The sequence below is a fragment of the Ipomoea triloba genome, chromosome 5 (genome assembly GCF_003576645.1).
Source record: "Ipomoea triloba cultivar NCNSP0323 chromosome 5, ASM357664v1".
NCBI classification, from domain to species: domain Eukaryota; kingdom Viridiplantae; phylum Streptophyta; class Magnoliopsida; order Solanales; family Convolvulaceae; genus Ipomoea; species Ipomoea triloba.
This window is the reverse complement of record NC_044920.1, coordinates 15,030,466-15,102,008: the sequence shown is the minus strand read 5'-3', so window position 1 is coordinate 15,102,008 and position 71,543 is coordinate 15,030,466. Positions and strand designations below refer to the sequence as shown.

Sequence of the window (71,543 nt, the reverse complement as noted above, 5' to 3'; positions counted from 1 at the left end):
CCTATCCAATTTTAGCTGGCCATTGCGCGACCATCGTCTCTGGCATAAAACAGAATGATGGCCATAAATTTTTTTTATTATTATTTTTCAATAATGAAATTGTAATTTTAAGATAGCAAAAAGAAATTTTGCATTTTTGTCTCATGACTAGTGTCACTTTCAATTATGATTTTTTAGTTTTTTTTTTAAAAAGTAATAATCTCTCTAAAAAAAAAGTAATAATCATTCATTTAAATTGATTTTTTTTTCTTCTAAAAAAATCAATTTAAATGAATGATTATTACTTTTTTTTTAAAAAGTTGGGCCTTCCGGATAGACCTGTCAATATGGCCCGATAGGCAAGTTGACGGGCTTGTCCATCCAATTTTTTTAATTTTTTATTTTAGTTTGTAAAGACACATGATAAGTTTCGATCACTGAAATACTTATTGGCTTATTGCTAACCAAGCTACCCCAAGATTCAATAATCATTTATTTTTTGTTAATATATATATATATATATATATATATATATATATATATATATGTATGTATGTATGTATGTATGTATGTATGTATGTATGTATCTATATATATATGTATGTATGTATGCATGCATGCTAATGTTTCAATGAGACATATTTTTCTCCCTTTTTCCTTTTATTCAACAAATATTCAAAAAAATCAAAATAGGAGACTGGAAATGAAAGTCGCATTCTCGCATCGATTCTCCGTCACGCTGTCGGAACAAAATTATCGGATGCAACGATATAGAAATAAATGTTTGGTACATGAAGCCACATCTGATAGATATACATCGAAATCTACTTACATTGAAATTCATCTTGATCCGTAATCAAAGAAAGATAGGAAATGGCTCTTTTGGTGTGACTTGGAAGAAACGTTTTTATGTGGAAGAAGGAAATGACAATTTTTGCTCTAATTTTCTCTTACAGAAAATCTAGTAATATAGAAAATCTGGTAACATTTCATCGGGAATATGAACAAATTCTTGTGGAGTCAAAAGAAATGAAATTCAAAAAATGAACTGTTCCAATTTCATCTCTATCTAATTTGAATATCAGAATAGTGGATCGAGTCATAATTTAATGGGTTGTGAGACTGTAAGACAACATGAATGCACACACTAGATTGTGTGCACTCATGTTGGGCAAATTGCACATACTCTAGACTATGTGCATCCATAGTGTCACATGAATATATTATCTCATTTGATTATATATTCTTTAACATAAGCGGGCCATGCCCTCCCTGCCTAGACTCATGGGATGGGGTGGGCTTCTGAGGTCCGCCTTATAGTTGGATTTTGAGACCCGCTCTTTGGCGGGCCTCTAAAATCGAAACCTAATCCCTACTTATAAACAAGTAGGGCGGGTTGACCCGATGGATAAATCTCATTTTGACGGCTTTACTTCTAGTGACATCTTTATTCAAATATGAAGTTTATATATATTTTTTTATCATCTTTTATCAAATTGTAAAGGTGTTTTGTATTTCCAAATACTCCAAAATATTGATGTTGGTTGATGGCCCGGTAGGGCAATGGCAAGTGTCAATGTGTAAATGCAGTATTCAGTTTTAAACTATTAAAATGGGTAGATAAGCCATACTGAGTGTTAAGATTAATAGCTACAGCAAAAGAATATTGCTGATGAATGCGAGATATGATTCTAATTAAGAGGCAAACATTCCCTATAAAAAGGATAAGGAGTTAATACCTCCAATTGTCCTCCGAATATTAGTGATTAACCAGCTGTGGTCCCTCGACTTTTAAATGACTTCCAATGGTCTTCCAAGTTTTAAAAAATAACCATATGTGGTCCTAATTCTTAAAATAACCGAGTTTAAAATGACCACGAGACGTCCTAAAAGGACCATAGGTTGTTATTTTTAAAACTTGGAGGACCTTTGGGGTCATTTAAAAGTCGAGGGACCACAGCTGGTAAATCGCTAATACTCGGAGGATCATCGGAGGTATTAACTCAAAGGATAAGTAAAGACTCATTGACTCATTAAGGAAGTAACATTTGCCCTCAGAAAGAGAACATTCAAATTTAACATTTGAGCATCTCTATTGAGAAATTTTTGCTTAGTTCAAGCTTAACATTTAGAGTATCCCTGCCATTCCCTGGTTTTCAAAAAAAAAAAAAATGCGATGGCATTATAAGGCCGCAATTGCACAGATCGAGCAAGCTCGAATTGACGTAACATGAAACCTATTAGTCCGAAAGCGCCGTGGAGAGCAACAAAAGTCCACAGACCCCTAATTGACACCAACGAGTAAAATCTCCTTGGGCTTCAGGACCCCATAGTAACAACAAAGAATGTGCTAAACTATTAGCAGGAGTCGAAACTGCGGCAGTTAAGAAATTGCAACCTTCCAAATAGGAACTAGCCAATCCATGGGTATACCATGAAGTTACAAAGGTTGTACCCGTGAACCAACCTCCTCAGCGAAATAGGCACAAGGAAAGAGCAATAGACCGGACCAGCCTACAAAAACGAAACGGTCCCTCCGTAACCAGTCATCCATAGTATCAAATAAATCATTTTCGTCTTTGGTAAATTGACCAAGGGCTATAGTCATAGTGATCCTCCTATTCAACTACTTCGACCATTTCCGAGCACCTCATAGCATTTTCGGGACATCAGAAGATTCGATCATTTCGGTATGATTTATCTTGCACCGTCCCTTCCAATGGGTTTCGAAGATCAAAATCTTTTAGTGATTGGCCCATAAATGACCTAGGTAAATCCATGAACTCTATTGGATTATTCCTTCAATTGGATTATTCCCTTGAACCTGTAATTGTCTTCTGATGCCAATTCAATCAGATAGATGAATCTTTTGAAAAAACTGTTCAAGGACCAAGCGATACCCCCAATATCAATACCACGGATCTTCAGACCTATTCCCATTCTTATTCCAGTAACTAATGTGATTCTTAGATCTTGTTCGTGAGATTAAGAAAAATTCTTCTAATTTCTATGTATACTACATATATTCATTATAAGTCTGAATTTCTTTTTTTCATTTTCTTTTAGTGTCTTCTTTATTATATCCCCCCTATCCTTCATATGAATCTAAAAGTCCACCAGAGTCTATCGTTCCGCGGATTGAAGCAAAAGATGCTTCAATCAAATCTTTTTTTATTTTTTTCTGTTAGAAAAAGAGGGAATCCCCCCTTTTTCCTTTTATTCAACAAATATTCAAAAAAATCAAAATAGGAGACTGGAAACGAAAGTCGCATTCTCGCATCGATTCTCCGTCACGCTGTCGGAACAAAATTATCGGATGCAGCGATATAGAAATGTTTGGTACATGAAGCCACATCTGATAGATATACATCGAAATCTACTTACATAGAAATTCATCTTGATCCGTAATCAAAGAAAGATAGGAAATGGCTCTTTTGGTGTGACTTGGAAGAAACGTTTTTATGTGGAGGAAGGAAATCACAATTTTTCCTCTAATTTTCTCTTATAGAAAATCTAGTAATATAGAAAATCTGGTAACATTTCATCGGGAATATGAACAAATTCTTGTGGAGTCCAAAGAAATGAAATTCAAAAAATGAACTGTTCCAATTTCATCTCTATCTAATTTGAATATCAGAATAGTGGATCGAGTCATAATTTAATGGGTTGTGAGACTGTAAGACAACATGAATGCACACACTAGATTGTGTGCACTCATGTTGGGCAAATTGCACATACTCTAGACTATGTGCATCCATAGTGTCACATGAATATATTATCTCATTTGATTATATATTCTTTAACATAAGCGGGCCATGCCCTCCCTGCCTAGACTCATGGGATGGGGTGGGCTTCTGAGGTCCGCCTTATAGTTGGATTTTGAGACCCGCTCTTTGGCGGGCCTCTAAAATCGAAACCTAATCCCTACTTATAAACAAGTAGGGCGGGTTGACCCGATGGATAAATCTCATTTTGACGGCTTTACTTCTAGTGACATCTTTATTCAAATATGAAGTTTATATATATTTTTTTATCATCTTTTATCAAATTGTAAAGGTGTTTTGTATTTCCAAATACTCCAAAATATTGATGTTGGTTGATGGCCCGGTAGGGCAATGGCAAGTGTCAATGTGTAAATGCAGTATTCAGTTTTAAACTATTAAAATGGGTAGATAAGCCATACTGAGTGTTAAGATTAATAGCTACAGCAAAAGAATATTGCTGATGAATGCGAGATATGATTCTAATTAAGAGGCAAACATTCCCTATAAAAAGGATAAGGAGTTAATACCTCCAATTGTCCTCCGAATATTAGTGATTAACCAGCTGTGGTCCCTCGACTTTTAAATGACTTCCAATGGTCTTCCAAGTTTTAAAAAATAACCATATGTGGTCCTAATTCTTAAAATAACCCGAGTTTAAAATGACCACGAGACGTCCTAAAAGGACCATAGGTTGTTATTTTTTAAAACTTGGAGGACCTTTGGGGGTCATTTAAAAGTCGAGGGACCACAGCTGGTAAATCGCTAATACTCGGAGGATCATCGGAGGTATTAACTCAAAGGATAAGTAAAGACTCATTGACTCATTAAGGAAGTAACATTTGCCCTCAGAAAGAGAACATTCAAATTTAACATTTGAGCATCTCTATTGAGAAATTTTTGCTTAGTTCAAGCTTAACATTTAGAGTATCCCTGCCATTCCCTGGTTTTCAAAAAAAAAAAAAAAACATTTAGAGTATCCCTATTGAGGAATTTTTGTTTAGTTTATTAGAGTGTCAAACTTACGTGAAAGAACGCAAATTATACTGTGGACCATGATATTGTGGACCATGGTCATGGTTGATACTGCAGTGGTATTTGTGTTGAAAGGGAACTGTAGTTGCACGGAACATAGGTCGTTTCATCCGTTCAACACACTGCAGTATCAGTTCAACACAACTGCAGTTCCAGACGGATGAAACAGCCTCTGTCATTCCGCGCAACTGCGGTACCCTTTCAACACAACTGCAGTATCAGTTCAACACAACTGCAGTATCAGCCATGGTGCATGGTCCACGGTATAACGACTGGTGAAAGAAATAGGAAATGAGAGAGAAAAACAAAACCTTATTAGTATATATTAAATTGAATTTTTGCATAATTTGTAAGAAAGAAACAACAAAAAAAAAAAAAAAAAAAAAAACATATGCTCCGTTTTAAACACTTGTATCTAGTTGGTGACCACCATGACTTTTCTTTTTCTTCTTTATTTTTTTTAAAAAAAATTAATTTTACTTTTTTTTTTCTTTTCTACTTGGCAATGTAAAGCTGACAAAGAACCACCCCAAAAAAAACTTGTGACCATCGGCTTTGCTCTTAGCTCACTGGTGTTTCTCTGTTACAATGTAGTATGTTACTTTCTATCTGTTTATAACTACTTTCTCCTACTTTCTTAGCCTACTGAAGTACAAAGAGTCAACATTCGCCTTCACTGAGGCTCGAACCCACCCCCTTCCATGTGGGAGTATCTTTTACCGTATGTAATGACATGTTGACTTGGGAAATTATAAGTCAATTAAGAATAAAAATTTTAGAAAATTAGTACAAAAGTTATTCCATGTTATTAGAGGTGATTGGGTTTTTTCTTCTTCTTCAAGTAACCAAGAATTGAATATGTTCAATTTATCTAATCACTTATTTGTTTCCATGTAGCATGTGTATATTGTAAAGTAAAAATATTTTCCTTGAAAATTAGTTGAATAGTATTGGGGAAAATGTCCTCAATGAGTTTCTCCAGTGAAGATCAAGATCTCCTAGAGAGAATTATGAAGAAAACGAAAGTTGTTGATGGTGACTCATATACTGAAGCAGATATGATGCTGTCACTATAGCTAACTATCCTATTGAGATAGAGGTGGATGAAGGTATGAAAATACATATTTTGACATTTAAATGAAAATCAAAAGGATAAGAGAATCATGGAAGCCTGCCATTATTATATGCCAAAGAGGTTGTCATGGAAGGGGATGAAACCCTTCCTTAAAAACTAATAACAACTCTACAAACAAGCCTAGATGTCTACATTTAGTCTTTTACAAAACAGAAAACTTAAACCCAACTTATAAAATTATAAAGCTAATTATGCAAAACCATTAACCTACAAAATCATAAGGCAAGCAACCAAGTCTTAGACGATGATACAAGCTCATATGTCAACCCTGTAAATCAAGTTGATAGAACTAATTGAAATGGGATCTTAATCAATTTTGATGATGAATAAGAATGAAATAACATAAATAACAAAGAACAAGACAAAGATTATTGGTCTGAGATTTCTTGTGGAATTGTTTGTATATTACAAATAGATGTAGTAATTGGACCAAGAATATGTCTTTAGTAAGACAAGGCCGAAGTTCTATTTAAACTAATCATCCTCACTAATAACGTAAATAGGGTGCTTCCACAAGAATAGGTCTTTGCCCAATCGTCACAACGGCCGACCCAGAGGTCTCTTTTATCCGGCCTCTTTTTTCTCTTGTATTTCTTTATTCATGGAAAATATTTCCATGAATGTATTAGACTTCAATAGACAGCTAAGGTCTACCCATGTGGCGCATGGGCGACCATGGATGGGAACCTCGATTTTTTTTCTAATTTCCCTATCCTCTCACTAAGGTCTCCTCTTCTCTCCCTCTTGACCAACAACTTAAAGCTACCCCCTTATGACATTTTAATCCTAAAGTGTCATCCTCTCTTTCCCATTAGTGGGAATGTACCGATTTGGACGGCACCTTGGTAAAGCCCACTCACCCACTCCTTATCCCAGATGAGATAGTGCTAGCCCAAGCACTTGTAGGCCCGGAGGTTTTCATCTTCAGTTGTTATACCCTGGACCGTGGTCCATAATGCATTGTGGACTATGGATCATGACTGATATTGCAGTTGTGTTGAACTGATACTGCAGTTGTGTTGAACTGATATTGCAGTTGTGTTGAAAGGGAACTGTAGTTGCGCGAAACAGATGTCGTGTCATCCGTCTGAAACTACAGTTGTGTTGAACTGATACTGCAGTTGTGTTGAATGGATACTGCAGTTGTGTTGAAAGGATACTGCAGTTGTGTTGAACGGATGAACGGTCTCTGTTCCGCGTAACTGCAGTTTCCTTTCAACACAACTGCACTATCCGTTCAACAGAACTGCACTATTAGCCACGATCATGGTCCACAATGCATTGTGGACCATGGTCCACAATATAATTTGCGTTTCATCTTCCCACCCAACCTGAGGACAATCAATCATTTTTGCATGGACCATGGTCCACACAGCTGCGTGGACCAAAAATAAAAAGTACATTATTTTTGTACTGAATGTACATTATTTTTATACTGTAGGTACATTATTTTAGGGTACATTATTTTTGTACTGAAGGTACATTATTTGATATAATATCAAATAATGTACCTATAGTACAAAAATAATGTACCTTCAGTATAAAAATAATGTACCTTTTATTTTTGGTCCACACAGCTGTGTGAACCATGCACCATGCAATAATTTGCCGTGGACAACACATTACTCAATAAAGTGGTATTGAATTTTACTCAGTCAAAAATAATATTTAGTATATAGTGGAATAAATTAAATAAGTTAATATGTTTTAGTTAATTTAGCATACATTTCTTTTAACTACTTGTTAGGTGATGTGTGAAAATGAAGTGTAAATAAAGCAACAATAAAGTAGAGTGTGGTAGAATTTTTATAGTGGTTTGGCAATTGCCTGCTCAACTCTTCTCGTATAACACTTAGACAATTTAACTAATTATTTTTACTCCTAATACAAAATGGTGAGCACTTGTGTCTTAATCACAAAGCTAACAACAAGCCTCAAAAAGGTTTTCACAAGCTAAATTTGCTACTCTATCTCTTTCTACTTCTTTGAGTATAGATGGTTTTTGGTTCAACACGATTGCATTTATCCTTCCCCAACTTCTTGAATCAACCTCTTGATGAATGATCTTGATGAGTAGCCTGTCTTTTGTTCTTGATATTTGCCTTTAAGCCTTATCAATTTTCTCTCTCACTATTCTCTCTCACTAGTGAGCTAGACAACACTTAAATATCGTTTGCACTTGTATGTTTGAACTTTAGAAAATGATAGCATCTCATTTTTTTTTGAAAGAGATAGCACCTCATTTGATCTTAAATTGATGTATTTTTAAACGTACTCCTTTGAATTTTTATATTTAAGTTATTATTATAGATTCCAACAGTTTGTCAATCTTTTGCTCCTTAGATTATGGCTTTTTACTTTATCTTTTTGCCTTAGCTAAAAGTCGTATATCCACGTTAATAATTGTATCTAGGTATTGTGGAACCTTGGTAAGATCTCTAAGTACTATACACTTCCTTGGGATTAATACTATGAAAGCGGACTGGCCCGCCCCACCGCGGGCCTAATTTTATGCAAGCTTTTGGAGGTCACCCCTAAACCCTAGTATGCCTTTGTGGGTCACTTTTTTTTTTTTAAATGCAAAAAAAAAGTTATAATTAAGAATTTAAATTAAAACTCATGAAAAACATTTAAAAATTACAATAATAAAAACACTAAGAATAAGGCAATAAATACATTAAAATCATGTCCCAGCTCCAAGTTTTAAATTCAAAGAAACTCCAAAACACACTACAATAATACAATATTAATATTCAAAATTAATATCAACTCATTATTTATTGCACACATTACTAATTTGCTGCCTAGTTAGTAGTTACGTTGTCGGCACTTCAGAAAATGTAGTTGGAACGGGAATATCTTCATCATCACCGTCATATTCATCACCTATATAAAAATTTAGAAATCCAAATCAAAACATATTAATTAGGATAATTAACTCATTATAAATTTTAAAATTAAATATTATATTACTTACCTTTATCATCTAATGCAAAACCACACTTAACTAATTGTGAGTACAAATTAATGCTTAAATTAAACATTTATAAGAAGCAACCCTTCATTCTATCAATGGTTTGGACGAAGTGCGGATCGAACATGTGTACCGAGAGCAAAATAGATTGGCTGATGCTCTTGCCAAGAAGGCTCTCCGTCGGCCAAATGATTCCTTCATGCTTGTGGAAGTTCCTTGTGAACTGAGTCATATTCTACATGAGGACCAACTAGGGGCTCGTTTTCAACGGCGGATTCCCAGGGTTATGGGATAGTTTCTTTTCGTTGTTTCTTTTCTCGGGTTTCATTCCCTCCTCTTTTATCAAAAAAAAAAAGAACTTATATATATATATATATATATATAGGAAATAACCTCTCAGTATGTGTGCCGAGCTGTAGACCGTATAAGCCTTCCCTGGGCCGACGACAGGTTAAAGAGGTGCGACCCGAAACTCCACGGTCGGGCGCTCGGCAATGATAACCTGACCCGACGACCCTCATTAGTCTTGGTAGAAGACGGTCGAAAAGTGCCCTCGCGAGTTCCGAGCAGCCGATCTCACTGACAACTATCAGAGGTCTAATCAAAGACGCCACGTGCATGACACTTCTACCGCCAAAAGTCGGTCCGCTACATGGACGATACATGTTTAGCATGCCGAGGGAACGGACCCAGCAGATTCCCACACCTATAAATACCGTATTAATGGAAGAGAGAGGGGACTGTTGGAGACCGGGAGGCTCAATTAGGTTTAACCCCTCGGAGCCTTGTCAGCCCAATGCCGACCGCCCGAGTTAGCTTAGATCGGCCCGAGCGCTCATCCTTGTATTCCATTTTGGGTCTATGCCCTGATAATAATACCTAATTTATTATATACCCTTGCCTCCGTATTTTACAGTATCATTTTTGGCGCCGTCTGTGGGGATCGAGTAGTAAAAGCCAATCGCAACGTCTGCCGATCTGTGCATGTATCCGTACATGGATTACTTTAACGAGCAGGAGGCGGAGAGTCAGGATCTACGATCTCGTTTAAGCTCCTGATTGGGGCCTAACAATATGGCCGGGGCCCTGCCCCTGGAGCCGGTGAACGTCATTCAGCAAGACAACCCCTTCTAGATGCCACCCGGGCAGGTCCCGTATCAGTACCCGATGTATCCCATGGACCCAGGGATGCCGTGGTGGCCTAATTCGCTGGGGTTTTATGCTTAGCCCTACCCATTTCCGACAGTACAACCCATGTACCCACCGGTCCAAGTCTAGTAAAAGCTCCCCCCGAGTCGAATACAGTAGAAGTCGCTGCGCCGGCTACACCAGGGTTTCGTCGTACGTGTTTAGAAAGAAGGTCGGGAGGTATGCAACCGTCAGGATCGGAACCGGCTCGTCGACCTGCGCTATCTCGTCTGAGCGTGTTGGAGCAGCCCCGAATACCTTTGGCCGCCGATCCACCTCTGACCAGTGCATTCGATCGAATTGATCCCCTGGTGAGGCGTCGAGCTGCGCGACCAGAAGAGGCTCGACATTCGATAAGCGTATCGCTGGCGAGCCTCGAGGCCGATTCTAGTGAAGCCAGTTCTTCCCAGTCTAGGCGTTAGAGGGATCAGAACGGCTCCAACCCGGATGTGGTTCAAGGGATACTAGCTAGATCAGGTCAGGGCGGAGTTTAATCGATGGAAGCGTGAACAAAGAGAGCCTCGTCCAGCCGAAATGGATTACAATTTGCTCAGGACGCCTTTCACGCAGGAGATCATGGATTATCCATACCCTATCGACATCCGAGTGCCGGGCAACAAAGAATACAATGGCCGCATATTTTTATAACAAACAAATACCCGAGTATTGGGTTATCGATCCTCAGGGAAGCGGGGCGTATCGAACACTAGTTACTAATTTAGCTAATCCAATCCCACCAGAAGCTGAAGCTGAGGCTCCAAGTTCGAGAGGTGATGAGCGAGAAGTGATCTATCCCTCAGGTGGAAACCGGGAAGCACCTGACATGGAGCTACCTTCAAGCTCTGATCCCAGTGCTCCTGCTTATCCTTAGACATACAATCGAGAGGTGGACTCACAGTTGCAAACCATGGGTGGAAATCTGGAAGCACCCAAGTCCCCTCCCACTAAAGGTACTTCTCAACTTTCTTCTCCTCCTTCTGATTATGATCGACAGGCTGAAGAAGCTTTCACTGGCGAGGTGCGCCAATTCATGACCGATCACTCTCAGAAGATAGCCCATATTGAGCAGAAAATCAATTTTCTCCATTTCAAATCACTGCCTCCTGCTGATTCTGAGCACACGGCTCTAACAAATCACGAGGAGCTGCTAGAACAAGTTGCTTGTGCTGAAGATGCAGCTAGACGGGCAACAAATGAGGCTGCAAAAGCTCGAGCAGAAGCTGTAGAAGCCAAGGCAGCGGTTGCAGAATTGAGAAATGAGCTTCAAGCTTTTCGAAACTCCAGCGAAGTTCGCCAGGATATGATCAAAGCACTACTCGATGACCTGTCGAACCAAATACCTGCCCAGCTTCAATCTATCTTTGAAGGTATGTCCACTCTCCTTTCCCGTATGGATGATGCCAACAAGGGGGGAAATCAAGGGAATCAAGGATCAAGAGGGACATCAGCTAGCAAGAAAAGGGCAGCCAGTGAACCCTTAACCACTGGACCACCTCCGAAAGTTCCAAAAACAACGAGCAAGGCAATGGAGGAAGCCAAGAGGCAGGAGTTTCTAAGGATCCAGCGTACACTGGAAATGGAGAGAAGGAGAGAAGAAGACAGAGAAAGGAAAAGGAAAAGGCTAGAACAACAAACTGCAAAAGAGAAGAAGGACGAACAGTATATGAAAAACTATAAATCGGGGTTCAAAGAAGACACAACAGAATATCTCAATGGAATCATAGTAAGTCTTCTTGCCAAAACTGACCTATCTTCTCACAGCGGCCTTACTCCTCAAGAATGCATCGAATGGTGGAGAGATGGGGTAATCGAAGGTGATTTCATAGGTGAAGCCTTCATCAACTACCTTCATNATCAAGACACGAGCAGCTATCAACGAGAAGAGGAAAGCAGACAAGCAGTAAGCTCTCGATGTCTACATGCATTCTCGATTATGTTGTTCTTTACTTTCTTTCAACTTTTCTACTAAGTTCTTTTCATGTAAAACATTCCCTTAATTTTAATATATATATCTTTTGCTGGGGGTGTTGCGTGAGTTCTTTCTTCATGTTTTAGCAGATTAGTTTCCGTGTCAAACTTATCGTATGCGCTGAAAATAAAATCAAAGTTAATCTTTTCTTGAAACTCAGCCATATAACTAAGTACAGTGTTGGCATCATCAAAAAGGGAGAAATTGTTAGGAACATATTGTAATAAGTTTTGATGATACCAAATGTAATCCACAATCCCCTAAGTCTCGATAGATAGGAAATACTTGTAAGTTCGACAAGTAAACTAAGAGCGAAAATACAACCGGGTAATTGAGCTCAACTCGGAAAATATTTAAGCTTAAGGTAAACTTGATTCAACATCTTAGAAGTTTCGTGTTGTAAACTTATAGATAGATCAGAAGAAGGCACGAGACATCACTGGAGGAATAAGGGTCTGCGAGACATCAACTAAGTCTCGAGACATAAGCAGGGTTCGAGAGATGGAATCTCTCGAGACATCAATCTAGTTCGAGACATGGGATCGAGACATCAAGTAGTCGAGACATCAACTTTGGTCTCGATAAACTGGCTTTTCTCCAGTGAACTGAATGGCAGTTAACACGCATAGATGAAGTAATCTAAGTTTGGAGAAGAAGAATATCATGGAGATAGAATATTAAGGAGGTGCTGACAGAGTATTATGGGAACATAGAACAGCCGGAAGTGGATGCCACGTCAGAACTCCGCAACAAACGGATAGAAGATGCACCAATCAAAGGTCGGTCTTATTCCCTAAAACGAGGATTAATGGGAATATAAAAAGAGTAACTTTTACCAAAAGAAGTAAGTGGAGCATGGACTCAAGATAGTGGAATATGGGATATTCACTACAAGACAAAAGGCTCAAGTTACAAGACCACCACTCCATGAAACATGCTAAAAATATGCAAGTCCCATGATCAGCATGGGAGACAGATTTCAAACGGAATAATTTTCCCTCCAACGGAATTATTCCTCAACTCTCATATATAAGGACGAGGAGACACAAGTTCAAAAAGTTCGAGAATTCTAAGCTATCATAAGAAGTGACTGATTCAAACGATTCAAAGTGCAAGAGCTTAATCTGTAATATCATCCTTGATATTCACAAGTGCGAGAAAACACATCTTAGTGTTTTGAGAGAGTTACAAAGCTTCAACTACTACACATCTAGAAGGTCACCAAAGCTATTCTACAAGGAAGATCATTCAACGAAAGCTTTTGGTCAGATTGGAGATTGTTACATTCAACTTGTGACAACCGGAACAACCTTGTCTTGGAGAAGGCAAGAAGAGGCGGAGTAACCTGGGAGCTGTCTTGTGAAGATCCTGAGGCTTGAGGCGGGCTTGGTGATCAAAGCTCAAGTGCTCGAGAGGTGGAGTAACAAGAAGCGGGGCGAAAAACCTGAGGCTTGAGGCGGGCTTCGTGATCAAAGCTCAAGCGCTCGATATTGTACTAAACAGGGAAGTTTTAGTGCAATTCTTCTAGGGAGTTTCTAGAAGAAGAGTGGACGTAGGCGGGTTGGCCGAACCACTTAAAAATCTCTCTCGCATTTACTTTCTGCTTTTATCTCTCGCTAACTATCTCTCGATCTGCACTACATACAATCACACCTCTCGAACTAACAAAAATTCGTGCTAATTAAAAAGGGGATAACTTTTCCGCTGCGCATAAAACTTTGTCTTCATCTTGTGAGGTATCGAACCTAAACATCCTAAGTCCAATACACACGAGAGGTCGAAAAAGATTTGCAAAATCTTATACAAATCTATTCACCCCCCCTCTAGACTTGTACCCCATCCCCTTGGGACTAGGGATGGCAATGGGTCGGGTGTGGATCGGGGAGGGCTACATCCATCACCCGACCCACCTTTCATTTTCTCCACCCACCCCTACCCCCAACCCGTATCGGGTGGACTTTTTTAGAATCCATCCCCATCCCCACCGGGTGCGGGTGCCCACTAGGGTACCCACCACTTATCAACTTATTATTTTTTCAAAAAATAATATCAAAATTACTTACACGTAATTAAATAACAAAATTCATTAGTTATACTAAAACATAAAATAATAGAAATATTATAATATAATAACTAAATTGTTAATTTTTAAAAATAAATTTAGTAGTTTAGATATAAAAATAGTAAAAAGTTACCCAAAGTTATTGAAACTTTTATAATTAACTATATACTAATACTACTTATTTTACTATTATATATATGTATGCACATATGGTGGGTCGAGTGGGGTGCTAGGCGGGTTTTGTACATAAAACCCGAATCCAACCCGACCCACCGCGGGTTTACATTTTGAAGACCCACCCCCGACCCATCACCCACTATCACCCAAAAAAATCCGCCCCATGCGGGGTGGATTCGGGTGGATATCCGCGGGGCGGATTGAAATTGCCATCCCTACTTGGGACCAACAATATAGGTATCATACACGGAGGTTTTTAAAACCGCCGTAGAAAGTAATTATTTACCAAGGCGGACCTACACGGCGCTTCAAAAACCGTCGTGTATTTATTAAAATAACCGCCATAGTAACTATGTTTTGTAGTAGTGTTTTGTCACATTTTGTAACACCCCGGACCTACCTTCCCGTACATCCGAGGGAGTTACCGCCACACCTAGAGAGAGAGTTCCATCATTCCGCGATAAACCTCACTCTAGGTGCACAGGCTAAAGGGAACTCTTCTAACCACAACAGCCACCCAACAGATACTTAAGCACTTTTATACATATCAGCTGAAAAACTTAATTAAGCAAAATATACATTCTTGCACTTATATATAAATATTCATGAGTTTGCCCCTCGGGCCAAAATATCAACTACGACCAAACTAGTTATGCTTAACCATCACTAAGGCTACAAAAAGTATGTACACAAAAACTCCCAAGGACTCGACATCTAGTCCATCATGCGGTACACGGGGACGGTGAACTCTCCCCAAACCAGGTGCCACTCCCCCTCGTACCAGGTGATATGGTCCAAAAATCGAGAGGTGGTTATGACTATCGACCATTCCTCCTAACAGTCCCGAGGGCTAGGGTCCCAAGGGTAAGGGTAGTGCACTATGAACTCAAGGGGATCGCTACCATCTAAAGGCTCTATGGGGTAAAAGCCATAAGAAGCCTGGACCTCATCCATAACAGGGCAAGAAACAAAAGGGGCCGACGGAGCTACAGGAGTATCTGGGCTGACGGGAGCTACAGGAGCATAACCAGGTGCGTATGGGTCTTCACCCTCCATCATCTGTATGTACACGTCGTAATCCATGCCTTCACAAACATACTCCGGTGAACTTTCAGAATTCACCGGGCTACAGGAACTTACACTAGATTTCATCTGTTAGGAACATAGTGAAGTGCAGTTAGCGCGACGGCTAAGTAAGGATATCCATGGGTTATTCAAAACTAAATAAAGGTTTTGTAAAATTGTTACATGGAAACCCTATACCTTACTCATCGGCAGAGATTCTACCTGCAACAGTTATAAATAGCAACTTGTACATACAATAGGCAAAATTCAATACCATCCCGAACCACTTCCCTCTTGACGAGGTCATTTAATAATTATTTCCTTACCCAAAGACGTATTGTTAAACAATTAAGCATACTAGTAAATAATGGAAAACATAAATCACACATTTTACTCGTAATCACTTTAGTTGAAAAACCTTTTCTTCAAAAAGAAATTCCCATCACTTTTCACTTTTCAAAGAGAGAGATCACCCACAACCTTTGGGTACTTAAATACTTGTCACATCTCTCTTTCCCATAGCTACGGCGTAACTACATTCACATTTCAAAATTTCACTTTGTCCTAGATAGAAAGTGTGAGGCCTTTGGAGTTCTTTCTCCACTTTTGACCACTTGGATCGTTGAACTCGGGTTCAGTGGTCATCGTCCGGTCTAATACTGATCCCCTGGACTTATAGGAGCGCTGGAATGATTCCTAGCTAGCCTCACTAGGTTCATAAGAACGACACCTACCCGAACATAGAGTGACTATACTTAAGTGTGTGCACCCCCGTAGGAGTACCTTTTCCTTCCGGGTGATATAGTACTCGGCGAATAGACTTCGCCCACAGTATGAATGATCATACACATAACTACCATGCGGGAAAGGCACTTTAAGCCCATCTTTATCCCGTAGGTTAACAAGGTCCTTCACTACTTTTATTAGAACTAAGGTTTGAAAACATTTTTCTACTCTTACATTGAAAATATTTTGGACGTACTTGGGTCAATTCCAATACTCGGAAATTAATTCCCCCTTTAACCAAATCCAGAAATTCCCCTTTTCCTTTGCAAAACATTTGGATAGTCCACTAACAACGTTTCACAATGATAATTCAAGGGTAACTATCCCACACCTTCAACTCCACATTTTTCACATAAGTATCATACTTGACACATTTATACCTCAATGCATATAACATATACACTTCCTAACCTTAACGTGGGCATAACACACAAAATAAATTTATTCTTTACATGCACATAATACCACCTCCTTATAATATTCATAAGTTCTCACATATGTAACACTACCTACATAACACATGTGCCTAACTACATAGCATTACACTTCTTACTAACAACATATATATTTACGATTTATACATACCATAAGCTATACTCAAAATGTGACGTTTTACCATTTATATATATATATATTCGGCACACACACACACCTATATATATATACACACGACACACACACACCCACATACATATACACACACGTCACATATATATATATATATATATATATATATATATATATATATATATATATATACACACATAAATACATAATTGTCCTTCCTCTTAGCATATATATCCCTATCATATCATTACCATACTACTAAGACATAATCTTCTCATCACATAGATTTTCATGTTCACAAGTTAACAACAATTCATAACCTAGCTATCAATTATCTAGTTTCAAACAACCTCAACCAATTAAAGGGATTCCTTACCTCAACCGGGTTACTAATCTCGTAGAAGAGTCTTGGAGTTGATTTTCCCCAATTTCACCTTAAAACCCTAAAATTCCACCAACATCATAACACATAATTTGAAGAAATCTTAACTTAGATTCATGTTCTAGGAGGGAAAATAAAGCTATTTACCGAATAAAATTCAAGGTTTACCGAATATTAGGAGATCTATGAAGAATTGCTAGCTATGGAGTCTTGAAGTTTGATGAAGATGATGAAGAATTCCCTCTACCCTCTCTCTCTTTTTTTTCCGGCAATAGCAAGGGGAAATGGGAAAAAAATGAAGACTTAGTCATCTAATTCCTTGCAAGACTTATCCAAACATCCCATTAAATTAATCCCTTTTTATTCACATAGTGAAATAGTGTGATACTTGTCAAAATTCTATAGTAAGTCTTCAAAGATAAGATTTGCTAGACAGTTAGGGATTAAATCAGATGAATTCTCGGTAGAAACTAATTCAAATCAAATAATTTTCGAAACCAAAAATTTATCCCAGACTGAAGCTTAAAATTGAGCTAGGTTCGGTACACCGCGAAATTTCGCAATGTATGATCAAAAATAAATTTTTGCTGCTATGGGCTAATTTAATTAAATAGGAAATTCAAGAATAATAGTATGGTGTATAATAATTCATTTCCTAGGAAATCCGAGCTGAAAATTCATCCTTAAAAATTTTACGGTTCGTGACCGGTACGTACGATCGCAGCTTATTACTAACTATCCTTACTTATAATAATTCTTTTGAGGCATCGGGAGATCATCTTATGAATGCTATAGCCTAAAGAAATATTTTTCGAACCTTAATCTTACTGGAATAGGTGAGGGGTTATAGTCTACCCTCCTTAAGAATAGTTTCGTCCCCGAAACTTACTTTCTCGCCTCTAAAGTCTCTCAGTAGACCGCTACCTACTTTCATGCACACATACTACAATTAGCACATAGAACATTGCACATCAGGTATCCTAGGTACATAACATGTAGATTGACTCTTACTTACTTGAGTTAAACAATTCTGGATAACGTTCCATCATCGCGTCTTCCAATTCCCAGGTAGCTTCTTCTGGGCTATGGTTTGACCATTGAACTTTGATCATCCTGATCGACTTCTTCCTTGTGTCTCGAGTTTTAGAATCCAAGATTTGAATTGGCCTTTCTTCATACGTCAATGAGTCATCCATTGTCAGTCTCTCCGGCTCTAGTATATGAAATACATCAGGTACATATCGTTTCAATTGAGAAACATGAAACACATTATGTACTCTGTCCAGTTCGATGGGTAGAGCCAATCGGTATGCCAAATTTCCCACTCTTTCTAAAATTTCATAGGGTCATATAAATCGAGGGCTCAGTTTCCCCTTCTTTCCAAATCTTTTGACCCCTTTAGTGGGTGAGACTTTCAATAACACTTTCTCTCCCACCTGGTACTCTATGAATTGTCGCTTTAGATCAGCATAGGATTTTTGACGATCTTGTGCGATCTTCATTCTCTCCTGAATCACTTTGATTGCTTCAATGGTTTCTTGTAAGTACTGGGGTCCAAGAATAACAGCATCACTTTTGTCGCTCCAACATAGTGGACTTCGACACTTTTGCCCATATAATGCTTCGTAAGGAGCCATTCTTATAGTGGCATGATAGCTGTTATTGTATGAAAATTCAATTAGATCCAACTACTCATCCCACGAACCCTGGAAATCGAGTGCACAACCTCTGAGCATATCTTCCAAGGTTTGGATTGTTCGCTCCGTTTGACCATCAGTGGCAAGATGAAATGCTGTGCTCATCTTGAGTTGCGTACCCATGGCTACCTGTAATGTTTCCCAAAATCTTGATAGGAACCGTGAATCTCGGTCTGAAATAATAGCACGTGTTATCCCGTGATATTTAACCACGTATTTAATGTAGGCTCTTGCCATTTTCTCCATTGACCAGGTTTTGTTCATCGGAATAAATCTTGCTGTCTTGGTCAACCGATCAACAACAACCCATACTTGGTCGTTTCCGGTTCTTGTTCTTAGCAATCCTCCCACAAAGTCCATGGAGATTGAATCCCACTTCCATTGAGGAATCTCCAACGGTTGTAGCAAACCTTTCGGCTTACTTCGCTCTACTTTAACCTTTTGGCAATTCAAGCATTTAGCAACAAATTCTGCAATATCTTTCTTCATGCCCATCCACCAGAAATTTTGCCTCAGATCCTTGTACAGTTTATCCCCTCCTGGATGAACAGGATAAGGTGTGTTGTGACCTTCTCTCATTAATTGGTTCATTAATTCCTTACAACTTGCAGGTATGATCCATCTGCCTTGGAATCTCATGCTCCCATTCGGATGCAATTCAAATGGACCATGTTTTCCATCCACCATCTTCTCTTTGATATTCTTTACCCAGTCGTCCTCTCCTTGGGCTTGTTTGATCTCTTCAAATAGGGCTGGAGTGGCCGACAGGTAATATAGCTTCATCTCTTGTTCTGCCTGACCACACATTGTTATTTCCAGATTGAGTTTCTGAAAATCCTTGCATAATTGTTCAGGTAATTCCCAGAAGGCATGACTTGGCTTTCGGCTCAAAGCATCTGCTACCTTGTTTGCCTTACCCTCCTGGTATTGGATTTCCAGATCGTAGTCCTTGATTAACTCCAACCATCTCCTTTGCCTTAAGTTAAGATCCCTTTGAGTGAAGATGTACTTCAAGCTCTGATGATCCGTAAAGATCTTGCAAGTGACTCCATAAAGATAGTGTCGCCAAATTTTGAGGGCAAACACCACGGCTGCTAGTTCCAGATCGTGGGTTGGGTAGTTAGCTTCGTGCGGTTTTAATTGACGAGATGCGTAGGCTAGTACTCTTCTGTGCTGCATTAATACACATCCAAGTCCTTTGTGGGACGCGTCTGTGTATAGTTCATAGCCTTCCGTTCCCACAGGTAAGGTTAACACTGGGGCAGTTGTTAACCTCTTCTTGAGTTCCTGGAACGCATGCTCGCATTCTCCACTCCAGCTGTACTTGGTAGTCTTCTTGAGCAGATTGGTCAAAGGTCTTGCTATCTTCGAGAAATCCTGGACAAATCTCCTGTAATAACCTGCCAATCCCAAGAAACTTCGGACTTCTGTAACCGATTTGGGTGGTTCCCATTCCATTACAGCTCTTATCTTAGTTGGGTCCACTACTATTCCTTCCCTGGTGATTATGTGACCCAGGAATGCTACCTCCTCTTTCCAAAATTCGCACTTTGAAAGTTTTGCAAAAAGTTTATGTTCCCTCAACGTTTGTAACACCGTCCTAAGATGCTCTTCGTGCTCTTCCGGTGTCTTAGAATAAACCAAAATGTCATCTATGAAGACAACAATGAACTTATCCAGGTATGGAAGGAAAATCCTGTTTATCAAGTCCATGAAAGTCCCTGGTGCGTTGGTCACTCCGAACGGCATAACTGTGAATTCGTAGTACCCATACCTAGTCCGGAATGCGGTTTTGGAAATATCATGTTCCGCGACTCGCACCTGGTGATACCCTGACCGTAAATCAATCTTTGAAAACACGTCCGCTCCCCTCAGTTGATCAAACAGATCGTCGATCCTGGGCAATGGGTATCTGTTCTTCACTATGACTCGGTTGAGCTCTCTATAGTCAATGCACAGTCTTAGGCTTCCATCCTTTTTCCTTACAAACAGTACCGGTGCGCCCCAAGGTGACACACTTGGTCTGATGAATCCCTTCTCTAACAACTCTGCCAGTTGAGCCTTCAACTCTTCCATCTCCTTCGGTGCCATTCGATAAGGCGCCTTCGAGACTGGTGCGGTTCCCGATGCGAGGTCGATGGTAAATTCCACTTCACTCTCCGGCGGCATTTCCGTGAGGTCATCTGGAAACACATCGGGAAATTCACGCACCACTGGGATTTGATTTATTTCAGGTTCTTCTATCCCAGCTTCTTGCATCAAACAGAGGTACACTTCACACCCCTTGCGAGCGTACTTCTTCAGTCTCTGCATCGTCATCAACCTTGGTTCAGGTTGCTTTTCTATTCCTCGATAGGATATCCTCCTCCCCTTCGGTCCTCGCAGGACAACCTTTCACTCACTGCATACTATCTGGGCTTTATGCTTATCCAACCAGTCCATTCCTAGTACCACATCAACACCCTCTAGGTCGAAACGAATGAGGTTTCCGGGACAGTTGGATCCCGCTATTTCTATTGTGATATTGTCGTATCCCTCCTTACAGGCTACTACTATTCCCGAGGTAGTTCTTACATTCAAATCTAACTCAATAGTAGGCTTTAACTTTAATCTATCCGCAAATGTAGATGATATAAACGAATTGGTAGCTCCCGTATTGAACAATACTAAGCCAGGTACTGAGTTAATAAGAAATGTACCGGTCACAACGTCGTTAGCCTGAGCTTGCTTGCTATTAACGACGTAGATCTTGCCTTGGTTTGCTGCGCTGCTTTCTCCCACGGGTGCTTTCCCTTTGTTGGTGGGATTTGGAGCTGCGTTAGTCGGCCTCCCCCGGTTTCCTTGTTGAAAATTTCCTCCTTCATTTCTTGTCTCCACGGGTTTCTGGCTGGTGTTCCCACCGAATCCTCCTCTTTGATTGTTTCTCTGAGAGGGGTCCCGAAAATTGTCCATCCTGGTTTGGCACTCGTAGTACTTGTGCCCCAAGAAACCGCACTTGAAGCACCTAATCTTCTCCCCTTGGCAATTCTCTCCGAGGTGATCCCGTCCACATCTCCGGCAAGTCGAACTCCTCCTCTGATTCATTCCTCCCTTCCTTTCTCCTTGCATTGGATTAAATCTTCCCTGGTTAGGTTTCTTATTGTCCGGCCTGAACTTCCCCTGTCTATCATCAACCTTCCTTTTATTCTTGCTGTAGACCTCCTGTTGATCCAGGTACACTTGGTAGTGGTCGGATGCTCTGTCATATGCCTCCTTGAGAGTAGCGCACATAAACGGTGCAATCGCCCCTCTCACGGCCCAATCCAGTCCACGTACGAACCTCCTCGCCTTGCTGGCTTCGTCAGGCACGATGTTCTTAGCAAACCTCACCAGCTCCACATACTGATCATAATAGTCCTGCACAGTTGCTCCCTTTTGTTTCAATCGCAGGAATTCCTCACACTTGATTCCCTTAATCCTTTCTGTGTAGAACTGTCCTCTCAATTCTTCCTTAAATTCCTCCCAGCCAAAGTTTGGGTCTTGCAGCAAGTCGGTTCCGGCTGTTGACCACCAGTTGTCTGCCACTTTTGTCAGATAATACACGGCGGAGGATACTCGCTGATCTGCAGGACAGTTGACTGCATTGAGCAGCTTGTCAAACGTCCTAATCCATTCTTCCAAGATTACCAGGTCTTTTTCACCCGCATAATATGGTGGCTACCTACTTGCTATGGCTTTTGCAAAATCAACTCGCGGTTGTCTGTTATTTTGATTCTGGACTTGTTGAGCCATCATAAATCCAGCCATTTGTTCCATTGCGAGAGCCATACGGTCCATAGCCGACATATCGTCGCCCTGTCCGACAAGTACATTTCGTCTAGGCGGCATCTTCACCAAGCGACAGTTTCAAGTTAATTCTTGAAGCATAAAAGCTCTTAAGGAGTTAGCTAGCTACGCAGTTAGTATAGGAGCTACCCAAGTCCTATCCAGCAATTCCTAACATTTACTTCGTCAGGCTCATCAACCAGGTATCTCAACTATGGCATAACAGTTAGGAACGCACTATACTATCATGCTTACTCACAACAATTATAAGCAATGATTAACGCACATAAAGATACACAAATATTGATCAAAGCATTCTAGAATCGGGAGATTTCGCGAAATACAGATGATGAGGTGCCCCTTTCTGACGCTACCTAGTTTCTAGCTCCGCTCCAGAAGCTCACACTTAGACTCAGTTGAACAAGCTGTTTAGATCAGTCTTAGCAAACTTAGGCTGACTCGAACTTGGGCTTTAAAAATCGAATTCTCCAAATTTCAATCCTAGACCTACAAACGAGACCACATAACCTAGGCTTCGACCTGATTCCTAAAGGTTCAACCTAGGCTCTGATACCACTTTGTAACACCCCGGACCTACCTTCCCGTACATCCGAGGGAGTTACCGCCACACCTAGAGAGAGAGTTCCATCATTCCGCGATAAACCTCACTCTAGGTGCACAGGCTAAAGGGAACTCTTCTAACCACAACAGCCACCCAACAGATACCTAAGCACTTTTATACATATCAACTGAAAAACTTAATTAAGCAAAATATACATTCTTGCACTTATATATAAATATTTATGAGTTTGCCCCTCGGGCCAAAATATCAACTACGACCCAACTAGTTATGCTTAGCCATCACTAAGGCTACAAAAAGTATGTACACAAAAACTCCCAATGACTCGACATCTAGTCCATCATGCGGTACACGGGGCCGGTGAACTCTCCCCAAACCAGGTGCCACTCCCCCTCGTACCAGGTGATATGGTCCAAAAACCGAGAGGTGGTTATGACCATCGACCATTCCTCCCAACAGTCCCGAGGGCTAGGGTCCCAAGGGTAAGGGTAGTGCACTATGAACTCAAGGGGATCGCTACCATCTAAAGGCTCTATGGGATAAAAGCCATAAGAAGCCTGGACCTCATCCATAACAGGGCAAGAAACAAAAGGGGCCGACGGAGCTACAGGAGTATCTGGGCTGACGGGAGCTACAGGAGCATAACCAGGTGCGTATGGGTCTTCACCCTCCATCATCTGTATGTACACGTCGTAATCCATGCCTTCACAAACATACTCCGGTGAACTTTCGGAATTCACCGGGCTACAGGAACTGACACTAGATTTCATCTGTTAGGAACACAGTGAAGTGCAGTTAGCGCGATGGCTAAGTAAGGATATCCATGGGTTATTCAAAACTAAATAAAGGTTTTGTAAAATTGTTACATGGAAACCCTATACCTTACTCATCGGCAGAGATTCTACCTGCAACAGTTATAAATAGCAACTTGTACATACAATAGGCAAAATTCAATACCATCCCGAACCACTTCCCTCTTGACGAGGTCATTTAATAATTATTTCCTTACCCAAAGACGTATTGTTAAACAATTAAGCATACTAGTAAATAATGGAAAACATAAATCACACATTTTACTCGTAATCACTTTAGTTGAAAAACCTTTCCTTCAAAAAGAAATTCCCATCACTTTTCACTTTTCAAAGAGAGAGATCACCAACAACCTTTGGGTACATAAATACTTGTCACATCTCTCTTTCCCATAGCTACGGCGTAACTACATTCACATTTCAAAATTTCACTTGGTCCTAGATAGAAAGTGTGAGGCCTTTGGAGTTCTTTCTCCACTTTTGACCACTTGGATCGTTGAACTCGGGTTCAGTGGTCATCGCCCGGTCTAATACTGATTCCTTGGACTTATAGGAGCGTTGGAATGATTCCTAGCTAGCCTCACTAGGTTCATAAGAACGACACCTACCCGAACATAGAGTGACTATACTTAAGTGTGCACACCCCCGTAGGAGTACCTTTTCCTTCCGGGTGATATAGTACTCGGCGAATAGACTTCGCCCACAGTATGAATAATCATACACATAACTACCATGCGGGAAAGGCACATTAAGCCCATCTTTATCCCGTAGGTTAACAAGGTCCTTCACTACTTTTACTAGAACTAAGGTTTGAAAACATTTTTCTACTCTTGCATTGAAAATATTTTGGACGTACTTGGGTCAATTCCAATACTCGGAAATTAATTCCCCCTTTAACCAAATCCAAAAATTCCCCTTTTCCTTTGCAAAACATTTGGATAGTCCACTAACAACCTTTCACAATGGTAATTCAAGGGTAACTATCCCACACCTTCAACTCCACATTTTTCACATAAGTATCATACTTGACACATTTATACCTCAATGCATATAACATATACACTTCCCAACCTTAACGTGGGCATAACACACAAAATACATTTATTCTTTACATGCACATAATACCACCTCCTTATAATATTCATAAGTTCTCACATATGTAACACTACCTACATAACACATGTGCCTAACTACATAGCATTACACTTCTTACTAACAACATATATATTTACGGTTTATACATACCATAAGCTATACTCAAAATGTGACGTTTTACCATTTATATATATATATATTCGGCACACACACACACCTATATATATATATATACACGACACACACACACCCACATACATATACACACACGTCACATATATATATATACACACACACATAAATACATAATTGTCCTTCCTCTTAGCATATATATCCCTATCATATCATTACCATACTACTAAGACATAATCTTCTCATCACATAGATTTTCATGTTCACAAGTTAACAACAATTCATAACCTAGCTATCAATTATCTAGTTTCAAACAACCTCAACCAATTAAAGGGATTCCTTACCTCAACCGGGTTACTAATCTCGTAGAAGACTCTTGGAGTTGATTTTCCCCAATTTCACCTTAAAACCCTAAAATTCCACCAACATCATAACACATAATTTGAAGAAATCTTAACTTAGATTCATGTTCTAGGAGGGAAAATAAAGCTATTTACCGAATAAAATTCAAGGTTTACGGAATATTAGGAGATCTATGAAGAATTGCTAGCTATGGAGTCTTGAAGCTTGATGAAGATGATGAAGAATTCCCTCTACCCTCTCTCTCTTTTTTTTTCGGCAATAGCAAGGGGAAATGGGAAAAAAATGAAGACTTAGTCATCTAATTCCTTGCAAGACTTATCCAAACATCCCATTAAATTAATCCCTTTTTATTCACATGGTGAAATAGTGTGACACTTGTCAAAATTCTATGGTAAGTCTTCAAAGATAAGATTTGCTAGACAGTTAGGGATTAAATCAGACGAATTCTCGGTAGAAACTAATTCAAATCAAATAATTTTCGAAACCAAAAATTTATCCCAGACTGAAACTTAAAATTGAGCTAGGTTCGGTACACCGCGAAATTTCGCAATGTACGATCAAAAATAAATTTTTGCTGCTATGGGCTAATTTAATTAAATAGGAAATTCAAGAATAATAGTATGGTGTCTAACAATCCATTTCCTAGGAAATCCGAGCTGAAAATTCATCCTTAAAAATTTTACGGTTCGTGACCGGTACGTACGATCGCAGCTTATTACTAACTATCCTTACTTATAATAATTCTTTTGAGGCATCGGGAGATCATCTTATGAATGCTATAGCCTAAAGAAATATTTTTCGAACCTTAATCTTACTGGAATAGGTGAGGGGTTACACATTTATTATCCTAGAGCATCCTAGATACATGTGTCATCATATTTGCATGCACCAGATTTATTTCTTACTCAACCTCATCATGCATGCCAAGCTTATTTATTGTTATGCTACGAACCCAACTATTCACTTCTTATACTATCTGATCTGGGTTTGATAGTTCCCACGTTCGCATGCGAGCCAAACTTTACATACTCATTATTTGAGTTATTCTTGACGTTTCTAACGTGTTGCATGTCGTGAAGCTCTTCATTTTTACGTAACTTTGTTTATAGAACTTTACCGTATTATTATTTCCGCTGTGCAATTCAAGTTGAATTTTTCACTTGAACTCTCTCTGTTAAAGTGTTATAATATTTTTGAAAGTTAGAAAAGTCTATTCACCCCCACCCCCTCTAGACTTTTCCCCACCCTATCGGGACCAACATTATTTGATTCAAAAACAAAACCCAAAATAAAAAACAAAAACAAAAACAAAAACAAAAAAATCATATTATGCAAAATAATTTACATTCAATTAGTTCCAGGAAAATGAAAATATTACCCGACAAGTTCATATGCAAAATGAGAATCAAACCCACTCCAAGACTATTGTGTAATAGACAAATTACACCAAAAACTTGAATAACAAAACAAAATGAGAGTCATTCTAGTGTTGCATTGGAAGCAACATTAGAATTATGGAATTCTGGTATTCAATTCCATTATAGAATTCTAGTGTGCACACTGGAATTTTGGAATTCAATTCCATTCTAGAATTCCAGTGTAGCACTAGAATTTTCATTCCCCTTATCCTCTCCCCTAGAAATAGAGGGAGGGAGTATTAAACTTAACTACTGCACAGAAAATCTTTTTTCTTGATGGAAAATAATTGATCAATAGGCAACAAAAGAGACATGTATCATGATGATATCATGCATTAGAAGCCTCACTCCTTAAATTCTTATGTATAATTATTGGAAAAAAAAACATATTTTTGTAGTAAATGAAAAGTGAAATAGATAGAGTACTAAATGCAACAAACCAGATAGTGGACGTTGGGATATAAAGACAAGTTTGAACTAAGTCAAATTTGTTCAATCAAATTCTTTCAAGATAAATAGTAATATTTTAATAACTTCTGTAAATGAAAAGCGGGTGACAACAAACATCTTTGTAATGACCTGGCCATGCATATGCATACCAAGTGCACCATTTAAGATGATTGGGACACTAAACTGCAATATGCAATGAGCTCAAAACCTCATCTCAAAGGGCATCAGGGCATGCAAATGTGTCCGTAGAAGCACACTAATATTTAGTCTCAATTCCCTTATTCAAGTTGGGACAATGCAAGGCACAGTACAATGAAAAGTTTTATCATGCTGAATATGCAAACTAAATACACATATAGTTGGAACAAAGATAAGATAGAAAGTAGCATACTGTCAAGAGTCCACCGGTGAACACAAGAGAAGTCAAATCTCTTATTGATCAATTGAAGCTTCAACGATCCTTTCCATGTGTATTTGTAAACAAGGCTTGAATAATTTGCAAATTGATACTGCACATCAATTGAAGAACTAATATCACACCAATTCTTTTGATAATTTTTTGCAAAAAAAAAAAAAAAAAAAAAAAAAAACAAAGCATCCAAGAAATACTTCAAAATTTTCATTACATGTAAATGGTATAAACCTTTATAGGGTGTTGTACACAATAGTGGCTGAAACATTCTTGGATTTTCACTAACTCAAGCTGTTCCACTTCAAAATTGTAGGCATGTGTCAAAAGATAAAAAGACACCAAAACTTAGTAAAACAATTTTCATGCTGCAAAGGATATCATTTCTCTCTGCAACTATCCAATGTTTGCATGTTAATTTATATTCTAATTATTAATACCATATTTGGAGTTAGAGTACATGATGTTGTGGTATTTAGTGGGGTGTGAATGTGAAGGTGGTAAAACGAAGAGTCAAGACTCCCCGAGTGTCGTGTCTCTCAAGGATCGCGAATGGGAACTGAATACGTGTTGGCATTTAGGAAGTTGAAAGGTAAGAGTAGCGAGAATCGTATGTAGGGATAGGTTTTGTTCATGGTTGGTTGAAGGGTTTGAAGGTAAAATAAGATAGAAAATACAAAAGGTAAAAGAAGGGGGTGCATGCCTATGCTAAGCCAAAGGATTGATTATCGTAGGTAGCTTGGAATTGGGTTTCGGGATTGATCTAGGGAGTCACGGTATTGGTACCGAGTGGCGTCACACTCAGACTCTCAATCCTCATTCGGTTGAAGCATTTTATCGAACACCTTGCCTACCACTCCTCTTGGATCTCATCCTTTCGGATTAAGAGCGGAGATATAGATGAGTTGGGCTCGTGAGAGGCCGCTATCGCGCACTCTCTCACTTCCACTCGGTTCACTAACTATCCCTGCCGAAAATAGAAGCAAAGTTTGAACAACATCATCCATACAAATATCAATCATGCCCCCACAATACTGAAGATCATAAGATGAAATCTAAGCATCAATCAATTGTTCAACAAGGGCACACACACCCAAACTACACTACTCTAGCATGATAAACATTAATAGAAACAAAAGAAACAAAGCAAGAATATAAAAGATCAAACTTTNACAAAAGAAACAAAGCAAGAATATAAAAGATCAAACTTTATAAATAGAGAAGTATGTTACCTAAAGAAAGCTTTGAATCTACATCATCTTCTTCATAGCCTAATCTACTCTAATCTAAGGAGGAGTATTTGTCTTCCTCCCCAAAGGGGAAGAATTTGGAAAAGAAAACTAGATCTAAAGTTATTGGGTGCCTCCTCCTCCTCCTTAGGTCTTGGAAGAATGAGCCTTATATAGTGGGAGCAAAATAGGGGCAAGATAGTCAATTTCCACAGCAGAATTTTAGGGCTGTTCCGNACAAAAGAAACAAAGCAAGAATATAAAAGATCAAACTTTATAAATAGAGAAGTATGTTACCTAAAGAAAGCTTTGAATCTACATCATCTTCTTCATAGCCTAATCTACTCTAATCTAAGGAGGAGTATTTGTCTTCCTCCCCAAAGGGGAAGAATTTGGAAAAGAAAACTAGATCTAAAGTTATTGGGTGCCTCCTCCTCCTCCTTAGGTCTTGGAAGAATGAGCCTTATATAGTGGGAGCAAAATAGGGGCAAGATAGTCAATTTCCACAGCAGAATTTTAGGGCTGTTCCGCGATCACTCCACACGCGTGGTGGAGGGCGTGGGGAGCTACTGGAAATATTCCACGCCCCTCCACACGCGTGTGAGACTGCGTGGGAGGCTCCTGCTTCATGGTTTCTTCATTTCTTGCTCAGTTTTGGCCTTAAGTCCTCCGTTTGACTGTAGAATAACTTAAAAACATCTTCCATACTCACGTTAGAAGTTTTGGTCACATCTGAGTCTAAATGCATGAAATCCTTATGAAATGGGTAATAAACTATACAATTCTAGCACGTAAATGACCCTAAAAATAGACTATTCTTGGTGCTTATCAAAGTTTCCACACTTAAACCTTGCTTGTCCTCAAGCAAGCATACTTTTCTAAACTCTAATCATATAAGCACCAAGGATAGTTCGTTTCCTCATTGTTAATTGATCAAGCGATGTGCGGGTGTTCGGATTTGAGCGGGTGAAATTCTCTACACTATCTACCAAGACCACTAAACTCATGCCGACCAAACGTAAGAAATATGCTAAGGAAGTTAAGGTCTCAAGAGATGGATATAACATAAAAAGTTTTGTTCACACCTTTCAAGCATGCAAATGACAAAAGGGTTTCACCTTGTATTTTCTAAGGGCTTCCAGCCGATCCGACTAGTGGGAACGATGTTTACCCCCTAGCCAATTTCCAACCAAAACCCCAAAGCCCCTTTACGTTAAAATAAGTGAGGGCAGGGACATGGATCGCTCATCGCCATGGCTTGGGCGATCACTCTATTTTCTCACTTCCTAGGATAACGTCATCAGACGACCCGACTTCACATGGAACTCTATGCTTTTTCGAAGAAGTGCAATGGGTGCCTGAATCCTAGCGAAGAGGCTCACCTCCTCTCTATTTTCTTATCTTTCAGGATCTCTTCGGGCTAACCAACTTCACATGGATCTCCATGCTTTTTCGAAGACGGTGCAATGGTTACCCCGTATCCAGACTAGATGGCTCACCTCTGTTTTATCTCTAGGAGTGGCCTTTGCCTTTTTACTCTTTCACCATATCAACCCCTCATGCCTTTTTCTAGGGAATAGGGATTTTTAACTCTAAGCTCACTTAGGCTCACCTTTTGCCCCATGTCCTACTAAGATTAATTCAATTTCCGGGCTTCGCAATTTTTATCTTTCTAAAACTCAAGGGGTTTACACTCCCACTTCGAGTGATCCTTGACTGAGGTCCAAACAAAATACAAGGTGAAGAACATGCAAGCACACATAAAAATTTTCAATTTTGGGTCAAATTGTGCTAATTGGTGCAAAGTGTAACTTCCAAAGCATATTTAAGACATTCGTATTTGGCACAAGGTTAGGAGCCTTCCTAGATAGTATTGGCAATAACACGCCCTCTAGTTCCTATACCTTATCACTCAATTAATCAACTATTTCAAGAAACATAAATCATTTCCACACTTAAAAGTGAACATCATCCGCGATGTTTCCATGAGGAACAGAGGAAAAAGGATTAGGGTCTTAAAATATTGTACACTAAAGCATCTTTCCACACTTAAAAAGTGTGCTATGGGCTTCAAATAAGTTTTCTAAAAAAAATATTATACCCATTATAACAAAATCATGCAACTCATCCTTTGTGAACCAAGACAAATTTGCTCATAAAAATTGGAAGAAAAGTTAGAATGATATACCATACAGTGCGTCTACAACCTTATCTTCAGCTTGCTGCCCATCTATTTCTTTAAGATTGTCGGCTCATCATCCTCTTGCCTTTTGGTATCGACCAATGTAAAAGTAAATCTATGCCTCCGAAATGTTTATCCTGCATCTGTTAGCTCAAACGGTTACATAGAAATAAACTTAAAGCACTAAAAGAAACAAAATAATAACTGTAAATAAAATTTGCTTAAAAATAAAGGATAATGTTGGGATTATTGGCATGGCCAGACCTGGGAGACTTAGGAAAATTGGATGAAAAGAAAATAATGCACGAAAATCTGTTAGGACCTGTCCACGCGGACTCACACGCGTGTAGGGCCACGTGGATCAGCACTGGAAAGATTCCATGCCTGTCACCACGCATGTGGGCAAGCGTGGACAGCAGTGCTGATCACTTTCTTTGTCTCCCGGCTTTTGCCTTCCGTTTTTGATCGGTTTAGCTCATTCGCTATGGCTTAGCACCAAAATCACCTGCAATGTTAGCTCAAGCAAAGCTATGCTAAAAAGGAAAAATTGCTAATAATGAAGGAAAATAAAAAGTAAACAAGAAATAAAATTCTAACATCTAAGGATAACGTTGGGATTGCCTCCCAAGTGCGCCATGGTTTAACGTCTCTTGGCCAGACGTGGTGTGCTCTATCCTTCGAAGCACACTGATTTTGGGACCTTACCAAGCGTCCCGTGAACTTTTGCCTCAAGGAATGCCCCAAGATGTAGGACATCCTTGAATACCCACATAAATAAAGGAAGAACAAAATGCATGGTTGGAAGAATTTTAGCATCAAACACCCTTCTTAACTCTTCTAGGATGGTGTTCATTTCCTTTTCCTCCTTATCTCTTCCTCCCCAAAAGATCTTTTCATTTTTAGCGCTCTCTTTATACCATATCTCCTCACTCCCATTTTCAATTTCGAATGTAGTCAAGTCTCTCCACTCAACCTCCTCAAGTATGTCAAGAGTGAATATCCCTTCATTTCCTATCATCTCTCCCTCACACTCCTTCTCTTCATCTCCCCACTCAATTTGAATTAGAAAAATCACTCTCATCCTCACACAAATAAAATGAAGTAGTGTCCCCCTCACTCATCAACTCATTCTCACCCAAGTCAAAGTATTCATCTTCCAAAAAGTTAAAGCAATCATAATCATTAGCAAACAAGATGGAATCCTTACAATCATTAATCAATATATCAAAATTTTCTACGGAATCATCCTCCCGAAATTTAAAGCAATCATAATCACATGTAATGAAAATATTAATGCAAAGGGAGTCATCCACATAAGTGTCAAGGGTGTTTTCAATAAGAGCACAAGGATTTTCAAGAATATTAGCACAAGAGAGATTAGGAATTTTACCACATATCGGCTCTTCATCTTCCCACACTACTTCGATGTCATCGTCCTCACTCTCCATCTCTACCTCCTTTAGATTTTCCAATTTGAAATTTGGAACTTCTTCAAGCACCGGGGCATAACAATCCTCTACTTCTTCAAAACTCTCATCTTCCTTAGCATTTTCTTTTTCAACCTCTTGTATAATCCTTGGATGGGCTTCCAAAGTCGGGATTTCATCTATGATGGTGGAGTTAGTCCTTGACTCATTCATTTTCATGAGCTCCTCCATCATGGATAGCATCTTCGTTTCAACTTCTTCTAGTGGAAGTCCTTCCTCCCGGATGGTAGCGAGATAATCTTTTAATTCGCTCTTGATTTCGGCTTTCAAATTAGCTGTGTCCTCCTTGGCCATCCTCGTGAATGCTTCTATTTTTGCTTTTAGAATTTCAATTTCGTTTGTGGCCGGAGGGATATAATCACAAGGATTTGTACGGGTAAAATATGGGAAAGAGGGTGGTGTTTCAAAGAAATGAGTAGTATTGTTTTCTTCGTGAATTTGGGATGAAGGTGGGTAGTGGGTGTTTAGGTGGGAAGTAGGGAATGAAAATGGCTAGGGAGTATAGCTGGGGTCTATTGTTCTCATCATTTGTGCAAGCTTACTCTCTATGCTTTGGGATATTTCTTTGGAGCTTAACGAGTTATTTTGATAATTGGGGTACTGTGGGGGGAATTCGTTTTGATACGGTGGGATAGAGTGTGTATATGGTGGTGGGTGATGGTTATGCATATAGGATGGGTAAAAATTTGGAGGTGGTAAGTAGTGATATGGAAACGGGTAAGGGTTTGGAGGTGGGTAATGATATGTTGGTGAAGGGTAAGCATAGATGGAATGGGGGTAATAGGGATATGGTTGGGGTGGAGTATTTGTATAAGATTGTCCTCCATGGTGTGGGTAACCATGTGGATGCATATAAGCACACACTGGCAAGCTTTCAAATGATTTGATAAAGGAATTTTCCTGCACAAAGCTTAGCCAACAACAAATATTTGCAACTAAAAGTAGTTGCAAGTGAGCAATAAAATATTCAAAGCAAATAAGTTCACTCTTCAATCAAGTAACAAACAATAAGAAAACAATATAAACAAAAAGAAAGAAATTCAAGAACTCTTAAAAATCAACTTCAAAAATGTCAACAAAATTCAAAACCGTTTGCTATCCCCGGCAACGGCGCCATTTTGATGTTGTGGTATTTAGTGGGGTGTGAATGTGAAGGTGGTAAAACGAAGAGTCAAGACTGTGATACCCGGTATTTTAATTAGTATTATTTGTTATTTTTTTTAACATGGATATAAATAAAATTTATTATTATATGATTTATAATATACTAATTTATTATTATACTACTTTATGAGGCCCAAAATTATTTGAGACTAGTCTATTATTATATTATTTCTAAACTTAGTATAAAAACTAATTCTAATTTCTTAAACTATTTTACATATAAACACACCTATATATGTTACGTATGTAGATATGCTATAATATAGGTTAAGTATGTATATATGCTAACATACGTGTGTAAATATGTTAATATATATATATGTTTAAGTATGTTAGGTATAATTACTTTCCTAAGCCTTTTTAAATCCACTCTCTAATTCCTAAATGAATTTAACTACTAGTTCCTATCCTTGTTAATTACCCACATGCTGCATATATATATAAACACATATTAGCCACGCCGATTGGAGAATTAAAAAAAAAACCTAGTCTTCCTGATCAGCAGCAGTCGGCACTTTCATATTTCCCCAATTTCGACGTCAATTCCCATTTTCTTCCTAGTGTCATCTATTCGTAAGTTGTTTTTAATTTATTGGCTAGTTTTATTTATTATATGTATGTTTACGTGTGTATCTGATATTTGTGTTTTGGGTAGAACGTGGAACTGAGGCAAAGCAAGTGTAGGATTCAGGAATTTTGGTGAATTTAGGATCCAAGTAAGTGTTTATGTCCATCAAAACCTACTTTCGCGCTGTAAACATATGTATTATTCCTTATTTATGTGTATGGATGCTACATTATTAATTTATTGTGCTTGAAAAGGGAGAAATTACTCAATTCGTTTGTTGTCTGGAAAAAAATTCTGACTGTCGCAGTCTGAAAACAAATTCGTGAAAAAAATACTTTTTGAACTCCGATTGGCCTGAAATGTTTTTTACAGGACCTAGACCTATGATATTTGATGTATATAAAATTATTTTNATGTATATAAAATTATTTTGTTATATATACACTTCAATTTTTCCAGAAAAATTTCGTAATGTAGTGGCAGATTGCTGTCAGTCAAATTTCTGCTCAGTGCAGTGTTGGGAAAAATTTTGAAAAAACTACTTCTATACTTTGGATTGGCTTGAAATTTTTTGTGCATATTCTAGACTCTCTTTACTTCATATCAGGAAAATTTCGTGTTAAGATGTGCTACCGATTTTCCTCAGAAAATTCTGCAATCCTGATCATGAATTTTGAATTTTTTGTCAATTTCAGCTTATTGTGTATCTTGTTAATTGTTGGGCCATTGAGAATTTTCTTTTTATTTGGATCATGCGAATATATATATTGGTTTCAAGTGTGTTGATGGGATTCATATAGTTATGCTGAGAAACACACTTAGTTGTATATGAAGTTCAAGGGGGTGTTATTAGTACTCTACGTTTTGTTGGCTATCATGCTTATGACTGCATTTTGAAAATTTACTGTTTTGGAGTGTTATATGAGTAAGGTTATTATTATTATTTTGTTTTATAAAGATGGAGGATAAAAGGTTTGGTTGGGTTGCGATGCCCTTAATGAATTATAAGATGTGAAGTATCCTGTTATGAAATTTTTGGATACTTGGGTTAAGACCCAGTTGGTTGTGTATTGAGCAGTAGAAACGTATCCTGTCTCACTATGAATTTTAGTTTTGTTATTTTGAGGAGTGGTTAGCGGAGTCTACCACTAGGGTATTTACCCTGTTGAGTAGTAGTCATTAGAAACGTATCATGACTACTAGGACTAGTTACTACCCATTGGGCTTGGAAACCCATTGGGGGTGTGCACACTTAAGGTATTAGTTCTGTTCCACTTAAATGGGATTTTTGTGTAGTGTTCAGTAGAGAGATTACTGTTCACTAGGGCTTATTAACTAAGACCTTTCCCATTATTTGAGATTAAATGGGGTTCTTGCGTAGTGTTCAGTAGAGAGATTACTGNACCTATGATATTTGATGTATATAAAATTATTTTGTTATATATACACTTCAATTTTTCCAGAAAAATTTCGTAATGTAGTGGCAGATTGCTGTCAGTCAAATTTCTGCTCAGTGCAGTGTTGGGAAAAATTTTGAAAAAACTACTTCTATACTTTGGATTGGCTTGAAATTTTTTGTGCATATTCTAGACTCTCTTTACTTCATATCAGGAAAATTTCGTGTTAAGATGTGCTACCGATTTTCCTCAGAAAATTCTGCAATCCTGATCATGAATTTTGAATTTTTTGTCAATTTCAGCTTATTGTGTATCTTGTTAATTGTTGGGCCATTGAGAATTTTCTTTTTATTTGGATCATGCGAATATATATATTGGTTTCAAGTGTGTTGATGGGATTCATATAGTTATGCTGAGAAACACACTTAGTTGTATATGAAGTTCAAGGGGGTGTTATTAGTACTCTACGTTTTGTTGGCTATCATGCTTATGACTGCATTTTGAAAATTTACTGTTTTGGAGTGTTATATGAGTAAGGTTATTATTATTATTTTGTTTTATAAAGATGGAGGATAAAAGGTTTGGTTGGGTTGCGATGCCCTTAATGAATTATAAGATGTGAAGTATCCTGTTATGAAATTTTTGGATACTTGGGTTAAGACCCAGTTGGTTGTGTATTGAGCAGTAGAAACGTATCCTGTCTCACTATGAATTTTAGTTTTGTTATTTTGAGGAGTGGTTAGCGGAGTCTACCACTAGGGTATTTACCCTGTTGAGTAGTAGTCATTAGAAACGTATCATGACTACTAGGACTAGTTACTACCCATTGGGCTTGGAAACCCATTGGGGGTGTGCACACTTAAGGTATTAGTTCTGTTCCACTTAAATGGGATTTTTGTGTAGTGTTCAGTAGAGAGATTACTGTTCACTAGGGCTTATTAACTAAGACCTTTCCCATTATTTGAGATTAAATGGGGTTCTTGCGTAGTGTTCAGTAGAGAGATTGAGATTAAATGGGGTTCTTGCGTAGTGTTCAGTAGAGAGATTACTGTTCACTAGGGCTTAATAATTAAGACCCTGCCCATTGTTTGGTTTGATGTTTGGTATTATTCCATGCTTTTGGAAATGTATTACTTGTGAAAATGATTATGTTAATCTTAAGGTTGTGTTTGAGAAAATCTGTACGAATGTTGTGATGGGAAATAAATGTTTATGTTGAAGTTGATTGCTATAAAGCTTTATGGCTATTTCATTTGGAAGTGTGGCTATATATATTGTATTAAATTTGTTTTACAGGGTGGAGTAAACCTTACTTAGTAAAGTTTTGCTAACTCCGCTGTTTTGTGTCTCTTTTATTTGTGGTTGCACAGGTGATTGATTAGAGGGCCTGTTGAGAGCACGACTATATTAGATTTTGTAGTTTTCATTCTTATGTTTTCCTTTGGATATTATTGAATTCAGACTTATTTGGTTTTGATATTGTAAAGACCTATATTTTGAGAACTTTGGTTTAGCCTTACATCTAGCTGCAGTTAGTTTAGATGTGGCGGTTTCACCCTCGTGGTTTTGAGGAGTTTTGTTTATCTTATCAGTTAGAATGCGACTAGTTTCTAAATAAAGATATTTCTATTTTTGGAAAGTTTCTATCTTCAGAAGTACTATTAATAGTAAGTTTTAGAATTGAAAAACGGGGGTGTTACAAGTTGGTATCAAAGCCTAGGTTAGGCTATGTCGACCTATAGCCTACGTTTTGAAAACTTGATTTCAGAAACATAGGTTACGAGCTTTTAGGAATAGGGAACTATGCTGCAAAGCTTAGGATGTGAACTCTTGAGTAGGATTGACTGAGGTTAAGGCCTTAAGATTTGAAGATTCCCTAGGTGGTAGGGTAAATCAAGATGATGAGACCTAGGAAACCGTGGTGAGAATGTGAGTTTCATTATATTTGCCTTGGTAATTGACAATATATGACTGGAGTGATTAATTGTGTTTGACAATAATACTTGCATGTGACTAATTCTTTGAGGATATGATACCTTGATGACATGGTGTGCAAATTTGCAAAGCTTTGTGATTGTGTTGATTTAAGAATTCACTTGTCGTTAGTGTGAATATTTTGAAAAGAAAACTGTGGCTATTGCACCTTGAAGGTGTGCATCCTTCTGGTGAGTCCTTGGTTGCTAGACAAGTGGTTATTTCTTTTTGTTTTTTTTTTATTTGTTAAAGACTTGAGTAAAACAGTAAGAAACTTGAAAGATTTGCCTACATTTTGTATCTATGCGCCTATTTTGTGTGTAGAATTCGTAGGGTAAGAGATACCCTTAGATAAGTGTTAGTGGCAGGAATGCATGTTATTATGTAGAAAAATCGCTATGCCGCCAAGAAAGAATGTTGAGGGACAAAATGCTCAAGGAAATGATGTCCCTACTAATGTTGAGCTGGCCCAAGGATTGCAACAGCTGACTCAGTTGACCCAAGCCTTGGGAAATGCGCTACTTTAAAATCAGAATGGAAATGACGTGGCCAAGCGTGTGGCAGCACGCCATCCACCAAACTTCTTCGGGTAAGAAGATCCTATCATCATGGAAGATTGGATCCGCACCTTTGATAAGCTATTTGATGCCGTTAATTGCCCGATGGAACATAGAGTGGACACGGCTGCGTATTACCTTCAGCAGGAGGCTGACAACTGGTGGGCTAATGTTGGACCGGTACTACGCCAGCAACCCAACTTTGGCTGGGAAACTTTCAAGGAGGAGATGAGAGGAAGATTTTACCCAGCCCATGTCAAGATGGCCAAATATGATGAATTCCTACACCTGAGACAACCAGGAAGCATGACANATTATTTGAGATTAAATGGGGTTCTTGCGTAGTGTTCAGTAGAGAGATTACTGTTCACTAGGGCTTAATAATTAAGACCCTGCCCATTGTTTGGTTTGATGTTTGGTATTATTCCATGCTTTTGGAAATGTATTACTTGTGAAAATGATTATGTTAATCTTAAGGTTGTGTTTGAGAAAATCTGTACGAATGTTGTGATGGGAAATAAATGTTTATGTTGAAGTTGATTGCTATAAAGCTTTATGGCTATTTCATTTGGAAGTGTGGCTATATATATTGTATTAAATTTGTTTTACAGGGTGGAGTAAACCTTACTTAGTAAAGTTTTGCTAACTCCGCTGTTTTGTGTCTCTTTTATTTGTGGTTGCACAGGTGATTGATTAGAGGGCCTGTTGAGAGCACGACTATATTAGATTTTGTAGTTTTCATTCTTATGTTTTCCTTTGGATATTATTGAATTCAGACTTATTTGGTTTTGATATTGTAAAGACCTATATTTTGAGAACTTTGGTTTAGCCTTACATCTAGCTGCAGTTAGTTTAGATGTGGCGGTTTCACCCTCGTGGTTTTGAGGAGTTTTGTTTATCTTATCAGTTAGAATGCGACTAGTTTCTAAATAAAGATATTTCTATTTTTGGAAAGTTTCTATCTTCAGAAGTACTATTAATAGTAAGTTTTAGAATTGAAAAACGGGGGTGTTACAAGTTGGTATCAAAGCCTAGGTTAGGCTATGTCGACCTATAGCCTACGTTTTGAAAACTTGATTTCAGAAACATAGGTTACGAGCTTTTAGGAATAGGGAACTATGCTGCAAAGCTTAGGATGTGAACTCTTGAGTAGGATTGACTGAGGTTAAGGCCTTAAGATTTGAAGATTCCCTAGGTGGTAGGGTAAATCAAGATGATGAGACCTAGGAAACCGTGGTGAGAATGTGAGTTTCATTATATTTGCCTTGGTAATTGACAATATATGACTGGAGTGATTAATTGTGTTTGACAATAATACTTGCATGTGACTAATTCTTTGAGGATATGATACCTTGATGACATGGTGTGCAAATTTGCAAAGCTTTGTGATTGTGTTGATTTAAGAATTCACTTGTCGTTAGTGTGAATATTTTGAAAAGAAAACTGTGGCTATTGCACCTTGAAGGTGTGCATCCTTCTGGTGAGTCCTTGGTTGCTAGACAAGTGGTTATTTCTTTTTGTTTTTTTTTTATTTGTTAAAGACTTGAGTAAAACAGTAAGAAACTTGAAAGATTTGCCTACATTTTGTATCTATGCGCCTATTTTGTGTGTAGAATTCGTAGGGTAAGAGATACCCTTAGATAAGTGTTAGTGGCAGGAATGCATGTTATTATGTAGAAAAATCGCTATGCCGCCAAGAAAGAATGTTGAGGGACAAAATGCTCAAGGAAATGATGTCCCTACTAATGTTGAGCTGGCCCAAGGATTGCAACAGCTGACTCAGTTGACCCAAGCCTTGGGAAATGCGCTACTTTAAAATCAGAATGGAAATGACGTGGCCAAGCGTGTGGCAGCACGCCATCCACCAAACTTCTTCGGGTAAGAAGATCCTATCATCATGGAAGATTGGATCCGCACCTTTGATAAGCTATTTGATGCCGTTAATTGCCCGATGGAACATAGAGTGGACACGGCTGCGTATTACCTTCAGCAGGAGGCTGACAACTGGTGGGCTAATGTTGGACCGGTACTACGCCAGCAACCCAACTTTGGCTGGGAAACTTTCAAGGAGGAGATGAGAGGAAGATTTTACCCAGCCCATGTCAAGATGGCCAAATATGATGAATTCCTACACCTGAGACAACCAGGAAGCATGACAGTTCAAGAATATTATGCTAAGTTCTTGGCACTAGCGCGATTTTCACCTGCTTTAGTTCCGGATGAGCCTAGGAAGGCCGAGAAGTTTATTAATGGACTGAATTTTGAGACACAAAAGGTTGTATGTGCATTGACGTTCCAGACCCTAAACGAGGCCTACAGTAGTGCTGCCAGTCATTATCGAGTGCAGCAGATTCAGAAGGACATAAATGGAAGGAACAAAAGGAAGATAGATGACGATGTGCAACAAGGAGATAAGCGACCTAAGTTTAATTCTTTTGAGCCAAACCGAAATTTCCAAAGAAATAGTAACAACAATAATGGCAGAAATCGTCAGGGTCAAGGCCAAGGATTTGTGAAGAGGAATCAAATGGGGGACAGGCACTTTAACTGTAGGATATGCAAGAGGGATCACCCAGGAACAGACTGTCAAGGAAATTTGGTGAAGTGCTATAACTGCAACAAGATGGGACATAGGGCCTATGAGTGCTACGCCAAGAAGAATGGGGATACTCAAAATCAAGGGCAGAACATGAATGGAAGTAATCAAAATGGGAACAGGCCCGGGAATCCTGGAAACCGAGGTGGAAATGGTGGTGGGAATCACAATCAGGGCAATAAGAATGGGAACAACAACAACTACACTCAGAACAAAAATGGTGGCAATGGGCAAGGGCGGATCTTTGTTATGAGCAGAGCCCAAGCAGAAGCTAATGATGTGGTTTCAGGTATATTCTTAGTAAACTCTATACATGCTTATGTATTATTTGACTCTGGTGCGTCAAATTCGTTTATATCTTCTACTTTTGTTAAGAAATTGGGGATAGAGCCAACTTCTAAGATAAAGATAAATGTAAAGATAGCCTCGGGTAGAGTGATGACTTGTGAGGATATGTACGAAAACCTGTCAATTGTTATTGCTGGAACAAACTTCCCTGGAGACTTAATACAATTTGAATTAGATGACATAGATGTGGTGTTAGGCATGGATTGGTTAGGCAAGTTTAAGGCCAAAATCATATGCAATGAACAAAAGGTGATTCTAAGAGGTACCAATGGAAAGCGAGTGTCATACAAAGGAAATATAATCAAACTAGATGTGAAATTGGTGACCATGCAAAGAATGAAGAAGTACGTGGAGAAAGGCCATGAAGCTTACTAGTGTATGATCAAAGATTTGAACAAGGAGGAGGAAGCAATGAACTGAATTCCAGTGGTAAGAGATTTCCCAGATGTGTTTCCAGAGGAGATTCCAAGGATGCCACTAGATAGAGAGGTGGAATTCTCGATCGACTTGGTACCAGGATCTGAGCCAATTTCGAAGACACCTTACAGAATGGCACCTAAGGAGATGCAAGAACTGAAGGAGCAGATACAAGAACTATTGGACAAAGGCTACATAAGGCCTAGTGTTTCGCCATGGGGTGCTCCAGTTTTATTTGTAAATAAGAAGGATGGTGGACTGCGGTTGTGTATTGACTACAGAGAATTGAACCACGTAACTATTAAGAATAAATACCCTTACCTCACATCGATGATTTGTTTGATCAGTTGAAAGGAGCAGGGACTTTCTCGAAGATAGATTTGCGGTCAAGTTATCATCAATTGAAGGTAGCCGAGAAAGACTTACCCAAAACGGCGTTTCGTACGAGGTACGAACACTATGAGTTTACAGTAATGCCGTTTGGATTAACAAATGCTCCTGCCGTATTCATGGACATGATGAATAGAGTTTTCCGGCCATACTTGGACGAGTTCGTAGTGGTATTCATCGATGACATATTGGTATACTCTAAGACTTCTGAAGAACATGAAGAACATTTGAGGAAGGTATTACAGACTTTGCGAGATAACCAATTCTATGCCAAGTTATCCAAGTGTGACTTCTGGAAAAGCAGTGTAGCATTTTTGGGTCATATTGTTACAAAGGAGGGAGTATTGGTGGATCCAGCAAAGGTGAAAGCTGTGATGGAATGGCCGGCACCAACTACGGTCACAGAAGTTAGAAGCTTCTTGGGTTTAGCAGGTTACTACAGGAGGTTTGTACAGGATTTTTCAAAGGTAGCAAGACCCTTGACTAATTTAATGAAGAAAATCGCAAATTTTTTGTGGGACAAAGAGTGTGAAGAAGCTTTTCAAGAATTGAAACAGAGATTGACAACGGCACCAGTGTTGACACTACCTTCTGGAACTGAAGGATTTGAAGTATATAGTGATGCTTCAAAGAAGGGGCTAGGTTGTGTGCTGATGCAGAATGGGAAAGTGGTAGCTTATGCATCAAGGCAGTTAAAGAACCACGAAGTAAATTACCCTACACACGATTTGGAGCTAGCAGCAGTTGTGTTTGCCTTGAAAATTTGGCGACACTATCTCTATGGGGTTCACTGTAAAATTTACACAGATCATAAAAGTTTAAAATACATTTTTTGTAAAATTTACACAGATCATAAAAGTTTAAAATACATTTTTACGCAGAAGGAGTTGAATATGAGACAACGGAGATGGTTAGAACTCATCAAGGATTATGATATCGTGATACGGAGATGGTTAGAACTCATCAAGGATTATGATATCGTGATACAGTACCATGAGGGGAAAGCAAACGTAGTAGCAGATGCACTAAGTAGAAAATCTGGTCATTCACTTAAAGCAACATGGGTACTACAGGACGAATTGTGCAAGGATTTTCAAAAGCTGAATTTGGAAGTGAAAGAAGGTGGAGAAGTTGAAGCTGAGATTAAATTGTATAATATGACTATAACTCCGACACTATTTGATGAGATCAAGAAGGGACAATCTAGTGATATTAAGTTGGAAAGAGTGAGGGCAAAGATGGTAAATGCTAGGAATGGACCCTTTGAGATGTATGAAGATGGGAGCATTCGATATAAAGGACAGTAGTGTATTCCGATGGTATGTGAAGAAGTAAAGAAGCAAATTATGGAAGAAGGTCATAACACTCCCTACTCAGTACACCCTGGAGGAGATAAATTATATAAGGACCTAAGAAGCATTTTTGGTGGCCCAAGATGAAGAAGGAAATAGCTGAGTTCGTAAGTAGATGTTTGAACTGCCAAAAGGTTAAAGCCGAGAGAAGCAAGCCCAAAGGACTGGTATAACCTTTTGATATTCCACAAGGGAAATGGGACTCCATATCTATGGACTTCGTTGGAGGGTTACCATTAACTAAATCTGGGAAAAACAAGATATGGGTAATAGTGGACAGACTTACTAAAACTGCAAGATTCATTGCTATGAATGAGACATGGACCATGGATCAGTTGGCTAGAGCTTACATTAAACAAGTAGTTAAGTATCATGGAGTGCCATGTGATATCATTTCAGATCGTGATTCAAGTTTCCTATCACAATTTTGGAAAACATTGCAAGTTGCTATTGGGACGAGGTTGAAATTGAATACTGCCTTTCATCCGGAAACCGATGGGCAAACGGAAAGGACTATCCAAACTTTAGAGGATATGCTGATGGCATGTGTACAAGATTTTCAAGGATCATGGGATGAGCATCTAGACTTGATCGAGTTTTCATATAACAACAGTTACCACGCAAGTATACAGATGGCACCTTACGAGGCGTTATATGGCTAGAAATGCAGGAGTCCCTTGTGTTGGGAAGATATGGTACATACGGTGGTTTTGGGGCCACAATATTTGCAAGAAACGACAGAGAAAATCAGAAAAATTCAAGAAAAGATGAAGATAACCCAAGATCGACAGAAATCTTATGCAGATCAAGGACGTAGATTGATCGAATTTCAAGAAGGCGAAAAGGTAAATCTGACTAACTTAGTAAGAGATGCATAATCACAAGGCATTTATATACATAGGATTAAGTTGCATTATTATGATAGGTGTTACTGAAAGTCTCACCTACAAAAGGGGTAATGAGATTCAGAAGGAAGGGAAAGCTAAGTCCTAGATTTATTGGACCATATGAAGTTTTGGAAAGGATTGGGAATGTAGCCTATCGATTGGCTTTACCAACAGAGTTGGATAAGGTAACGACCTCATTACTAATAAGTGGTTATTATTAAAATTTTTGGAAATTGGACTTACCTAAGCTGTTTTAAATGTTTGTCCGATAAGGTACACGATGTGTTCCACGTATCTCAATTGAAGAAGTACGTGCATGATAGTTCGCATATAATATGTCCAGAGGTAAGAAAGAATGTTGTTTTGGGACTTCTAAATGCATAAATAGGTGATGGCAATACTAAAAACACCGTTGTTGTGATTGTAAGGTCGTGGAGATGGACGAGTCTTTAACTTATGAGGAAAAACCAATAAAGATCCTTGATACTAAAACAAGGGAAACCCGAAGAAAAGTTGTGAAGCTTGTTAAGGTTTTGTGGTCAAACCACCTTATAGAAGAGGCCACTTGGGAAGTAGAGGATGATATGAGAAACCATTACCCGACTTTGTTCGATCAAGGTACTTGTTTAAGTTACGGGGTCGTAACTTTATTTCTTAGGGGTGGGTAGAATTAACACCACACCTTTCCTTAGTGTGTGTAAAACTCATTTTGTGAGAGGTTGAGTTCCTTTCTTTCTGAGAGGTTGAGTTCCTTCTTTGTCAAGTCTTCCTTGTACCTTGTTGCCTTATGATTTTGCTTCGGGGACGAAGCATCTTTTAAGGAGGATAGATTGTGATACCCGGTATTTTAATTAGTATTATTTGTTATTTTTTTTAACATGGATATAAATAAAATTTATTATTATATGATTTATAATATACTAATTTATTATTATACTACTTTATGAGGCCCAAAATTATTTGAGACTAGTCTATTATTATATTATTTCTAAACTTAGTATAAAAACTAATTCTAATTTCTTAAACTATTTTACATATAAACACACCTATATATGTTACGTATGTAGATATGCTATAATATAGGTTAAGTATGTATATATGCTAACATACGTGTGTAAATATGTTAATATATATATATGTTTAAGTATGTTAGGTATAATTACTTTCCTAAGCCTTTTTAAATCCACTCTCTAATTCCTAAATGAATTTAACTACTAGTTCCTATCCTTGTTAATTACCCACATGCTGCATATATATATAAACACATATTAGCCACGCCGATTGGAGAATTAAAAAAAAAACCTAGTCTTCCTGATCAGCAGCAGTCGGCACTTTCATATTTCCCCAATTTCGACGTCAATTCCCATTTTCTTCCTAGTGTCATCTATTCGTAAGTTGTTTTTAATTTATTGGCTAGTTTTATTTATTATATGTATGTTTACGTGTGTATCTGATATTTGTGTTTTGGGTAGAACGTGGAACTGAGGCAAAGCAAGTGTAGGATTCAGGAATTTTGGTGAATTTAGGATCCAAGTAAGTGTTTATGTCCATCAAAACCTACTTTCGCGCTGTAAACATATGTATTATTCCTTATTTATGTGTATGGATGCTACATTATTAATTTATTGTGCTTGAAAAGGGAGAAATTACTCAATTCGTTTGTTGTCTGGAAAAAAATTCTGACTGTCGCAGTCTGAAAACAAATTCGTGAAAAAAATACTTTTTGAACTCCGATTGGCCTGAAATGTTTTTTACAGGACCTAGACCTATGATATTTGATGTATATAAAATTATTTTGTTATATATACACTTCAATTTTTCCAGAAAAATTTCGTAATGTAGTGGCAGATTGCTGTCAGTTAAATTTCTGCTCAGTGCAGTGTTGGGAAAAATTTTGAAAAAAATACTTCTATACTTTGGATTGGCTTGAAATTCTTTGTGCATATTCTAGACTCTCTTTACTTCATATCAGGAAAATTTCGTGTTAAGATGTGCTACCGATTTTCCTCAGAAAATTCTGCAATCCTGATCATGAATTTTGAATTTTTTGTCAATTTCAGCTTATTGTGTATCTTGTTAATTGTTGGGCCATTGAGAATTTTCTTTTTATTTGGATCATGCGAATATATATATTGGTTTCAAGTGTGTTGATGGGATTCATATAGTTATGCTGAGAAACACACTTAGTTGTATATGAAGTTCAAGGGGGTGTTATTAGTACTCTACGTTTTGTTGGCTATCATGCTTATGACTGCATTTTGAAAATTTACTGTTTTGGAGTGTTATATGAGTAAGGTTATTATTATTATTTTGTTTTATAAAGATGGAGGATAAAAGGTTTGGTTGGGTTGCGATGCCCTTAATGAATTATAAGATGTGAAGTATCCTGTTATGAAATTTTTGGATACTTGGGTTAAGACCCAGTTGGTTGTGTATTGAGCAGTAGAAACGTATCCTGTCTCACTATGAATTTTAGTTTTGTTATTTTGAGGAGTGGTTAGCGGAGTCTACCACTAGGGTATTTACCCTGTTGAGTAGTAGTCATTAGAAACGTATCATGACTACTAGGACTAGTTACTACCCATTGGGCTTGGAAACCCATTGGGGGTGTGCACACTTAAGGTATTAGTTCTGTTCCACTTAAATGGGATTTTTGTGTAGTGTTCAGTAGAGAGATTACTGTTCACTAGGGCTTATTAACTAAGACCTTTCCCATTATTTGAGAGATTAAATGGGGTTCTTGCGTAGTGTTCAGTAGAGAGATTACTGTTCACTAGGGCTTAATAATTAAGACCCTGCCCATTGTTTGGTTTGATGTTTGGTATTATTCCATGCTTTTGGAAATGTATTACTTGTGAAAATGATTATGTTAATCTTAAGGTTGTGTTTGAGAAAATCTGTACGAATGTTGTGATGGGAAATAAATGTTTATGTTGAAGTTGATTGCTATAAAGCTTTATGGCTATTTCATTTGGAAGTGTGGCTATATATATTGTATTAAATTTGTTTTACAGGGTGGAGTAAACCTTACTTAGTAAAGTTTTGCTAACTCCGCTGTTTTGTGTCTCTTTTATTTGTGGTTGCACAGGTGATTGATTAGAGGGCCTGTTGAGAGCGCGACTATATTAGATTTTGTAGTTTTCATTCTTATGTTTTCCTTTGGATATTATTGAATTCAGAATTATTTGGTTTTGATATTGTAAAGACCTATATTTTGAGAACTTTGGTTTAGCCTTACATCTAGCTGCAGTTAGTTTAGATGTGGCGGTTTCACCCTCGTGGTTTTGAGGAGTTTTGTTTATCTTATCAGTTAGAATGCGACTAGTTTCTAAATAAAGATATTTCTATTTTTGGAAAGTTTCTATCTTCAGAAGTACTATTAATAGTAAGTTTTAGAATTGAAAAACGGGGGTGTTACAAAGACTCCCCGAGTGTCGTGTCTCTCAAGGATGGCGAATGGGAACCGAATACATGTTGGCATTTAGGAAGTTGAAAGGTAAGAGTTGCGAGAATCGTAGGGAGAGGTTTTGTTCATGGTTAGTTGAAGGGTTTGAAGGTAAAATAAGATAGAAAATACAAAAGGTAAAAGAAGGGGGTGCATGCCTATGCTAAGCCAAAGGATTGATTATCGTAGGTAGCTTAGAATTGGGTTTCGGGATTGATCTAGGGAGTCACCGTATTGGTACCGAGTGACATCACACTCAGACTCTCAATCCTCATTCGGTTGAGTCATTTTATCGAACACCTTGCCTACCACTCCTCTCGGATCTCATCCTTTCGTATTAAGAGCAGAGATATAGATGAGTTGGGCTCGTGAGAGGCCGCTATCGCGCACTCTCTCACTTCCACTCGGTTTACTAACTATCCCTGCCGAAAATAGAAGCAAAGTTTGAACAACATCATCCATACAAATATCAATCATACTCCCACAATACTCAAGATCATAAGATAAAATCTAAGCATCAATCAATTCTTCAACAAGGGCACACACACCCAAACTACACTACTCTAGCATGATAAACATTAATAGAAACAAAAGAAACAAAGCAAGAATATAAAAGATCAAACTTTATAAATAGAGAAGTATGTTACCTAAAGAAAGCTTTGAATCTACATCATCTTCTTCATAGCCTAATATACTCTAATCTAAGGAGGAGTATTTGTCTTCCTCCCCAAAGGGGAAGAATTTGGAAAAGAAAACTAGATCTAAAGTTATTGGGTGCCTCCTCCTCCTCCTTAGGTCTTGGGATAATGAGCCTTATATAGTGGGAGCAAAATAGGGGCAAGATAGTCAATTTCCACAGCAGAATTTTAGGGCTGTTCCGCGATCACTCCACACGCGTGGTGGAGGGCGTGGGGAGCTACTGGAAATATTCCACGCCCCTCCACACGCGTGTGAGGCTGCGTGGGAGGCTGCTGCTTCATGGTTTCTTCATTTCCTGCTTAGTTTTGGCCTTAAGTCTTCCGTTTGGCTGTAGAATAACTTAAAAACATCTTCCATACTCACGTTAGAAGTTTTGGTCACATCTGAGTCTAAATGCATGAAATCCTTATGAAATGGGTAATAAACTATACAATTCTAGCCCGTAAATGACCCTAAAAATAGACTATTCTTGGTGTTTATCAGTACAACATAGATGTGAAGTAGAATTTTTCTTCTACCTGAAGTTGGCTGGTGAAAATACTCTAATCTAATCATCAATTGAAGGATTTGAAACACTGTATTCTAGCGTAACTCATTCTTGGTTTTGGCCCTAAAAAACAGATAGGTTCAGAATTAGATAAAAACTATGTTAGTTGTTTCACTTTTCAAACCTTGACTGATGGTAACATTCAAGGAATAGGAAGCACTAGTTAGCATTCAAGGAATATTAAGTTTTTAGACACAAACATGTGTAACTCGATCTACACAAACATACCCAACACAAAATTTGAAATCCCAACACAAACAATACAGATATATTTCGAAGAAGAGTGGAGGATTATAGCATACCTTCGTGATTTCGTGGAGGATTGAAGGACCTAAAATTTATTTCAAATCGGTTTAAGGTATGATTTTTAGTACTCCGTATAAACTAATTTTGGAGGACTAGTTTTCAGAAGGCTGGACATTTTCAGTGCAGATAAATACCTCTGAAGCGACGGCTAGGGGTCTGAAACTGGGGCTATCATTGAGGGTGTTGTTAAATCTGTTGAGGGTGGAGCTGGGCGGTGATGGAGGCACGGATTGCGACGGAGGCGCTAGTCTGGTTCGGCGGAGAACAGCGCAATGCAGAGACGAAGTGTCGGCCGGCGTCGATGTAGAGGCGAAGTGGGCGACGGACGTCGATGGGAGAACGAGAGACAGACGTCAGAGACCAGAAAGGGAAATTGGGATTTTGGGAATCTATTTGGCCTAGGTTAAGCTTAAGCCTGGAAGTTGTTTTTATATATTATATACATTTAGCGACGGAATTTTGAATCCTCCGCTAATATAGCAACGAATTCAAAATTCCGTTGCTACGTTTTAGTAAAAAAATTTCTCGCTTCCGTATTAATAAACCGCGTCATAACACTACTTGATTTAGCGACGGATAAATTCTGTCGCTACTCTATTAAAAAAAAATTTCGGTCGTGATGTTCTAGTGACGGAATTTGAATCTGTCGCTAGATCTAGCGACAGATTCAAATTTTTGTCGCTAAATTTCATTAAAAAATTTCCCGCTCCGTTTTTAAAAAGTTTAATAAACGCGGTCATAAAACTCTAGCGACGACTTTAGGATCCGTCACTAAATTTAGCGACGGACTCTAATTTCCGTCGTTATATTATATACAAAATATATATTGTGACTTTTATAATTAGACACTGATACGAATCCGTCGCTAGGTAGTAACGAAAAAAATATCCGTCGCTACTTTATAAAAAAAATAAATCCACACTTTAAAACTTAACGACGAATAATTATTTCCGTCGCTAATCAGTCTCAATTTTTTGCACGGCAATTTACCGCTAATATTAGCTACGTATTTAACGATAAAATTATTTTGTCGCAAAGTTTCGTCGTAAATCTGTCGCTAACTGTCAATTTTTTGAAAAAAAAAAGTAATTTTTGTCACTAATCCGTCGCTATTCCGTCGTTAAAGTAGCAACGGAATGAATCCGTCGCTATTTTCGCGTTGTTTTGTAGTGATATGGCCTTTGATCATCTACCATTCGATCTATTATTTTAGACGAATTAGTAAATGTCGTTATGACGTTACGCAAATTTTGCTCTAGCACCTCTCTTGCTTTGCACTCTTCTTTGAGTAAGAAAATTTGTTTCTCAAACTGACTCATCGTGCTTAACATTTCATTATTTTTTAGCACAATGCTCTTGAGATCCTCTCGTTCAACCAAAAGTCGAGCATTCTCTTCCTTCAATTTAAAGTGAGTTTATTCAGTAGAGGAGTCTTGAGAGTTTACCTCCTCGTCATTTTTCATGAGGCATATGTCTTCGTCTGATTCCTCTTGACTATAAAGACAGATGAGTCCCTTCTCATCTCCTAAGCTCTCGCTATTTGAGCTCTAGCTGGAAGTGCATGGCTCGGCTGCGATCTTCTTTATTGCCTCTTCAACAGCTAGTGGCTTCCTTCTACAATCACTCTTTTGGTGACTACCCAAATGATTGGTTCTATAACCACTTGTCTCATCAGGTGCATTCCTCGTGCTAGTTTGAGTGCCAAATCCATTTGCTTGGTCCTGGTACTTGCGAACCACTGGTAGGGACATTCAACCTTGAAGTGTCCATGCTTCCGACAGTTGTAGCATAGCATCTGTGACTCTTTGTGTTCACGAATCCTTGATGGATTCAACATTTCATTGTTCCTCCGGCCAAATGAACTCGGTGTGGCCGAGTTATCTTGAAATTGATTCTTCCTCATGAATCTTTTGAACTTCCTAGTAAACAAGGCAAATTGTTCATCAGATAAAAATTCAGCAGGGTTAAAACTCAACCTTGACGATGTAGATGGTTGTTAACTTACCACCAGTGCCACATTCCTTGTCTCGGGTTCTGCTTCGTGTATGGATTCACGCTCGAACTCATATGCCTTTAAGTCGTTGAAGATTTGCGTGGTGTGAGTGACCTTGAGATCTCGATGATCTCTCATGGCTATGACCTTCATTTCTCATGTGTGTCGAGAATCTTTAGATTGATCTCCTTCTGTGTCGGCTCTTTGCCTAAATCAGCCACCTCACTTAGCAACTTCATAAATCTGGTTTCCATTTCCACGATGGACTCGGTTGCTCCGATCTTAAAGTCCTCAAACTTTTTCCTGGCAATGGTGAGCTTTCTCTCCTTTTTTTGCTTATCTCCTTTGCCTATGAGCATGAGAGTCTCCCACATCTCCTTTGCAGCCTTGCACTTTCTCACTCTTGGAAACGTCTCGCCAAGAGTCTTGTAGAGAATATCCCGTGCAATACTATCCAAATTGCTGTGAGTTCTTTCTTCAGTTGTGTAAGCAGATTTTGTTTTGGCGATGGGTTCAAGTGTGCTTTCTCCTTCTGCTACTCGATTAGCATTAACGATCAAGATTTGTATGGGACTATCAGTGATAACGTCCCACATTTCATCGTGTATCACAAAGAGATGTGCCTGCATTCGTACCTTCCAATCGTCAAATTTTGACAACTTAAACATAAGATGCCTAGAATGATGATGATGATCCATTTTGAGAAAATGATTGTCCAAAGTAAAATGAGATTGTTTTAATTTTGGAAATGAGATCTCCAGGCAGCACGCACAGAGTGTTTACCGATCAAGGAAACTGCTCTGATACCACTTGTTGGTCTCGAATGAATAGGAGTGTGAGTCTAGAGGGGGTGAATACACTCACAAGCGTTTTGAAAAATTCTTCACAAGCAAATATTCTTTCTTAAGAGATATGAGTATGGATTCAGTTAGAGTAATATTTATGCAGCGGAATGTGTAAGAACTTGGTTTCTTTTAAATCAACTTTGCACATTTGACTGATTATGTAAAATGTTATAGCTTGGCGATATGATAAGATGTAAGCAATAAGTAATGTTGGTAAGTAGAGAGAGAGAGAGAGAGAGAGAGAGAGAGAGAGGTTTTATAGTGGTTCGGCTGTTAACGAAGCCTAGTCTACTCTTCTTCACAACTTGTGAAGGATTGCACTAATCACTCCTTTAGTATAATGTCACCACCAAGTTTGCCTCCTTGATCACAAAGCCAGACCGCAAACTTGCACCACAGGTTTTTTTTTAACTCCTTGAGTTTACTCCGTCTCTTTCTACTTCTCCAAGTAGAGAGTGCTGTTTGAAGAAATGGTTTCTTCTTTTCTCCAACTGAAATCTTGGCGTGGATGAATATGAATATGATCGTTGAAGCAACTCAAGATTTCTTTGAGTTCTAGATGTGAACTTTGAAGCTTAATCTTTCTTCTCAATCAATGATCGCTTATTACATGTAAACTTAAACTTTTTGAAAGCTTGTATCTTCTTAGAATAACCAACACCTTCTTCTAAATGGGAAGGGGTATTTATAGGTGAGGAATTTTGTCTTGTTGGAGGGAAGACAAATTTCAAACCACCATTAATCAGTGTGTAATAACTGTTGGGTATTGATGAGCACATGTGGGTATCAGTACTTTCTAGTCGTTTTATCCTTAAGGCATGCATACTTTTTGTCCTATAGTTCTGCACAAAAGGACATGACATTTATTGAAAGTTAACTTTGGGTACTGTACCTACTACCTAAGATTCGGTTTGTCTAGGACAAATCATCCCACGCTCAAGGCTTCGGATAAAGAATCGCTCAGAGAATGTTTATGGCTTGTCCAGTCAAATCGTGTAACGACTCGTGCCTTTGGTGCTCAACTACGAATAATTGACTTTATCATTCGTCCCATAACTCCTCGAATGATCGTTCTTTATCATTCGGTCTTGATAAACTCAAGAGGTAGACCCTTCCATGGTTCGACTATTCAACAACCTCTTAGCCTTTGTCTTTTGGTCTTCAAGTCTTCGTTCTTCTATAATTGGTTCTTAATGTCGAATTGTTGAGAGTTATCAACTCGAGTTAAAAGAGGTAAGCACGAGTTGATGTCTACGAGAACATGTTGTCTTCTCTTTTGGTTATCGATTCGGGTAACGAATCGTTTAATTCAAGAGCTCGACCAGACAGACGAATTTGGGGTCTAAACTCTTAAGTTTGGTATAATCAGAATCTAAGTACAAAGCGTTCCTAACACAGAACATATTGTGTGTCTTGTTTTACAAATTTATGTATTGTATTATGAAATTATGTGCCTTAGGACATAAATTATCTACACAAATTAGATTTGAGAATTAGTAAATATATAACATGTGTATGTGTCTTGTTTTGTGAGTTTTTGTGTCCCGTTTTATGAAATTTTGTACCTTAAAATGAGGCATTTGGTTCAAGTTATATAAGATAAGTAGATAACTAGGGTTATATTTGTATGGAAATATAAGATTCCAATGTTTGGTTCAAGTTATGCAATTTCCACAAGAAATGTAACATAAACTCCACATAAGGTTTTTAGATACCATCCCCTTTCTTAGGTATTCTCACATTCCCTTGTCTTATTACTAATTTTGTCATTTTAATCAATTGTCTTAATTAATTATTGTTCAAGCTCTTAGTTAATTAATTTTAAATCATTTACATCTATATTTTACTAAATAACTCTTCAACAAAACAAATTTATATTACATACCTCAATTTTAAACGAAACACATGAATCTAACAATCCAATAATCTAATATTTCTTAGGGTAATATAACATTTTGTGAACCAAACACCCCAGTATTGATTATGTACTTAGAATAAATTAAAATTTGTGTTGAAACATGATAAACGGGAAACTTCAAAAACAGTTAAAGCTTAAATATCAAAACGACGTCGTTTTTATCTGGGGTCCACAATGCTATGTGAATCCTGGTCCACGATATAAATTGTCTTGAGAATGGTGGAATTGCCCAACCCAAGCGCCCCTACACCCATGATGACTCAACTAACCAACAGAGATTAGACTTTTACTCACTGCCCACAAGGAATCCCTCATTTTGAGAGGTTACTCCCATACTGCCACTAGTAAGACCCAATCCTTAATCTTTTGTGACAAATTTTACATTTGCAATGAGTTGAGGTGTTTATGCGGGCTTCATTTGCCTCTTTCTCTACCCGGACTGCAGATGATAAAATGGAAACATTCCATTCAGAATTACCCGTTTTACTAAACCCGGAATTCCGGAAAGGCAATTTTAGGCAATCCCAGTAACGGCGTATTAACGGTAGCACGGGAGCGAAAACGGAAATAGGACAGAACAACGCGGGTCTCGTCCCTCTGATCATTCAAACCAAATTTAGCCTCCATTTATCCAGATCTTGATCGGACAATGTTTCTCGTACACTACAATTGAAGATTCAAGCTCAAAGACAAACCTTTAATCATCGCCGGAACGGCTCTACTCGATTCCGAAATTCCGGTGAAGTTTTTATTTTTACTGTGTTCTTTCTGTTCAGTCAATTCCTGTAGCCGTAGAAATTCGGAGAGAAAATCGAAATGCAGTGCGATCCAGGATTGGAATTTCATTTCCGTTCCAATTTCCTTTGATTGGATATGAGATATTCCTAGATGGTATTGAATTATTCGGTTTTTCAAGATCATTTGCAGGGACTATGCGGTTGTGTTGTGTAGTGTAGATATTTAAGTGATCTGCTGAGGATTTTAAAATGCACCACGCTCCGACGACTCTAGAAGACCAGCTTATACTAAAAGCGATCAAGGAAGAATGCCCTTGGGAAAACCTTCCAAAGCGGCTTCAAGCTACTTTGAATTCTACGGAAGAATGGCACAAAAGGTTTGCATTACTGTGCATAACTAGTGTAGATATGTATATGGTGAAAATCTGAGCTGCACTTGCCCCTTGTCTGAATTTTATTGGGGAAACTATTGAAATGAACTTGCTATTTCCTTTGAGATATTAATCATACTGGTGCAAATAGATTTTATCTACTCATATTGTCTGAATTAGTTGGATTAAACTGTTGAGATATAATCAGCAGGCCTTTGGGATTTCTAGCTGCAATAGCTATTAGGTTTGGTCCATATAATGGACCATTTACTAGTTGTAATCTCTGTTGCATTTGAATACCCAAGGGGTAGGGTTTTGCCAGGCAGATGAGCTTTGCATGAAAGCTCTACCTTAAATCTTCTTTCCCTGCATTGATCCAGGAATCTTGTCATCTTGTGTGCTGACTTTAACCTTTTTGGTCAGTAACATGAAATTAAGAAAAGGACTTGTCATGCATTTAATTTACATGGAGACCATACATTGTCCTGTCTCTGAGAAGCATGGACCTTGGTTCTGACAATTATTTACTGAGATACAAGTACCATTGCAAGAGTTAGGGTTTTAGGGATTAATCTATGCAGTGATGTAGAATGTAGTTGCTATTGACATTATGGTTTTATTAGTAGCTTTATAATACACAAAATAATTTTGCATATGTAGTGTTTGCTAGGAGTAGTGACCTGGACTGTTAGGTTTATTTCAAGCTGTGGAGAATATGTCTTTGAAGATATAAGCAATCTCACATTCGTCTTCCTTTCCTGACTTTATTTGTGGGAGACTTCAACCCTGAGTTCAACCTTTTATATAAGTTTCAGATGTTTAATAAGTCAGCTTCCTAGGACATGTTTGGTGTGTATATGTGTGTATGTGTATGCTTCTGTGTGTACTTAAACACGCACACATATTCAAGATGACTCCTTTTTCTAGCATTCTTCAATAGTCCAATTGGTTGTTCCCCTGTGATATATTCACCTACTAGCTTGTCATACAGGATAATCGACCATTGCTTAAGGAGGAGACTCCAATGGAACAGTTGTTTTGCTCGTAAAGTATGCAAAGAAGGTGAATACTATGAAGAAATGATGCGGTATCTCCGAAGGAATTTAGCGGTATGTATGAAGGGGAAGTTTTCTTCTTTTGTAATTTGAAAACTATTACTACTATTACAGTTTAATGCATCCACCAAAACTACAATTGAGTTACTACTTGAGTTGGGATGTTATCAACTAATGATATTCTTGTGTTTTTATAATCTCACTCTGCTTCTCATTCCAAAGTATTTGTGTATGCTCATGAATGTCACTCTATTACTTACTGATTTTCCAGACATGTTCAACCCTGAACCTATTGATGCACTTCTTAGGAGGAATTATAATATACAAGATAGTAATCATAGGGAGGTAAGATAAAGAGGTAGAACAAAAGGTACTTGGATAGAAGCTATTAAAAAGATATGATTTGTTTTGCTGCTTCAATGGATTGAGTGCTTGTTGTTGAGAGAGATTTAGAAGAATTTGTTGTATTTCTTCCTTGTCTCAATAGAGAGACAACAACTAAATATATACAGACTCAAAGGACACAATCCTATAGACACAACTCTTCACAACCCAACAGTCATATTTCTACAGACACAGCTATTGTGTTTCAACACTCCCCCTCAAGCTGGAGCATGTATATCATATGTACCAAACTTGTTACAACTGTATTCAATCCTATGACTTCTTAAAGCTTTAGTAAATATATCTGCTAATTGGTTATTTGAGCCAACAAAAGATGTAGTAATATCTCCAGATGCAACTTTGTCTCGAATAAAATGGCAATCAATTTCAATGTGTTTCGTTCTTTTATGAAAAACTGGATTTGACGCAATATGCAGAGCTGCTTGGTTATCACAAATGAGCTTTATGGACTTCTCTGTACAAATCTTCAGTTCAGTAATGAGGTTTTTCAACCACTTAAGTTCACATGTTCCAAGGGCCATTGATCAATATTCGGCTTCTGCACTTGATCGAGCAACAACGTTTTGCTTTTTACTTTTCCAAGAGATTAAGTTGCCACTAAAGAAGATACAATATCTAGATGTTGATTTTCTTTCCCATGCACCTGCCCAATCTGCATCTGTATACCCAATAATTTCAAGGTTTCCATGGTCTTTGTATAACAAACCAGTGCCTGGGGATTTCTTAATATATCTTAAAATTTGAACGGCAGCTTGCCAATGACTTTCACATGGAGATGCCAAGAATTGACTAACAGCACTTACCGCAAAAGAAATATCAGGTCGAATTACAGTTAAATAAAGTAATTTCCCGACCAGACGTCTATATTTCCCTGGATCTTGGATACGCTCCCCCTGATCTGGTAGGAGTTTGACATTAGCATCCATAGGAGTGTCAAGAGGTTTTCAATTCATAATACCTGTTTCTTCTAGTATATCCAATGCATATTTCCTTTGTGATATGCAAATTCCTTGCTTGGATTGTACTACTTCAATTCCCAAAAAATATTTTAATTTCCCGAGATCTTTTGTTTCAAAATGTTGGAATAGGTGTTGTTTCAACAATTGTATTCCTTCAACATCATCTCCTGTAATGACAATATCATCCACATATACAACAAGATAAATGCTCTTACCATGTTGATGTCTATAAAAGACGGAATAATCAACTTTGCTTCGATTTAAACCAAAATTTTGCACTACTATGCTGAACCTTCCAAACCAGGCACGAGGAGATTGTTTTAGACCATAGAGAAAACGCTTGAGCTTACAAACCAAGTTACTCTCCCCCTGAGCAACAAACCCGGGAGGTTGCTCCATGTAGACTTCTTCCTCTAAATCTCCATGTAGAAAGGCATTTTTAATATCTAACTGATGCAAAGGCCAATGATGAATGGCAACCATAGAGAGAAAGATTCTAACTGAAGCAATTTTGGCTACGGGTGAAAATGTGTCAGTGTAATCAATCCCAAAAACCTGTGTATATCCCTTAGCTACCAGTAGAGCTTTAAGTCTATCAACCTGTCCATTGGGTCCAACATTCACAGTTTATATCCATCGGCAACCAACAGTTGTTTTACTTGCGGGTAATGGAACTAACTCCCAAGTCCTCAATGAATGAAGAGCAGCCATTTCATCAATCATAGCCTGACGCCAACCAGGGTGGGAAAGAGCTTCTTTAAGAGATTTAGGAGCAGATATAGAAGATAAACAGTTGATAAAAGCAGTATATGAAGGTGAGAGACGATCATAAGAAATAAAGTTGTATATGGGAAAGGGGTTTCGTGATGACCTATTACCTACACGCCAAGCTGACAGGCTTCACACTCTAGGGTCGATAAGTGAGGCAAACTAGGGACAAGCTATCGTAATTTATTAAGGCTGGATGTCCTAGTCGGTTATGGGCAAGGGAAGGAGGAATGGTAGCAGTATAAACTATAGGAGGATTTGGGGTAGATAATCGATAAAGTCCGTCTGATTCATACCCCGAGCCAATCATCTTCCCCGAAGAAAATGTGACCGTACAGTCTAAAGGTTTTGTAAGTTTATGGACAGAAATTAAATTGAAAGGACACTTAGGTATATAGAGAATCTTAGAAAGAGGCAAAGTAGGAAGGGGGGAAGCCTTTCCAATTGCAGTAGCTATACTCTTTGACCCATTACCGAAAACAATAGATCGAAGAGACTCAGACTTAGTGAAATGAGAAAATAAGGATGAGTTACCAGAGATATGCTCAGAGGCACCTGAATTGATAACCCATGGTCCGCTCAGGCTAGATTGTGATACAAGGGAAGTATGAGTTCCTTCCGTGTAGGCTGCAGGAGTTACACAGGAAGCTTTGGGATTAGCTTTAAATCGAACAAACTCTTCATATTCAGTAGCGGAAATGGTTTGGGAGTTTGCTTCTCCAAGGTGAGATTGAGCGATACTTGCTTGGGGAAGTACGGGTTTCCCATGTAGTTTCCAACACCGATCCCGTGTGTGTCCAGGTCGATTACAATAATCACAAAATTTAGTGTTTTTCTGTCCACCACGATCCTTAGGTCGTCCACAACCCCCTTGTATGACTAGAGCATATTGTTGGGTAGTAGATGTCTGAGTAACTGGAATGGATGTAACCTGTAAGAGACGTTTGAACAACTCGGTGGTTCCCGGGACTGTGTTGCTTCCAAGAACTTGATTTCGGATGCTTTCAAATTCTGGACCTAATTTGGTTAAGAGAGGTATGACAAAGAATTTCTCTCGTTACATAAGTTGCTCTGCGGGTGTATCACCAATAGGCATGAGCGTACCAAACTCAGCAATCAAACTTTGGGCTTTGCCAAGGAATGTTTCCATATCAATACCATCTTTCTTCAAGTGAACTAAATTATCAACAACATTGTAGAACTGAGAGACATCATTAGTGTATTGAGATTTAGCTTGATTCCATACCTCGACACATGTCTTAAAGGGCCGAAATAGGCCAAAGGAGGCTACATAGTTGAGCATCTAACCTTTGCCAAATTGCCTTTTCATTTTCCGGTATCTTATCTACTCCCGTTTGTAAGTGGTCAACAACCCCTTGGCCCATAAACCATAACTCTACGGCATCTGACCAAGATTGGTAATTTTGAGAACCACATAATTTTTCAAAAGTGATCACCGGGCTTCCAGACAAATTCGGCACATAAATAGAGCTCGAGAAAGTAGGTAAATTATTGGCAGGAGAAATAGTACCCGAGATATCAGAATTTCGGTCGGAGGACATTGCGACCAAAACAAAGTCTGATGGCACAGGAAGAAGCACGGAGGGCCGACGAGTAGAACTGGAGAATCTCGCCAGAAAAGGCTGCCGGAGACGGCCTCACGTGCCGGCGCGTGGTGTCGGAACGCCGGCAAGTGTGGTGGCGCGTGGGGGCAGAACCGGCGATGGGGAGGGATGGGTCAGGGTCGTCGGAGACTGGAGAAGAGTTTGGTAGCACTAATCTGATAAAAGATCTCACCAATAGCAAGTAATTTTGAGAAAAGAGGTTCGAATGAACAGTAATTGTACTGTTCATCGAGAAAAAAAAAAGGTCAGATTTTGGCTCTGGCTCTTGATACCATGTTGAGAGAAATTTAGAAGAATTTGTTGTATTTCTTCCTTGTCTCAATAGAGAGACAATAGCTAAATATATACAGACTCAAAGGACACAATCCTATAGACACAACTCTTCACAACCCAACAGTCATATTTCTACAGACACAACTATTGTGTTTCAACACTTGTTAGGTTTATAGTTTAAATCCAGGTAGCCAACTGTAATTATATTAATGGTTAAGGCCTAGTTATTATTTCTCTGTGATAGGAAGTGATAGAAATGATGATTTACTTTACTGCTTCTTGTAGCATAGTTAAGCTCCAATGTTCTTGTATAAGAGAAAACAACTTACGATTAGATTTTTCTGTGGCATGTGAATCTATGTGCTGACCTCTCTTGTTGAAGAAATGAAGTACTTTTAGCTGTTGGAATGTCTATTTTTGGAATATGCTGTGTTTGGATGCAGACATAACAATGGGAAGAATTTGCTAAGTTACAAAATTCCCTTTACTACTTAAATTGATACTTCTTAAAGAGTTAAAGAATAGAATCTAAAAAAGACCTAGTCCATAACTAAAACGATCAACTACCTCAATTCTTTAAATTTCTAAGTAATTTATATTTGATTTGATGTTTACTACATAATTATCTTTTGGTGTTAAACTCTAGCAATCCATATGCTTATGTTGTGCTTGGCTGCTTGCAGTTGTTTCCGTATCATCTTGCTGAGTACATTTGCCGTGTGATGCGGGTGTCTCCTTTCAGATACTACTGTGATATGTTATTTGAAGTCATGAAAAATGGTATTACCTCTCATAATACCTCTTAGGTTAATTTTAAATGCCTTGTGTCATTTACATACATTCTAACTCTGTTACTCATATTCCAGTATGGCAGTACTTTCTGCCATATATCTTATATGCACAAGATTTTATAGCTTAATAGTCAGTCAGACCCCTTAGCTTGGACAATGCACCCAAAGGTTTCATGATGCAGCTATATGATCCATTGTTTAGTTGACAAAATAATCACTTCTTCAGTCCCATAGTAACTATTATCTTTCCTATTTTGGGTTTTCTCAGGGGAAAAGAAACCTCCTTCAGTCACAAGAGTTTTACTAAGGGTAGTAGATTTGTAGTGTTTTTTTTTTTTTTTTAATAAAGAAGTAGATCTATAGTTTAAATGTTTAATGTTAAGGAAAATGACAATCCACTAGCAGCTCTTAGGGTTATGTTAATTACGTTTATTTTGCTTAGCTTTCAAATATCATGCTTATATCCTTGATAAGTAAGTCCTCGTATGATGCTTTACATGACCTTGATTCCCTAATGATCTAGTTCAAGAAGGCAGTATAACTGATGTATGCTTTGGTTGAACCATTTAATTCCTCTTCAGTTTGTACTCATTTTGGATTCCTAAACGAATTCATCATTTGATCAGTTTCCTTGTATTTCTGTATGTATCCAATTTTGTTCTGATTAATTATTTTTGTGTAGTTTAGCTTTCTCATGCAACATTTTATATGCTATATTTTTCTGTAACGAATTCAGTCATTCTTCTTTCATTCTGTTGTATTGTGTGCAGAGCAACCTTATGACAGCATCCCAAATTTTAGTGCTGCAGATGCACTGCGTCTCACTGGTATTGGAAGAAACGAATTCATTGACATTATGAACAAGTGTAGATCTAAGGTAGGGTCTGAGAAAATCTTGTAGGTTATTTTGTATAGCACTTACTAGGATAAGTATAAATAAGTTTTACTTCAAATATGGGGATGAAGGGGAGGGATGGTGAGAGGGGGGGGGGGGGATTCATGGCTATTCTTAAATCTTTAACTTATTCCTCTTTGCACTTCTGATTTCATTTTTCCACCATTGAGTTTGAGACATTTTTCCTGACTACATAAGCTGCCCACATCTTCAAATGACCATAGGACGATATCTGCTCATCCCATTGATGGTTGTTGAAACCTTTGGCCTTCACAAAAAGTATGCCCTTCTGATGTGATGAGATGGATGTGTTTACAATTGATTTTTTTCATATTTTTCTGTTCATGTAGCACTCTGCCAAGAGATTAATGGCTTTTTCTTATTTGTCTAACTTAGTTCGAATGGTTTTGGAGCTTGGCAGAAAATTATGTGGAAGCTGAACAAATCAATCGCAAAAGAACTATTGCCTACACAACCAGTGGACTTTGTAATTGAGCCATGGTGGGGCGTTTGTCTTGTCAACTTTACTTTGGAAGAATTTAAGGTTAGCTCTTGAATAATTGTATGCCTCTAGAAATCTAAGTAAATATTCTTAGCATTTATCAGTAATTAGAAGCCATAGTCTTGTTCATTGCTCCACTTTTCTGCAGAAACTGACAGAAGAAGAAATGGCAACAATTGATAAAATTTGTAAGGAGGAAGTGAATTCATTCATTCTTTTTGACCCTGAAGTGGTAAAGGGACTTTATCGACGTGGACTGGTCTACTTTGATGTTCCTGTATATCCTGATGATCGTTTTAAAGGTAATTCGTCTGTCTTATAGTTTGACACTGAAGGTTAGGCAATCTTAGTTCTTTGGCTGTCTGATTCACATTGTTCTCTTCTTTAGATAAACTGTACTAATTTTGATGTTGGGAAAGTTAGTGCCTTAGGCAATCATTTGTTGCTTGACTATGCATGTTAATGTTTCCTTGACATTTCTGGTTTTAAATCAGCATCTATCAATTTAGTCAACTTTGAATTATGATGGGCCTCCCTATTATTTCCTTTCCTGCTGCATTTTCAATCACCTGAAGAAAAGAGTATCTATGCGGCAAAATCTGTTGCTTAATCTATTGGTATAATTTGTTAACATTAGCAATTCATAATCAACCTGTTGCAGTTTCCCACTATATGAATCTTTGTAGGCCATACTCCTTGGAGTCTCTTGCATGTCCATTAAGATGTCAAGTCTCTCTGACATAGAGCATAAGTGCTTGAGGGCTTTTTTTATTTTATTTTATTTTTTATTTATATTTATATTTTTATGTTTGTTTGTTTGTTTAGTGTGTCTGTGTGTTTGAAAGAGAATGGATTTTGTAGGGATTCAAAAGATTTATTCTGAATATCTATTGATATATCCTCTTAAAAGTATAACATATAAGCATAACTCAGCAAGTGGGAGGTTTCTATCTTTTGTTTAAATATTTGGCCTTTTTTTTTTTTTTTTTTGGTTGAAAAAGTTGCTCACTATTAATAATTATTAAATGTTTGGGATGTTGATACGCGCAATATTTCAGTTTCCAGACTTGAAGGTTTTGTTTCAAACAGGGAGCAGTCCTATGAAGATCCTATTGAGGAGTAAGGCACTTGTACTGAACAGAAGAATTCTTTCATTAACTATTGTACCCATAGAGCAAAATAAATTTTATGTTTTCTACTCCTGTATTCAGGTTGCTCTATGCTGTTTTTGTGGTGTTGAGTGAGAATTCAACTGTTGCTGAATTAGCTGCAACTTTACAGGCCGACCTTTCTCAGCTTCAGGCAGCTTCTTCTTTTGCTTGCCGATTGGGGTGGGCTATAAAACTACTAGATCCAGGATCTATTCTGCAAGACACCAATACACCTGGCTCACCCAAAAGTAGCATTAATGATGAAGAAGATGGATCTCGTGCTTCTCTAAGCTCTGGAAATATGCCCACTGATGGCAGTGGCTTCATGCATGGAGACATTCCCTGGACAGAAAATCAATGTGCCACTTCTGGTTATACCCGTGTTGCCTTTCTTGTGGATGCTAATATTACATCATATCTTATGATGGGATCTGTTTCACCAGGTTTCTCCACTATCTCATTTCCCCCTCTTATAAATAATTTTGTCATTTCTTTTTATCTAGAAAGAAGGAAAGAGATGAAACTCGTCTGTCACTTTTGTAGGGCATTAAGTTTTTTACCATGGGTAGGTTATTAATTTATTCGTCACCTTGCTTCATTTTCTTCTTTCATTTTTACTTTAGATCTTTTATCGTGTTTGGATGTTATTAATTGCTGAAGTATGGTCTTGTGGCGTTGTGGGATTTATTCTGTGAATTAGCAGTTTTCTCACTTTCATCTAGTGACGAGGAACAAGTTTTCGCTTGTCCTAAAATCTGCAGTATTTTCCTACTATATGTTTATTGTAATTTTGTCAAATTTAAAATAACCTTTTACTGTTAAACTGATGGAATTGTAACTTGTAAGTTACCGCAAATCATGATAGTTATTATGGAACTATTTGGTTTTTTGCTAGTCTGGTCATCTGGGTCTTTGCTACAGGCTACAACTGGTGTATAGAATGAATTTTACTGTTTTCTTAATATTATGTAATGCTTCTATTACTTGAAGTCTTGAAGTTATGATTTTTTCAAAGAAATAGATGATGGTGAATTGGTGATAGAATTGGGTTTATTTGTATCAGTTATATCTCGAACAAGCCTTTCTAGGCAGCAGTCTAATCATTACCCTCTGAAGTTCTCTGGTCCAAATGTCCAATCAGTAACATCATTGTTTATGAATCCTCAAATGGCAAAACTGGCAGGGTTGATTTGTATCTTTTTGGTCTAAAACTGGCTTTCCTGGGCTCTGTCAAATCATTACCCTTGGAAGTTCTCCAATCTGATCAGTCATCAGTATTTCTGTATCCTTAAAAAGCAATATGGCACCCACCTGTAATTTATTATCTGTATGGTGGGGTAACTTTACATGATACATATGCTGATATGCTGTATGAGTAAAAATAAATCATCATGTTTCCTGATTTCCTTCGTTCTTTTGATTGCACTTCCTAGTCTATACAACTTTTTAAAACTGTGTGGTGTTATCAGACTCTCTTTTCAACTATATTTAGGGGGCATGTTGCATTGTGCAGCTTCACTACCTATACATAATTTTGGGAGCTTTTAGATTTTTTCTCAACAGTGCAGGGAGAATTGTACTTCTAGAAGTGTAACCCTTTTACAGGCATCCGAACTTATAAAGGGCATAGCATTGAAACTGCCACACAGTTTGTTTCGTTTTAAAGCATATTAATGGTTCCATTAGTTCTGCCATGATGATAAAATGCATAATTTGAGTTATTTTAAAAGATATTGACTTCTCTTCTTGAAAAATGGCGAATGGAATTTATCATTGCTTTTTAGTATCATCTCCTTATACATTAATTCCAAGGTTTTTAAAGCACTTGGTTCCTTAGGTCATTTGACCTGCTTTCTTCAGCATTACTTCATTTTTCAGAGCACCCATATTATTATTATGTGTGTATATATGGATTAGTCGTACAGCTCTTAATTCTTGAACTTCAATATCCGGCTGAATCCTAGTAAATGCTTCATCTTTGGGAACACAAAGTTTGTGTCAATTCATGTTATGTTAAGGATCTGATTCAGTTAACTAATGCTAGGAGCTTGTGCTATTTATATACATATTTTGATGCTCAATTTTTCTTGCAGGTCTAAAATCTCATGCAGTGACACTATATGAAGCAGGAAAACTTGGCCATGATAGCATTGCAGATCTTTGTATGGATTTGAGCACATTAGAGGGAGCAAAATTCGAAGGAGAACTGCAGGAGTTTGCCAATCATGCATTTAGTCTCCGGTGTGTCTTGGAGTGCTTAACATCAGGTGGGGTTAAAACTGATGATGGAGTCAAGGATGGCATTCCGTCTTGTATCAACCCTGATGCCACTTCCTTGGTGGTAGGGACTCCTTCAACCACCATATCAGGGGATTTTGGTACGTGTGTATCTGAGCTAACTGCTGATGATTATGCTTCTACTGGATCACCCAAAGAGAATCCTGATGCTTATCAATCTACAGTTGGAAGTGTTGCTGGTGATAATCCATTGGAGACTACATCTGAAGAGAATGATAATTTTGCTGGGGATTCTAGATCAGAGCTTACTTCCCAACTTGAGGAAAAAATGGTAACTAATGGAAGTGTAGATGTTGGGAAGGGAGCAATGACACAGAGAAGATATCGTGTTGATGTTCTCCGCTGTGAAAGCCTGGCTGCTCTCTCACCAGCAACTTTGGATCGTCTATTTCTGCATGACTATGACATTGTTGTATCCATGGTTCCGCTTCCCACTTCAGCAGTTTTGCCTGGATCAAAAGGTCCTCTTCATTTTGGACCTCCCTCCTATTCCTCTATGACACCCTGGATGAAATTGAGCCTGTATTCAACTATGGGTAGTGGACCTCTATCAGTTGTTTTAATGAAAGGGCAGTGCTTAAGGACGCTTCCTGCACCATTAGCAGGCTGTGAGAAGGCCCTTGTATGGTCATGGGATGGATCTTCTGTTGGTGGGTTAGGGGGGAAATCTGAGGGAAATTTAGTTAAAGGGAGTGTACTTTTGCATTGTTTGAATTCCCTTCTCAAATATTCAGCTGTGCTTGTCCAGCCTCTCAGCAGATATGACCTTGATGAGGGTGGAAGAATTGTTACTTTGGAGATTCCCTTACCATTGATGAACTCTGATGGTTCAACGGCTAACATAGGGGAGGAAATGGGACTGCACCCTGAAGTAATTTTCAATTTGAACTCTCTATTAACTGATCTTGCAAATAAATTGAACATTTGGAGCATCGGTTATATTCGCTTAATAAGACTTTTCAAAGAAAAAGTTGCAGAAAGTTTTGCACATAATGCTCAGTATGAATGGGTTCCAGTGAGTGTAGAATTTGGTATTCCACTATTTAGTCCAAAGTTATGCAGTGACATATGTAAGAGGGTCGTTTCATCACAATTACTCCAAATGGACTTATTTACTGAGCATCACGATGCCATGCAAGAGTTACGAATGAGGTTGCGTAATGTATGTGATGAATACCGAGCAACAGGTCCAGCAGCAAGGCTACTTTACCAAAAAGAGCAATCCAAGGAACAATCATCTCGGAAGCTTATGACTTATGCAAGTGGTAGGTGGAACCCTCTTGTGGATCCTTCCTCTCCCATTTCTGGAACCATGAGTGAACATCAGAGGTTAAAACTTGCTAGCAGAAGCCGTTGTCGAACAGAGGTTTTGAGCTTTGATGGCAAAATATTGAGGTGGGTCTTATAATTTCTGTTTACTTGCTTTATTTGATGCATAGGGCATATAATCCCCTTTTTATCATTTAATTGAGCCCGACCAAATGGGCCAATAAGACTGGTTTGAAACCGGATGGGCTGGCCCAACTGAACCACTATGTACAGTACACCCTATTCATTTGTCTTTATAGCACCTTAATCTTGATTAGTGCATGAAACTTTGTGTTCTATGCTGACTTCTTTTGTAAGATATATTTCATTTATGTAACAATTGTAGTAGACCTCTGTAAAGGTAATGGCCATTTTGGATGAGCTTATTTTTAGCTTATCTACCTCTGCAAGCGCTTAATCTATTTTTTAATTTGTTTTTGATAGATTTTCTAAAATATCTTATAACTTTTTGAAAAGCTATTTTTTTAGCTTATTTCCGTAAGCTGTTTCAAATGGCTTATCAGAACAAGTTGGAAAGAGTTTTTTCAAAGGCCAGTTAAGCTGTTTCAAGTGGCTTATCAGAACAAGTTGTTTTGAGCTTATTAAAAATTGTTTGGTGAAAAGTGCTTATCATAAATTCACTTACGAGTTAGGAAAATTCTTTTTACCCCTGCTAATTTCCTCTCCTAACGTAGTTTATAATTATTGGGTGTTTTGAATTGGTGGCTTACCCACCAATTTTTAATAAAAGATTGATGTATCCAATCAAATAGTGCCATGCCAGGAGGTGAACCTAGATGGGGAAATCTTTTGAGGGGTGAATAGCATTACTCATTACTCAATCACTTGTTTTAAGCCTGGGCCTATATCTTCCATGATTGATTTGAGTGCAACTTATTAACTTCATCCTAATGCGTCTGTCCCTGGATAGAATGCTCTGGGCAGGTTATTATGAAATACAATGTTCTTCATTTCTTATAAGATTGTTTGAAACAACTGTATCCTGCTTTTCTTTGTTTTTGTATTTTTTTTTTTAGGTTAATAGTTATGTTACACATACCTGTCTACAACATTTCAACTATGATATAAACGGTGTTATCTGAGCTACCAATGTTACGAATTGATCTTGCAGATCTTATGCTCTAACTCCTGTTTATGAGGCTGCAACAAGAATAGTTGAAGAATCCTCCTCAACAAGTACTGTTAAGATTGAGTCAGATGATGCTGAGAGTAAAGAAGTAATTCATCCTGGAGTCAATCTTCTATTTGATGGATTTGAGTTGCTCCCTTTCGACATAGGTGCTTGTTTGCAGGCTCGTCAACCTGCCTTTTTGATTGCCGAAGCCTCAGCAGCATCAGTAAATTCTGCAGTTAAATAGTGCTAACCCTGGAATCTTATTTGGTCATCTTAGATAGGGGTTGTCCTCTCAATATACCTACAGAAGTAGGCTATTGTTTGCTTTGGCAGAGTACTCACTTGACGATTGTTGACTTCACTATTTATGGGTTGACATGATGAACAACGAGTTAAGGAAAGATGCCGAGGTAAATAATGTAATTTTAATTGTTGCCATGCTCTAATCAGGGAAGTTAAAGTTCATCAGCTATCAGATGTTTCATAGTAACTTCTATATTTTTTGGGTAAAGAGAGATACCCGTGTGGGAGTGTACTGGGTAAACCCCGTCAAGGAAATCCCAGCCACTACCCAAGGGCGTGCACTGGGTAAATCACCCCGCCTTGTGACCCTAGTCGGGACCAAGACCACAAGGAGGCAAATCAACCTAGGTTACATATAGTTGACTGGCTCAAACCAAGAGTGCTGAGATTTAAATTCATGACTTTGTGGTTACAAGTTTGTATACTCAAGCATCTTGGCTGGGGTTACCGGAAATTCTATATTTAGTTTTACAGGTTCTTCTCATAGTATAAAGTGCCTAACCTTTTTTTTTTTTTTTATTAAACATTATTGTAGTTGTTTTGCAGGTGGCGTTTTGGATTTGTAAAGTTGTGCTTAGTGCTGTTAATTATTATATAGACATGCTGATTGGCTGAAGAGAAAACTGAAAGGATTTACTGAGATATAATGCCCTGTTTATTGTGCGGACTTTATACAATCAGCGTGTTTTCTATACGGTGTTTTGAACAAGAAAAGACATGGAAGTTTTGTGATTCTTATATTCATCAAATCAAAATATTTGCATATAGTTTTAGAAACAGGAGTGTGTCATTCGGCTTTTGTTTTTATTTTCTGTGACAGATAATGTATGAAATGATGGAAGACGCTGAAATCAGAGAATAATTGTGTCATATACGTTTACTTGTCCTTCAGATATATTATTCATTATTGTGATGAAGAAAATGATGATTGTTGTGAGTTTGTGTGGATGTGCAATCACATAAGTGCAGATATAGAAGATTGTGGGTTGTGGCCTTATGTCACATTCCTTGAGGTATTACATTTTTGTCCCTAATTGCATGTATGTACTTCTCTCCATTCTAAAAATATTGTTAATTTTTTGCCTTTACACTTATAATAATACGCAAATTATATCATGGACTAGGGTTTATCTTATATTGTGGATTTTGTTTTAAAACGACATTCAAATTATGTGCATGCAATTAGCATATTATGTGCTTTAAGTTAACAAATTATGTATTGGCAAATAAATTGAAGGTACATAGTTATTATATGGTGGACCATCGTCCAAAATGGTATTAGTTCTTTTAATGAAAAGAAACAGTCGCAGCTACGTTCATCCGATCGTGTGTTTGTGGTGTGTCAATTTTTTAAATATAAAAACGAAAAACAAGCTTTTGGCTTCATTACCTTTCCAGAGTGTCATTGTTACGTCTCCGAACTTTAGACTAGTTGTGATCTTCTCTTTTCGAAGCCATTGTTGCTAGCTAAAAGCTTCATTAAATTAAAGGTGATAATATTGTTATCCAGTTGGCAATGCTTCATTCCATACTAAAATGTATTCAAAAAACAAAAACAATGTTTCGCAAAATGCTAATGAAATGTAGAAACGTTCATTACAATGTAGTAAGGTTTTTTTTGAGGAAATGTAGTAAGGTTGCTGAGAACTATTGTACTGGTATTCACAAATCTTAACTATAATCTGTACAGGTTACAAGTATATATATATAGAGTTGGAATTAAAGATAGACTAGGATAAAGAATCCTAACCTAACACAATATCTAGAGTCCTAATACTCCCCCTCAAGCACAGGGTACAGTTGTAACCTGTAGCTTGTCTCTCAAAAAAGAAAATCTAGGACCCGGAAGGGGCTTCGTAAAAATGTCTGCCAGTTGATCCTGTGTTGAAATAAAATTGACTTGAATAGCTTTAGCTGCAACATGATATCTCACAAAGTGATAGTCAATCTCCACATGTTTAGTACGAGCATGGAAGATTGGATTTGCACACATGTAGGTGGCTCCAAGATTATCACACCAGAGTTTGGGAACCGGAATACTTGGAGCACCAATCTCGCGAAGCAGGGAGGTTATCCATATCACTTCAGCACACACATCAGCAAGAGCTTTGTATTCGGCCTCTGTAGAAGATCTGGCAACAGTCCGTTGTTTCTTGCATACCCAGGATATAAGATTCGTGCCAAGAAAGATAGCATACCCACTCGTAGATTTCCTGTCCTCAGGACAACCGGCCTAGTCAGAGTCTGAGAAAGCATGCAACTCATTTGAAGCAGAGCGGCTTAAGCGTAAACCCATGGTCAGAGTCCCCTTGACATACCGGAGCACACGTTTTAGCTGCTCCCAGTGTGCAACAGTAGGAGCATGCATATGCTGGCAAAGAAGATTAACTGCAAAAGAAAGATCAGGCCGTGTAACTGTTAAATATTGCAGAGCCCCAGCAAGGCTCCTGTACTGAGTGGGATCATCATAGGGCTCCTGTACTGAGGTAGAAGCAGACTTGGAAATCGAGAGTGGCGTGGTAAGGGGCTTGCACTCTGTCATACCAGCACGTTTCAGAAAATCTGTCATATATTTATGCTGAGATAATAAAATGCCATCACCACAATTAATAGTCTCAATTCCAAGAAAAAAACTAGGCTCACCAAGATCACGAATTTTGAATGCTGTAGACAACTTAGAGAGTAAAGTTTTAACTACAGCTTCATCATTCCCCATTACAAGAATATCATCCACATAAACTAGCAAGTAAACAGAAGCAGAGCCTTGCGAAAAATAGAATAAAGAAACATCAGTCTTGGAGGCCTGAAAACCAACAGACAGTAGAAAAG

General features: G+C 38.2%; 3 protein-coding genes across 7 annotated transcripts; 2 read left to right on the top strand and 1 right to left on the bottom strand.

Moving 5' to 3' along the window:
* Positions 1 to 40,292: 40,292 nt before the first annotated feature.
* On the top strand, positions 40,293 to 41,714 carry LOC116020297 (myb-like protein A). The gene has a single exon (XM_031260781.1). The coding sequence runs from the start codon at positions 40,293 to 40,295 to the stop codon at positions 41,712 to 41,714; it is 1,422 nt and encodes a 473-aa protein (XP_031116641.1).
* A 9,810-nt stretch (positions 41,715 to 51,524) lies between these two features.
* Positions 51,525 to 52,073, bottom strand: LOC116020296. Its single transcript, XM_031260780.1, has one exon. It carries the CDS (start codon positions 52,071 to 52,073, stop codon positions 51,525 to 51,527), a length of 549 nt encoding a protein of 182 aa, XP_031116640.1.
* A 2,541-nt stretch (positions 52,074 to 54,614) lies between these two features.
* LOC116020225 (protein FAM91A1-like) lies at positions 54,615 to 69,636 on the top strand. 5 transcript variants are annotated; one of them, XM_031260710.1, is made up of 13 exons: positions 54,615 to 54,877; positions 55,066 to 55,252; positions 56,238 to 56,355; positions 61,015 to 61,111; positions 61,893 to 61,999; positions 62,439 to 62,561; positions 62,668 to 62,821; positions 63,578 to 63,638; positions 63,731 to 64,113; positions 65,764 to 66,048; positions 66,133 to 67,363; positions 68,409 to 68,821; positions 69,250 to 69,636. In XM_031260710.1, the coding sequence occupies exons 2-12, from the start codon at positions 55,125 to 55,127 to the stop codon at positions 68,653 to 68,655; spliced, it is 2,934 nt and encodes a 977-aa protein (XP_031116570.1). In that variant the 5' UTR covers positions 54,615 to 54,877; positions 55,066 to 55,124; the 3' UTR covers positions 68,656 to 68,821; positions 69,250 to 69,636. The 5 variants fall into 5 exon arrangements, with proteins under 5 accessions (XP_031116570.1, XP_031116569.1, XP_031116567.1 ...); XM_031260709.1 differs by having other exon boundaries at positions 65,764 to 67,363; positions 69,261 to 69,636; XM_031260707.1 differs by having other exon boundaries at positions 65,764 to 67,363.
* The last annotated feature ends 1,907 nt before the right edge of the window (positions 69,637 to 71,543 follow it).

Excerpts from the sequence above, each read along its gene's own strand:
- LOC116020297 (XM_031260781.1), top strand. The coding sequence starts at position 40,293 with ATGGAAGATTGGATCCGCACCTTTGATAAGCTATTTGATGCCGTTAAT.
- LOC116020296 (XM_031260780.1), bottom strand. The coding sequence starts at position 52,073 with ATGGATCATCATCATCATTCTAGGCATCTTATGTTTAAGTTGTCAAAA.
- LOC116020225 (XM_031260709.1), top strand. The coding sequence starts at position 55,125 with ATGCACCACGCTCCGACGACTCTAGAAGACCAGCTTATACTAAAAGCG. Across the intron at positions 55,253-56,237 it reads ACGGAAGAATGGCACAAAAG|GATAATCGACCATTGCTTAA; the intron begins GTTTGCATTACT and ends CTTGTCATACAG. Across the intron at positions 63,639-63,730 it reads TATGAAGATCCTATTGAGGA|GTTGCTCTATGCTGTTTTTG; the intron begins GTAAGGCACTTG and ends TCCTGTATTCAG.